The 72,089-nt window shown below is 41.9% G+C and overlaps 2 protein-coding genes across 2 annotated transcripts; one reads left to right on the forward strand and one right to left on the reverse strand.

Moving 5' to 3' along the window:
* The first annotated feature begins 16,831 nt into the window (after positions 1 to 16,831).
* Positions 16,832 to 18,553, forward strand: LOC141617330 (uncharacterized). Its single transcript, XM_074434514.1, has 3 exons — positions 16,832 to 16,958; positions 17,161 to 18,042; positions 18,150 to 18,553. The coding sequence occupies exons 1-3, from the start codon at positions 16,832 to 16,834 to the stop codon at positions 18,551 to 18,553; spliced, it is 1,413 nt and encodes a 470-aa protein (XP_074290615.1).
* Positions 18,554 to 34,722: 16,169 nt separating this feature from the next.
* On the reverse strand, positions 34,723 to 47,959 carry LOC141617331 (uncharacterized). The gene is made up of 5 exons (XM_074434515.1): positions 46,669 to 47,959; positions 36,626 to 36,718; positions 36,028 to 36,178; positions 35,767 to 35,944; positions 34,723 to 35,658 (listed from the first exon to the last, which is right to left on the reverse strand). Exons 1-5 carry the CDS (start codon positions 47,957 to 47,959, stop codon positions 34,723 to 34,725), a joined length of 2,649 nt encoding a protein of 882 aa, XP_074290616.1.
* Between the last annotated feature and the right edge of the window lie 24,130 nt (positions 47,960 to 72,089).

Here is a 72,089-nt window from a genome sequence, read left to right on the forward strand (position 1 = left end):
AAGTCTACAGGTAGATCAACTTGCCCAACTATCATAGGTACATCCCTATACAACCTCCCACATGATACAGACTCACCCGAAGGTATAAAAACTTTCTCACTTACAGACTCATATACCCTCAAACCCAACCGTTTAACATGACTCGAAGATACAAACGACTGAGACGCCCCCGAATCAAACAAAACAAAGGTATGAATACCATTAACAAGAAAAGTACCAGTGATAACATGTGCATCGTCCTCAGCTGCTTTCTTGTCCATCATGAACAATTTTCCACTGGTCTTCTGTCCACCTCCCTAGACAGTACTGGCTGATGTGGTCGGTTTAGCACCCGACCCCTGATTGTTGTTGTTGTTCATAGCTGGTTTCTGATAGGAATTACCGCCATTGCGGTTACCTCCCCTGATAGCTCTGACTTCCCCGGTTAGACCATGACCCGGATGGTCTATTGCTCGCATAACTCGTAGGCCCCGAGAATAGCTCCCCTGAGCCGATCTCTGAAAAGCTCCAGGTAAACTCGTACACTCATGTCTCTTGTGGCCTACACCGCCACAGCCATAGCAGGTCATCCCCCAACTACCACTACCACTCATACGGCCACGCCCAAAGGAAGCCCCAGCACTAAACCCTCACCAGAAGAAAACGCTCTAGCCTGATTGTGGTTGCCTTTCTTGTGACTAGATTGGCCACCACCTTCACTCCCAGCCTTTCTTTTCTCGACTACTCTCTCTTGAGCCATATCCACCTACCTCTCAGCTCTCCCAACCCTCTCATAAGCTTCCTTAACATCGGTAAGGACTCCCACGGGTAACTTATCCATGATCTTAGGGGTCAACCCCCTCTCAAATCTCAGCACTAGGTTCTCCTCACTCAAACCCATGTCCTCAGCATACCTAAACTTCTCATTAAACTGCTTGTAGTACTCAGCAACTGACATATCAGATGTCATCCTAAACCTATCAAACTCCTCCCTCAGCTTACTCCTCACATGCTCAGGTACAAACTCTTTCCTCATAGCCCCCCGAAACTCTTCCCAAGGTATAGCAGGTAAGCCCTGCTTCATATACATCTCCCTAGCACTAACTTTCATCTTGTACCACCACTCACCAGCTGCTTCCCTCAAGTAGAACACAGCTTGTTCCACTCTCATATCATCAGGATAGTGTACCAGGTCTAGTATGTTCTCCATCTCACGATGCCAGTTGTCAAGAAGATTAGGCTCCCCGGTCCCCTTGTACTCTTTTGGGTTAAACCTCGCTATATAAAGGCTGATCTTGGAGTGATCAACCTCCTTATCCTTTCCCACTCTCTTTAAGGCCTCCGTAAGAGGATCTTGATGCTCCAACATCTTAACGACATCATCAATGTTCATGCTCTCAGCTCTCGCATACAAAGCGTTTCTCTTGGGCGACATCTTGAAACTATATAAGAAAGGGTAGATATAAACATACGCACTATAACCCCAAAACACGAAAACAGACTGCCCAGAACACACTCGATCGAGTGCCTAAACCTACTCGATCGAGTAGAGGCTACTCGATCGAGTGCCCACTATACTCGATCGAGTGCCCCGACATCAGACCCAAAACAGACCTTCTGATCTCTAGCCTACTCGATTGAGTAGCACAACCACTCGATCGAGTGACCCCCTACTCGATCGAGTGCCCTATGTACTCGATCGAGTGCCCAAAAACACGATTCTGGTAATAAAAACGTCAAATACCCATTCGATCGAGTCAGACCCACTCGACCGAGTACCTCACCTACTCGATCGAGTCATGCTGACTCGTATATACTACCCGCATGTTATCTCTCATATCCCAACATACTATATAACTTTATAAACTCAACATTATAATATAACTACGCATGCGATTCTACACAACTCCTCATTCAATCATCAAAACAACTATTTCATGTTAGCAAATGCCACGTAATAAACACCCATCATGCTTCTTATACAAACAACATATATATATATATATATATATATATATATACTTCACTACTTTTCAATCACCATATCAATCTTCTACTCCCAACATCCATCAATTCACAACATATATCGTCATATTCTCATACAAGCTAACAAACACCACATACGACCTTGACATAGACCCCCCATGTGACCGGTTCAAAATTGTAGGGCGAGTTCGAGACTTTAGGACATCTCCCAAGTCTTTGCATTAGCTCCTACAACCTTTACCCCGGGTTCATTTTAATTGACTCCCTATATTCATTAGATTCATTGGTTACGGGTTTGGATCGACTCTCTGATACCATTTTGTAACACCCCATACTCAAGTGCCTTACCAGGACCACTCAGGTATAAAGATGCTACCATCTCGGTTGCCCGAGGCAATGATAATCATAAGACAATAACGAAACAGTATTTAAATAGTATAAAGTTAAGTGAAAGGTTACAATCCAAAACCAAATACCAAAATACGGTTACATGTTCTCAAAACCAACTGTCTACTCTACTAAATGAAATGTTAAATAAACTACTCGGCTACAACGGAAGACTCTATCATCGAAAGTGGCACATCCCGGCTATCCCATGTAACTCGACTCATACCGCTCAACAATGCTCACCATCCCGAATGGATCACCATAGTTTTTAAAACAATAAACGGGGTCAGTACTAATCACACAATTTATATGAACCAACAATACAACAAACAATACAGCTCAATCGTCACAGATATACTCCAAACTCCATTCCCAACTCCACAATACTGACTACACACTAAAGTGTGTAGCCTTGCTGAGTGCCCATCGCAACAGTCACTCCACGCCGCCTTGATGGGGGACCGCAGCCGTTCCCACCTAATCCCCGCTCATCTCCGTCGAGCGATAAACCCAAATTCCTTAATGTGCACATCCCTTCTGTGGCGGGTTCCACAGAAGGCGAATAATGGGCGTGAAGCCACTCCCGCAAGTGACTCCACTCGGCCAGGGACGCGCCCGAAGAACAGAGCAGATACAATCAATCACAACTACTATCAACAACCAAATCCAACAATCGTCAAAATACGAGTATGATAATATTCAACAACCACAAAACACCAACAACACATTATGGGACTAATGCGAGTAGGGAAACCCTACACGGAAAGCAACACAGTCAGACGATCTCAACAGCTGATATCAAAAGGCTTCTTCTACGAATCCTCCTCCTAACATACAATCATACAATTACTACCAATCAAGAAACACAACAAAACCCCCAAATCCCCAAATTAGGGTTTAACTAACTTTAACGAAATACCATAAAATAGTACGTAGATCTTACCCCCGACGCAAGGATTACAAAGGTATAAAGAAAGACGAATTCCGACCTTCCAAGCTCTGGGATTTGCCAACAATGCGATTGATGCGAAGAACGTAGATTGTTTTCTCTTTTGAAAGTAATTAGGTTTGTAAAGTGTATTAAGAAAGTGACGGAAGAGATTATATACTAAATCTAATTATTAACAAAACCCGACAAAGCATCCCCCCGTAGACCGGCTACTCGATCGAGTAGCTGACATACTCGATCGAGTGCCTCCTACTCGATCGAGTATCAAGGTTACTTGATCGAGTACCCAACAGGTCAGAAACTGTTTTAAAACGCAACACACCCTTACTCGACAAAGTAAGGGCCACTCGATAGAGTACTCAGAGACTCATAAAACCGTAGTATTACAATGACTACCTTGTTACTGGATTCAGCCCGGCCGTTAGCTTTTGGATATCCAGGGGTGGATGTTACCAGGCTGATATTCCATTCTTGGCAAAATGCTTGGGTCGTTTTCCCCACATATTGGGTTCCATTGTCAGATACTATTTCTGATGGGACTCCATATCTGCAAATAATGTTCATTCTGATGAAGGATATTACTTCTTTTTCAGTTACTTGCCTGAAAGAGTCAGCCTCGATCCATTTGGAGAATTAATCAGTCATAGCCAACATGAATACTTTTTGTCCTGGAGCTACAGGCAGCTTCCCTACAATATCCATGCCCCACTAAATGAATGGCCAGGGCGCAGAAATTGAGTGAAGGAGCTCAGATGGCTGATGGATTATTGGTGCATGAACTTGACAGGCTTCACAGTTTGAAGAGTATTCCAGGCAGTCAGCCCTCAGTGTAGGCCAGTAGTAGCCTGTCCTGAGTAGTTTACTTGCCAGGATTTTTCCTCCTTTATGGTTACCATAATGTCCATTGTGTATTTCTTGAAGTACTTGTTTGGCTTCGTCAGGCTCCAAGCATCTCAGGTATGGTCCAGCCTGCGATCTCTTGAATAAAGTGTTATTGATAATGGCATAGGTTGAAGCTCTGATTTTAAAAGCCCTTGCTTTATGTCTTCCCTGAGGTAGTATTCCTCGGAGAAACCAATTATAATAGGGTTTAGTCCAAGAATTATTATCCTGATTGACAGGGTTGACTTGTTCAGCCTTACTGATAGGTGGCTCTAATAAATGAACAATTGGCATTTTATTGAAAACTGTGGGGGTAAAGTTTGAACCTAGGCTGGCCAAAGCATCAACCTGTGTGTTCAGGTCTCTTGATATTTGATCTATATCAAATAAAGTAAATTTAGCGGTAAGGTTTTTTGCATATTCTAAATACGAAATCATTTTTGCATCCTTAGCCGTATAAATTCCCTTTATTTGATTAGCAATTAGATGTGAATCAGGTTTTACCTTCAGATTTTGAACACCGAGGTCTAGACATACCTTTAAGCCTGCTATCAGAGCTTCATATTCCGCTTCATTGTTAGTAGCTTTGAATTCACAGCTTATAGCCTGTGCTATCATATCTCTCTGTGGCGATTTAAGAACTAGTCCTAACCCTGTCCCCCTGGCATTGGATGCCCCATCTATGAACAAAGTCCATTCTTGGTCTGGGGTTTTATTTTCTAATTGGTTGACCTCTTTTTTCAGGTCAGGTTCTAGGTTAGGGCTGAAATCAGCCACAAAGTCTGCTAGGGCCTACGATTTGATCGCTGCCCTGGGTTCAAAAGAGATATCATATGTGCTAATTTGAACTGACCACTTGGCCATCCTAGCTGATAATTCAGACTTACGCACGACAGACTTTATGGGTAAGTTGGTCCTGACTATAATGGGGTGGCTTTCAAAATAGGGTTGCAGTTTAGTATATGACATAATTAAAGCTAAGACATATTTTTCAAGTAATCCATATCTCATCTCAGCATCCAGCAGACTCTTACTTATATAATAGACCGGATGTTGTTGACCTTCCTGTTCTTTTACAAGGACTACACTGATTGTTGTGTCAGTTACAGATAAGTATACTGACAGGGGTTCTCCCTTCTCTGGTTTGGCCATTAAGGGTGGAGATGACAAATAAGATTTGAAGTCTTGAAAGGCTGCCTCATGTTCATCCGTCCAATGAAAATGTTTATTTTTTCTGAGTAGGTTGTAAAATGTTTTACACCTTTCAGAGAATCTTGATATGAACCGGTTCAGGGCAGCTACCCGGCCTGTCAATTTCTCTGAATATCTTTGACGAAGTTGGGTGACTGAAGTTCCAGGATAGCTTTTATCTATTCTGGGCTGGCCTCTATGCCTCTCTTCGTAACCATGTATCCAAGGAACTTACCTGCAGAAACTCCAAAGTGGCATTTTGCAGGGTTGAGCTTCATGTTGTATTTTTCCAATATTTCGAATGCTACTTCCAAATGTTTCACATGATCTTCTGCATTTTTGGATTTTACCACCATGTCGTCTATGTAGACTTCCATGATATCACCTATTTGATCCTTGAACATCTTGTTGACCAGGCGCTGGTACGTTGCCCCTGCATTCTTCAGGCCGAAAGGCATGGCTGTGTAACAATAAATGCCTCGGTCTGTTATGAATGTAGTACTCTCCTGGTCAGCAGGGTGCATTTTTATTTGATTGAATCCACTGGAAGCATCCATGAATGTCAGCATCTCATACCCTGCTGTAGCGTCTACCATGGCATCAATATGTGGCAAAGGAAATGGGTCCTTGGGGCAGACTTTGTTCAGGTAAGTGTAATCTACACAGACTCTCCATTTTCCGTTCTTTTTCTGCACAACAACCACATTAGCCAGCCACTAAGGGTACATTACTTCCCTTATCATTCCTATATCCAGGAGTTTTTCCACTTCTTCGTTGATTATGGCATTTCTTTCAGCTGTAAATTTTCGTCTCTTCTGTTGTACAGGCTTAAAACATGGGTCAATATTAAGTTTGTGTGTAATTATATCAGCACTAATTCCATTCATATCAAAATAAGACCATGCAAACCAAGATGATTTATTTTTGAGGAATTTTACCAGTTCGGGCCTGACACTATCTGGAGCGTCAGATCCTACTAGAACATACCTGTCAAAGTACTCAGGGTCTAGGATTACCTGATCTGTTTCCATTCTGGGAGGTGCTATATAAGTGCTCCTGACAGGGTATTATAATTGCTATGCAAGGGACTTTCCTGCCTTGGATGGTTTTAAAGCCGTTGTATAGCATTCTTGGGCTGTCTTGTGATCTCCTTTGATTTTGACTATGCCCCAATCCGTTGGTATCTTGATACACTGGTGATAGGTCGATGGCACAACTTTAACATTATGAATCCAGGGTCTGCCCAGGATTGCATTGTAGGATGACAAGCAATCTAAGACTCCAAATTTATCATAGGATGAGACTCCTTCAACATAGGTTAGTAGGTGGATTTCTCCTAATGTGCTTCTGGTTTCTCCACTGAACCCTACTAAAACGCTGGATTTTTAGGTGATTTGGTCCTCATTGATTTTCATGGCTTTTAGCACGCCAATCATGATCAGGTTTACTAAGCTGCTTCCATCTACTAGGATCCTTCTTACTGTGGCGGTTCCAATCTACATAGACATTACCAGGCCACCATGATGAATATCAGGGACACCTACCAGGTCACAATCACTGAAAGTGATTGTTGGGACATGATCCGGTTTGCTGGGTGATGTGATCCTTGGTGTTCTGGCTATCTTTTTTGCTGCTGAAGTAGTCAGACCACAGATTTCTGACCCACCAGATATGAATTTTACTTCATAAATTGGGGGTGGTGGAGGAAGGCTGCGATCCTGCTTATGTTCCTGGTTCTCTTTGCCTTGGTCTACATTCCTTCCTTTCCTCTTGATCAGGTCTTTCAGGTTTCCAGATTTCAGCAGATAAGCCACTTCTTTCCTCAGGGTGAAGCAGTCATCCGTTGTGTGTCCAACATCCATGTGGAATTCACACCATTTGGAATTGTCTCTCCTAGGGTTAGGATTTTCCACCTTTCTGGGCCATCTGACCACTGGTCCCATGGTGTCAAGCCTTTGGATTAACCCTGCAATATCAACACTGAAGTTATGCTCAGAAATAGGTGGAAAATTTTTAGCCTTACCTTGATACTCATGTGCCAGGTTAACTTCTGAATGGTCTGGCCTGGAATATGGAGTAGGTTTGTAATTATTCCCTTTGTCGCTTTTCCTATTGCTCTTTTCATAGTCTTTTGGTCCACTGGATGATCCAAGTTTGTAGCTCTTGTCTTCTTCCAGCCTGATAAAAGCGAGGGTTTTGGCCTGGACATCTTCGAAGGTATGGCAGGGATACATAGTGAGCTCGTTGTATAAGTCACTATGAGGTAGCAACCCTTATCTGAATGCTTCCACTGCTGTTCCTACGTCACACTTGGGAATAGATACTTTTTCTTTGTTGAATCTTGCAAGGAATGTCCTGAGAGTTTCATCAGGCTTCTGTGTAATCCTGTAAAGATCACTGGATCGCTTCTCTAACTCCCTGCTACTCGCAAACTGGTTGAAGTTGTTGATCAGGTTGGCAAAAGAATGGATGCTCCCAGTTGGCAGGTTGATGTACCACTGTAAAGCAAAACCGGTCAGGGTTGTTCCAAATCCCTTACACATGCAAACTTGTCTGAACTCGCTGGGAATGGATGCTGCTAACATTTTTTGTTTGTAAAGGGCCACATGATTTTGTGGATTTGTAGTTCCATCATAGATTTTCATAGACGGGACCACAAATTTTTTGGGCAAGTCCACCTTTGCTATTTCGTCTATGAAAGGCGAATCAGCATAGCTGTCAGGGGCAGCTTCTTCTAAACTGGTAGGTACTCCGGGTATCTTGTCGAATTTTTCATTGAGTTTCTTGATTTCCTGGACTACTGCCATCATGATGGCTGATGCAGATTCATCAGGTTTTCCATCGTCATTTTTTGGCTCACCATCGTCATCAACATTGACGAATTTAGAACCACATGGGCTCCCAAAACTGGAAAAATCAATGTTTTTGATAATTGATGCAAATGGTGTTCCTGGCTGGAATCTAGAGCCTGCTCCTTGGGTTTTTTTCCAATTTTTGTTTCAGAGCTGACTCAGATTCTCTTAATTGTAGGATTTCTGCCTCAGTTTGGGCTACTTTTTCTTTCAAGCTTTCCAACTCAGCTATTTGTTGGAGGGCTGCATTCAATTGTTCTTCAATGGTAGGCTGGGCCATTTTTGTAGGATATTTGGATTTTTGTAAGATAAGGAAAAAAGATTTAAAGAGCTAGATGCCCCACGGTGGGTGCCAATTGTTTTGTGTGGATTTTGCGCAAGGCGAAATCAGGTCAGGGTAACTCTAGGCAGGGTTAACTAGCTCTGATTAATCTGTAAGTCAGGTTGACAGGATATAATGCAAGAATTAAAGTACGATAAAAGAATAACAATAAGACAAAGAATTTTGTACGTGGAAAACCCTTAAATGGGAAAAAACCACGGGCACCAAGCCAGGAGAGGATTTCACTACTATGTTGAGTATTTAGCACAATGGGACGTAATTATCTCAAAAGTTGTGTAAGAATGTTGTATGCTAGAGTTTTTCTTGTATATGTCTCCTTTTTCAAATGATTTCCAAATGCTTCTTATATAATGATGTGCTGAACAGCTGGTTAATATCTCCATAAATGCCAAATATTCTGTCTTAATTACCCGCAATAATATCCTTATTACGTCATTAATTACTGCCTTAATTGCAGAATCTTCCCATTTAATGATGTGCGCGTAATCTTCTTATAATATGATCTCGTGGTCTGATATCGTCCTGATATTTTGACCGTTGTCCTCTCCATGGCTTGGCGCCTATCTTCATGTGTCCTGGTAGCTTGACATCCTGACACCCTGACAGTCAGGCCAAGGCAAGATATTGATCAGGGATATCTGCGGATTTCCAGGCCCGACACGTTTGTTGTTTTGTTATTTGTATTTTCTAAGATCGTTCGTCATTTTTTTAAAAAGGTTTTTATATCCATGTCTATTCAAAACTCATTTTCTTTGCTTGCATTTTTTTTATCTGCAGTTCTAGCCTGCTGTATGGAGCTGCAGACACTCCCGCTGAGCTCAATAACTTCTCTAAACTGCTGACCAAGCGACTTTGGTTTTCTAAAAAGTGAGGAATGTTATTTATAAGACTTGTTATCGGTTGTTACTGATCCTTTGGTGGTAAGTTAGGTGTTTGGGGTTTCCCTTCGTTAAATTTTGGGACCTCTAATGATTACTTTGTTAGACATTAGTTGTGTTTTATGTTGTGTGCGAAGCGTCCCCGTATTTTGTTTGGATCTCTAATTTGCTGATTATATTGTTTTGTTCCAGGGGGTGGGTTGGTGTGACACTTACTGCTTTGGCATATTGGGTTCCCTACGAAGAGCTATGCTCCTTGGTAATTTAACAACAAGTATCTAAGACATCATTGTTACTTATGCCTAGCTCACTTAATTTATACATGTCCTTTATGGTCGCTTTTGCTTGACAACTTAGCCGCACTGTACAAGTTGATGCCTACACTCGCTGGGAATGCAGAGCCGTGCTTTATTTCTTCTAATGTAGGTCTTGCAGTTTCATAAAGTATTTTTGGATGACATAGGACTGCGTCGTTGTCTAGCTGAAGTAGGTAACACATCTCACAGTCAGTGTCAAGCTATTTGTTTCAGTAATTCACACGGGCAAAGTGGTAAGAAAAATACCCGTTTTCAAAAGGCCTAGATAACCCCTTACTGCTATGGTTTACCCATCCATTACACTGGTGGGCGGACCAGGCTCACGGGCTGCATGCTTTACGGTTACAGATTGTATATATAATTCACCTTAACGAAGGGTTAAGAAACTAACCGATTTAAAAACCTTAAAGAACCCCTAACTGCTATGGTTCACACACCCATTAGACCGATGGGGAGGCTAGGCTCGCGGGCTACCTGGTCTATGATCACGCATTATATATATATATATATATATATATACATATATATATATACACATATATATATATATATATACACATATATATATATATATATATATACACATATATATATATATACATATATATATATATATATATATACATATATATATATATATATACATATATATATATATATATACATATATATATATATATATATATGTGTGTATCTTGATCATATTATTTGTGCTCTCTACTACAGAAAATGTTAGAGCCTCTTCAATGCAAGGAGGTGTAGTTCCGCTCGCCCAAGATGCTCCCTGTTCTTCCTCAGCTTTACCAAAGGTATCCAGGGCTCACGTTTTCTTAGATATATTTGCCAAACTACCTACTATATAGCATGTTTTGTAATAGAAAGAAATGCGTATTGTCTGAACATTGCATTAATAATAACTGGTACTGTTTCTGAAAACATATAAACACACCAATTTATCTGCTAAAAGATACATTGTACGCGTCTCTTGCTAACCAGTCCCGTTAATAGCAAAACACGGTTAAGGCCTAAAACAAAAAACAATATGATTGACTCCCTTTGCTATCGTCTCTTTTGTTTATTTTTTTTTGTTATGCATATGTGATACCTGCACTTTGTCATAACAAAAAATAGTAAGTCTGAGATTTGCTAATCTACTAACGCGTGCTAATGCTATGTAAACTTTTAGTTAACTTTCCTTATCTACTTATCTACATATATGTACACGGGCGTAATTTTTTTTACGCTGTCTTTAAAACAAAAAAAAAAAATATATTAGCCTACACTAACGCTCATTTTAATTTTTTCTTGCGTATATGTGATGCCTGATAATATTTAAATTGAAATAGACAGTGTATGATATGTTCATTTTAGTATACATGCTCAGGTTAAGTGAAGTTGTACTGAACTTGTCTTGTTTTCATAACCTAATGAATGACTTTGATGTCTTGTAACTCCGGAGGTGTATGTCATCTTTGAATCGACACCTCTGCGTTGGAAGGCAATTTCCTGTGATTTGGAAAGTGACCATTCATTAACTATACGTTCCCTATATGAACAAAAAATAAAAAGGTCCGGAAAAAGTAGCCAATATTGATAGAATTTTATATTATTCGTAAGGCATAAGGAATGGTGGATGAAGGCTGCCTGAATTTTGTATAATATGGCTTTAATACGTTAGCGTAAATGCTTTATTTTAATATTGGTTGCATTTGGTCGTTTTAAGTGCACAAATTCAAGAGCGTACATAGGTTAGGTATGGCCACGACCTGTTCTATTTCTCAAAATGTGTGTGACCGAAGCCACGCGGTGGCGCTGCTGTCGGAATTTGGAAATGGTGCTTACTAACCTAGGAACCTAACTTTAAAGTTTATTGCGTGTGAAGGGGTCGCTTCGCAATCCGTGATCACCCCGTCTTACTGCTACATGTCTTAAATACAGGACATGTTTCCAGAGCCTACTCAGGTAGTAATAGCCTTTCAACCTTTACTAGGGCAAATAACGCAATGTGTTCGTATGTCCAGTCCGTCGTATCGGTATGAGAATGAGGCCAAGAATAATGTTTACGTGTCAATGCACCCTGAACATGCTTCTGTAAGTTATATCTTTGTCGGCGGACCAGCCTCAAGTTCTGAAGAATCATGTGAGAATGTAGCTAGGCAGGTTGTACGCGATATTATGACCAAATATCGTGTTACTGTGTTAGACTTAACCCATGCTAAACCGGTGAAAATGAAGAGGCTTGCTGGGTTGTACAGTTTAAAGCGCTCAGAACTAACGGAGCTTCTCAAAGGTCATGCTAATATTCCGCTCAATGAAGATGCCCCACGCCACCAATCAGGCCTGCCAAAAAAAGTTGCGCTGGATTATGTGACCCTCTTAAGACACCTTACTGAAAAGTTTCAAATCCACTGCACTACACTTATGGTCCTTCGCCACGGAAGGGAATGGTTTACAGCCTGGACCACCGTTACCCTCCCTAGAGTAACATATTTAAAGAAGGATTTTGTGAGTACCTGCTTCAAATTTCCAGAAACTGTAAAAAATGAAGTGGCTAAGGAAGTTATCGAATATGTTACTCCACTCCTAAACATTGAAATCATAGATGCAAACTATGATACTCCTGCCAGTAATCGTACCACCTTCAAATGAAGTTTAAAATGAGAGAGTTTTCTTGCATTAAGAGAACGTGTCCTAGGCATAAAGGAGGCTTTTGACCCACAATATTTACTGCTTGAGGAAGAGCCGACCACTCCGCGAAGGGCAATGTCCCAGATCCCTAAGACCGATGCTCCGCCTCCAACCCCAAAAAAAATGAAGTTGTGCACAACCTGTGAGCACAAAACACATGTGAAGCCTGCCAAATCACGCCCTCCTATAGATACCTCGTTTCTGCACCTCCCGCCAACTACCCAGTGATGATTGAGCCACATGTTTAGCATATGTCACGATTTTATGATGTTTTGTAAATCGGTTAATAAAAGGTAACTCATACACTCTTGTCTACCCCTTAGTTGTCATTAGGTGTCATTAGGGTCGTTTTGGCAAGAGTACATTTGGAGTCCGGGTCAAAAACCGTCTTCATTTTCTAAAAACCGTCAAATTCTGAGTCAAAAAGCAATGTGCTTGTCTACCTAAGGTTAGGATGTCATAAAATGTTATGAGTATATCTCAATTTGAGTCCCATGTCACTTCTCTGGGCTAAACTTAAAGTTTACATTACAAAATGAGCATTTCATTTAGTTAAAATGACAACCCGACATTTAGGCCCATTTTACGAGGTGATAACGACTTTTTTGGGTCACGCCTATTTCACTGAAAGTTCTAGATCTTTCTCTTAAATTTCCAACGCCACCGAAATCACCTTAATCCGAGTCTTGTAGAGAAAGTTATGCCTAAAATACGCAGGCTGTCAAACACGTTTTCTCGCGCAGAAGAATACTATCCGAGAAAGGACGCAGTGAGTAGAGCTGGCAAGTCTGACCCGACCCGAGTGACCCAACCCGAACCCGAGCAAACCCGACCCGAACCCGAAAATATTGTGACCCGAAACCGACCCGACCCGTAACCCGGCGACGACCCGTAACCCGACACGACCCGATTATCAGTGACCCGAACCCGACCCAGACCCGACCCGATATTGACCCGACTTGATACTGACCCGATTAAATTGATGACCCGACAATTATTAAGCTTAATTTTGGTCAAAATGAAAGTGATTTTGTGTTTAGCTTGATATGTTTGACTTAGTAATGGATTAATTAAACCAAATAATAGGTTAAAAACTAAATTTAATGGTAAAAAATTATAGTAATGCGATTAAGTTACCGGACCCGATAATAACCCACCCAAACCCGACCCGACCCGATACATCGTTTGACCCGAAATGACCCGACCCGATAACGACTCGAATCCGACCCGACTCGACTCGACCCGAAAAGGTATGCTGACCCGATATGACCCGAACCCGATATAACCCGACCCGACGTGAGCCGACCAAAACCCGACCCGACTGACCCGATTGCTACCTCCGCCCGTGAGTGCTGCGCCTCTTCCAAGGATCAGCACCTGCTGCGCCTTTTCTCAGGGCTTTCGTTTTGTCCAAGTTTCTGTGTTTCAACCTAAGTCGATTGTTTCCGGATCTTTCCTTCCGTATCCTATTCTTACCATAATTCCTCCGCGTGTTTAGTATAAATAGAGACCTTTGCCTCACATATTTTTCACGCGAGTGTCCGCCCTTCTCTTATCCCTTTACATTCTAAGACCGCGCTCTTGCTTTTCGACGCCTACGTGCTTGATCAATCGATCACGTAAGCTCAGATCATTCTGAGTACCAGTCACGTTTACATGACCGACCAATTTGACCACTACACAATTAATCAATGAATCTTTTAAATTCCTTTTTCGAAGGCACTTTCATATTTGCATAGATCGAGTCGAGTTACCACTAAAAACCGATTTAGTTATATCTCGCGACGCTAACATATAAGTCTGAGGGTGTAAGTCCCATTTATTTATTGTACTTTTATTTTGTATCATCAAATGTAAGATTTATATTAAAAGCATGCCTAAAACCGTTTTAAAAACCATTCTTTTGAAACCGTTTTCACAAAACAGCAAAGATCTGACGTCGAGAAGAAACGCAACAGCACTTGCGCCTCTTCGAAGAGTCTTAGTATATGCTGCACCTCTTCCTGAGGCTGCCGCTGCTTCTGCTCTTCTTCTTCCTCCTCGATCTCTTGCGATTTTCCTTATTCTTGTTTCTTTCTTTTCTTTTGTTCGTTTTAATATATAATCATGTTTTATTATTCCTTTCAAATTATAACGGTTAAATCGACTTGAATCCCTTATAATTTGATATTTGCGGGTTTTTCGTCATCTTAGTTCAAACCCGGATTTTAGAGGCTCGATTCGTTCATATCAAGTCTTTGGAATTCATCTTTTATATATAATTTTCTTTATTTGATTTCAATTTATTCAAATCAATTTCTGTTTTCAAGTTTAAAGTTTGTTCCTTTATTAAATCCGACACAAGTTCGTCATAATCATGTAAACCGCTGTAAATTCTCACCTTTAATTCGTTTCATGAGGGTTTCAGATGCATGTAATTTTTTAAATCACTTCTACTTGAGTCTAATATCAATAACCGACCTTAAATTCACCAAAGAACATTAACAACCCGCGGTTCTGACTTCACAGACAGAGCCCAGCTGGAGAACAGACGCAGGAAGAGCTGCGCCTCTTCCAGAGGACGCAGCAGGTACTGCGCCTATTCTGGGTTGGCTTCTGTCCCTGAACTCTTTCTCACTCTGACGTAGCTCCTAATTACGTATTAAATCAACTATTATTCGTAATATCGCTCCTAATCTGACATATTTTTCATACTTTTATTTCTAATTTTTTCTTTCCTTCTTCGAAATCCCGTTTTGAGCTTGCTTTTGACGTAGATCAAATAATCATTGTAATTATTGTAATTTTAATTAATTATTGTAATTTATTTATCATATTTTATTATTATGTATGATTTATTTACTTGATTTTTCACATGTAATCAATCTAACTTCCAACTTCGACCCAATTGTTTGCTAAAGTATGTGTTAACCGACAAAGTTTAATCTCACATGCTAGGATTAATCTATTGTTTGTTGCATTGCATGCATTACATCGACGACATATCAACTATGAATGATTTCCCTAATCATTAGTAGAGGCCGTTATCGAGGCGGGCGGGATTAGGTGTTCGATTAAAGAGTTTCCTAATACGTACCCTCACCCCTTACTCCAGATCTATGAGAAAATCTGTGTTCATTGGCATCCACGAGAGTCATTCTAGACATAGAATGCTAAGGGTAACGAGTTCTTAGTGTTCATGTCACTACTTTGTGTCTTGGCATGACACGAGGTATTCGAACGGTTCCAATTTTCCATAAAAATTGGTGGCGACTCCACAAATGCAGGCTTATTCGAGCCCTTTCACGCGCGCTGTGGGTGGCCCATGTCCACACCTCCCCGTTTCTTCAAAGTGTCTGAAAGCCTCGAAGCAATGTTTGACCGCTTCAAAAAAGCATAAGCTCAAACTGTATTACAGATTATATCTAGCTATGTAGTAGTATTTTGTTGTGTGTCCTGAATTGACACTAAACCTTCCCTGCTCTATTATTTTTGGGATTTTCGACTACAATGTTTTGGGTCTGAAAAACAGCGCATTGCGGGCTTGTAATTTGTCGGCCACTATGGTGGTGTAACCGGGTGATTGCTGTTTGTATGAGCCTATGTATTTCCGGATTTAGATTTTAAATATAATAATGAAGTGATATTGCTTGTTTTTGTACTGATGCTTTTAAAACATATGAATAATTGCGCTGTTCTTGTGCACGGGTACTTAGCCATTGCGGGTGCGTGCTTGACAAACGTAGCTAATTACAAACCTTTGCTAGTGGAAAGAAATTCCTTTTTTTGCAATTTACAATTTGCCCTAGAAAACGTTTGCCTACGAGACTGGCTGTTCAATAACCGCTGCTTGTGTGGACCCCAGGCTAAGCAACATATTCATAAAAACACTTTCTCGGTTGTACCGTAATGTTTACCGGGAGGGAGGCCAACTAATCATGCACTTGAACACTACCCGTTCTGAAATAAGCCTTTAAATTTAGGGCTCTGTTCTTCCTACATATATTCATGTAACAGAATGAAGCTCTTCTGGTTTGTATATGTATCTAGGAACAAATCCTGGTGCATACAACCAAACTGGTCCACAAGTAACATAGTACTACCTTGCACACTCAAACATAAATTTATTACTATAAGTTAGGTACTTTAAGATGCAAGAGTACACTTTTGCATTGCCTGTTTGTTCTTTAAGACTCCTCTTTGCCTAATTGTTTGATCTACATAACTCCTTAGTTTCGCTTCCCAGAGGTGCATGATCTCCAGACCGTGACCTGCGAAGAGTACAGTCTGAATTCCTCTACCCCAACTATACCTCAACATAGGCGTGGCAGGTGTTCCAGAGCGACATTTGCTCAGCCTGACATCAGTGTGCCTCGCCCTAGGTACACGGTATTACAGTAATGAAACTCTTAATATCTTTGCTTATGTATGCTTCTGACCTTTACAATGTTACTAGCGATGCACCAGGATTGCCGCTGCAAATCCAAACACCAAACAAAAAAAGAAGGCTGAGTAGGCAACAGAACAGTACGCACTTTCATAAACCCTGGATTTTCTTTTATTACGGCTAATCCGCAGTCATTGCTGACACATCCCACTCTTTTTAACTTTTAAAAATAAAACTTGATTATATATATATATATATATATATATATATATATATATATATATATAAATATATATATATATATATATATATATATATATATTTTTTTTTTTTTTGTTACAGGGTTACCTGCAGCGCGCAGGGACCAACCAATACCTACAACGCAGCTTAGGTTGCCAAAAGTTGGGGCTTGTACTAAATGCCTAGAGAAGAGACTAGCATATGAACCTCCAGCCTTTTGCTCTGCTGATGGCACTATACAGTTACCAACCAATGAGTACCCTCCTTTATTGGTACGGTTATATCCTTCTCCTGATGAAGATGCTGTTCATTTTCGCACGTATGCACGAATGTACAATAACCTTTTTGCCTTCAGCTCTATTGGTGGAGATTATCATGCAAATACATATAAAGGTATTTACGTTTTCCAGTTTCATGGCCAGATCTATCATCATGTACCAAATTTGCATCCCAATGACGGAAAACTCAAATATTTACAACTCTATTTTTATGACGGCCAACATGAAGCTCTAAATCGTAGACAATGCTTTCCTGAAGTAAGAGAAGATATAATTCATATCTTGATTCAAATAACCCAGAACAACCCATATGCACGCTTTTTCCGTTCCTTAAGAGATTTACCTCTCACTGAGAAATCTCAAATATTAATTAGCAGGCACACTGTTTTGGACCAGCGGGTGTATAACGCACCCACCTCTGATGAGGTGGTTATTATTTGGTCTGAAAGTTCATCTTCAAGCGAGTCTAATAGCCCGCATATAATTGTAACTAGCAATGATAATACAACTCATAGGATCATGCACTATTATGGGTGCTATGATCCTTTGCAATACCCATTGTTGTTTCCTGCTGGTGAATGCGGGTGGGTACAAGGCCTTCGAAAAGCTAAGCCAAATCCGGATCCTTCAACGGCCGAGTCATCACGTAGTTTGCCTGCACAACATAAGCAAACTGTTCAGGGTTTGTTAGATGGGGAGCTAATCCGTAAGTGTGCTAACGATAATTTATTGCATGCTAATACGTGTTTTCTTGTACCTAACACACATGCCTTTACAAATGTTCGCACTCAATAGAAGCACATTTAACCTCAGGTGCAGGAGAAGGTGCATGGGTGAGTCCTGAATCTAAGTACAAGGTTATATCATGTCGGCGGTACTATTGTTACAAACTGCAGATCCGTCCAGGAAACATGCTGCTAAGGGCTGGCCGCTGTTTTCAGCGATATATAGTTGAATTTCAGAAAAGAGGGCTGCCACATGTCCACTTTCTAATAATCCTCAAAGACGGGCATAAGCTAAAGTGTGCAGCTGATTATGATAATTTTGTGTCCGCTGAAATCCCAACAACGGCTAATCCCTCTTTGCATGTAATTGTGCTAAAGCACATGATGCACAGTCCTTGTGGTAAGCTTAACCCAGAATGTTCTTGTATGAAACATGCGCAAACGCCTGGCCAGTGTAAGTATGAGTACGTACCCAAAGTCCTTCACATCTAACACTACCACAAACACCGCAGGGTAACCTGAGTACAGACGGCGAAACACAGGTGAGCAGGTTGAGATTTGTAAACACAAGGTAGACAACCGATGGGTCATCCCTTATAACCCCTATCTATTAGCATTGTTCGACTGTCATCTGAATGTGGAAGTTTGTGCTACAATTGAAAGGATTCTATAACCCTCTAATTAAACTCTTTTAATTATTAATCTAATTTACTCTTTAAAATAGATGTTGATCTTATGCATGCATAACAAATTATAAATAGAAGGTAAGAAAAATGATCTTTACAATATATAAAATCGGCTTTTAGGGCACAAGTAAGAACACCTTTCTTACTTGTTCTTGAGCTCAAGATAAATGGATGATTCCTTTTGTCCCAAATGTATGAGAACCTCCTTTCAATTGTTCCAAGACTATCCCAAAATCCTACTTATATTATTAACTAGATAATATAAGTAGTTTACCTTAAATTTAATTCTAATATTATTATTATTATTACTACTCTAGTAATGTAATTTGTATATTAGATTTTATAGAACAAATTCTAGCATAAAACTCTTTTATGTGTGAGAGGTTTTTATGAGAGATAAGCATCAAAGATTAAATTAAAAATGAGAACATCACATGTTCTTAATGGGAAGGGGGGCACCGGTTTTGAAGCATGGGGTAGTCAAATTTTTCTTCCCAATTTTGCTTTTTCTCTTCACAAGAAAAGCTAGGTGTGTAAGGGCTAGTAGTAGGTGTCTTTATTATGTTCCAATTAGCATAAAATAATCACCCACTAACCTCTTACATCAACCGGTTTTTGCCACTTAAAATGGACCTCCATTTTATCTTTGTAATTTGTCATTTGTAATATATGTGACATGTGACATGTTGTAGACACCTCATTTCTACACCTTCCGCCAAACCACCCGGTGATGATTGGGCCGCATGTTTGGTACACAAAACGATTTATGACAGTTCGTAAGTTTATTGTCAAGTGGTCGCTCAAACACTTGTGTCTACCTCATAATTGTCATCTAGGTGTCATTACGGTCGTTTTGGCAGTAATTAGAGTTCATTTGGAGTCCGGGTCAAAAAACCGTCTTAATTTTCTAAAAATCGTCACATCCCGAGTCAAAGCAATGTGCTTGTCTACCTAAGGTTAGGATGTCATAAAATGTTGAGATTATATCTCATTTTGAGTCTCATGTCACTTCATTAGGCTAAACTAAAAGTTTACATTACAAAATGTGCATTTCATTTAGTTAAAATGATAACCCGACATTTAGGCCCGTTTTACGAGGTGATAACGACTTTTTTGGCTTAGGCCTATTTCAGAGAAAGTTCTAGATCTCTTTCTTAGCTTTCCAACGCCACCGAAATCACCTTATTCCGAGTCTTGTAGATAAAGATATGTCTAAAATACGACAGGCTGTCAAACGTGCTTTCTTGCGCAGGAGGAACCCGCTGAGGAAAGGACGCAGCAAGTGCTGCGCCTCTTCCAAGGGACGCAGCTCTGCTGCGCCTTTTCCTCAAGGTTTTCTTTTTGTCCAAGTTTCCGTGTTTAACCTAAGTCGGTTATTTTCGGATCTTTCTCTCCTTTCCTAAACCCTAATTCCGTGATTAGTATAAATAGAGACCTTCGGTCTCACATATTTCTCACGCGAGTGTCCGCCCTTCTCTTCTCCCTTTGCATTCTAAGTCCACGTTCTTACTTTTTGGCGTCTACGTGCTTGAACATTCGACCACGTAAGCTCGGATCCTTCTGAGTACCAGCCTCGTTTGCATGACCGACCAATTTGACCAACTCCACATCAATCAACTTAATTAATCTTAATCGTTTTCCTCTTACGAGGGCACTTTCGTTACAATCGAGTCGAGCATCACTAATCATAAACTTAGTTCATCTCGTTTCGTCAAACATGTAAGTCTGAGGGTGTAAATCCTTCTTTATTTATTGTTATTTACTTTTTGTATCATTAATGTAAGGTTTATGTCGAAAATACTTCTTAAAACCGATTTATAAAACCACGCTTCGAAACCCTTTTTACGGATTACCAGAAGATGATCGTCGAGAAAGGACGCAGCAACTGCAGCGCCTCTTCGAAGGGACGCAGCACATGCTGCGCATCTTCGTGAGGCTGCCGCAGTTCCTGCTTCCTTTCTTCTTCCTTCGTCCTCTGTCAATTCGTCGTTCGTTATTTGTTTTCGTTTGTTCTTCAATTCTTTGACGTAATAGCACAATAATTTCACATGTATATTATTTATCATCATTAATACGTATAATTCATCGTTAAATCCCGACTTAAATCCCAAGTAATCCAATATTTGCGGGTTTTCGTCATTAAAATCAATCCGGGTTGTAGAGATTCGATTCTTTCATATTGAGTTTCTGGAATTCGACCTTTGATATATTTCCATCTGTCTATTCGTCATTAATTCGTCATTAATTTGTCATATTTAACCTATTTAGTTCACCTATGTCACTAATCAATCTTTCATTCATGTAATTAATTCGTTTACGTTCGTCTCATCCATGTTTTATTGCTTTTATGACTCATTTGCATGTAATTAATCTGTTAAATCACTTCCATCCGAGTCGAATATCATAATTAATCCTTAAATTCACCAATTAACATTAACGATTTGCAGTTCCGGCTTCACAGCCAGAACTCACCCTTGGAACAGACGCAGCAACTGCTGCGCCTCTTCCAGAGGGCGCAGCTCTGCTGCGCCTGTTCCAGGTTGATTTCTGTCTCTGAACTTCCGTTCTGCCTTGACCTAGTTTAATTAGCTTACGTATTTAATTAACTATTAATCGTATTATCGCCTAATTCCCGTTCGCTTATTTGTTTATTTTGTTCTTTCTCAAATTATCCGTTTTGGAAGTATTTTCGACAAAAATCAATTGAATCCATTGTAATTATTGTAATTTTCATTATTGTATTATTGTATTTCTTTTATCGCATTGCTTGTATGTCTTCACATGTAATTAAATCTAAATCCCTATTTCGACCCAAATGCATGTTAAATTACGTGTTCACCGACTTAGTATTAATTCTCATATGTTAGGATTAAAACTTGGATGTTGCATTGCATGCATTTAAATCGACAATATATCGAGTATAGACGATTTTCCCTAATCATTAGTAGAGGCCGCTATCGAGGCGGGCGGGATTAGGTGTTCGATCAAAAGAGCTTCCTAATACGTACCCTCACCCCTTACTCCAGATCTCTGTGAACATCCGTGTTCATTGGCATCCACGAGAGTCATTCTAGACATAGAATGCTAAGGGTAACGAGTTCTTGGTGTTCATGTCACTACTTTGTGTCTTGACATGGCACGAGGTATTCGAACGGTTTCCAATTTTCCACAATAAATTGGTGGCGACTCCACAAATGCAAACGCTTGTTTCCCAAGCGCCCCCGTGGCCCATGTCCACAGTTTGGCGACTCCGCTGGGGAAAATACACTTACGTGTAGCCAAAAGGGTGAAACTTGAACAAGGTTAGGGAATAGTTTGTACAAGACAATTGTCGGTTTTCATAACTCGGTCTTCCTAGATCGTTTCATTCGGCGTTCCTAGGCCCAACCCAACCCATTCGACCAATCGTCCCGTCTAAACGGTCCTAATTCTTATTTGGGCCTAAGGATGGATAGCGATTGACGTCATCCATACCATGGTACTTACTCTTATTTGTATCAAGGACTCTCACTACTTGAGGAAATGGACTAGGAATCGGCCTTACTCTTGTTTGGTACGAGCCTCTCCACAGACTTCAGGTTTGATTGTTCGGTATGGCAACCCACTCTTTAAACCAAAACTCTTTTAAATGCACTCAGCATCCCGTTATAATGCCTGTATATATGTTTGTATCATATGTGATCACCATTTTGTAAACAAAACCATTTTGTAAAATAAAATCCTTTTCAAAATATAAATATTTTCAAAATAGCGCAAAATAAGCCTAAACTCTGTCTATATGTCGAGTCAAACTTCGGGCCTAAAACCCATTTCAAAACCAAATACAAAACAACAATGAAAAAAGCGAAAAAAAAAACAAAAAAAAAGGTCCGAAAAAAAAAAGGAAAAAGAAAAAGAAAAAAAGAGAAAAACAAAATATTTTTCAAACATGTAAATGTAAATGTGTAAATTCAATTGGGCTAAATTAGAGTCAAAAGTTCAAACCGACTATGTCCTAGTCGGAACTCTGTCGAGTCATAAACCCGTCTTCCTTTACATTTTGGGTCTTTTAAAAATTCAAGTCAAGTCCTAAGGCGTCACGCCGTCATTTTGGACTCCCTACCCCAACTCAATTAGGAGCTAAACATTTCCACACCTAGTCTCACACACTCGAGGCTAACACATCGTGTCATTCCAAAATCCGTTTCTTGAATTCTCCTAATGACACGTTCGGGACACACATACCCGAACCTCGAGTCAAGTCTGTCTTAAACACACGTCTTAGAATCAACACGTATCATCAATCCCGTCAATCAAGTCAACCACATAAATGTCACTCTGTCAAAGTCAACACTCGAGTCTAAAATGAAAGTCAACACCGTGAATTCAAACACGAGAAGTCGCTCATGACATTTCACGAATTCACAAGTCAAGTCTAGATCTGTCGTCTTACCCTCGTGTTTACTTGTCCCTTCCTGTGTTCCTTTGTTTGTTGCCTTGGTATGCGTGATCCCATGTCGAATCGAGTTGTAATGCGCGTCATTTCTGTCGAGTAGGAATCCGGCAAGTTCCGTCAGTCAGCAAGGTCACTAAGGAGTTCAAGCCACAATCACCATGTCTTTCCAAGACGTTTATGCCATGGTCCTACAAGTTCAAGCTACAGTGGAAAATTTGAGCATTCGCGTCCTCACCCTTGAAAATGGGATGGTGGAAAAGAACACGCCACCTAGAGAAACCTCTAGTCTAGGTCGTCCAAAGCTTACCTCTTGCAATAACCATCGTCCTAGAAAGCCGAAAACAACTGAAAGGAAACCTGGGAGGCATCAAAGGGTGCTTACCGATTTAGGCATGTCTTATGCCGATGCTTTGAAGAGACTCTCTGCCCAAGGCAAGCTACATCCAATAGGACCGACTTTGGATCCACCTATAGAGAAACAGGTGAACCTCTGGAAGGGCAACAAATACTACTTATATCACCAAGGTAGAGGTCATGATATTGAAGAGTGTTTTCTCTTGAAACACACCATCCAAGATATGATCGAAGAAGACAAGCTTCCAATGCCACCATTTGTGGAGCAATTCGATGGGACCGACCCTCTTGGGTCTAACAGCACTAAATACGATGAAGGATCGTTCCTAGACTTTTCTCATCTTCTCGATCCTAGTGATGACAAAGTGTAATACTCCGTATTTATGAGTCTTTGGGTACTCTATCGAGTAGGCCTTACTCTGTCGAGTAAGGGTGAGTTGCGTTTTAAAATAGTTTCTGACCTGTTGGGTACTCGATCCAGTAACTAGGATACTCGATCGAGCAAGGGGGCACTCGATCGAGTACCTTAGCTACTCGATCGAGTAGCCGGTTTACAGGGAGTTATTTCTCGGGTTTTGTTAATTATACGATTAAGGTATATAATCTTTTTCGTCATCATTCTAAACACTTTTCAAAACCTAAATTACTGTCAAAGAGAGAAAGCAAGTACGTTCATCCCTTTAATCATATTGTTAGCAAATCCCGGAGTTTGGAAGGTCGGTTTTCATCGTTTGTTATACCGTTGAGATCCTTGCGTCGAGGGTAAGATCTATGTACCCTTTTTACTGTTTTTTCCTTTAAGTTGGTTAAACCCTAATATGGGGATTTGGGGGTTTTGTGTAGATTGTGATTTGGTAGTGTTTATGTGTTTGTATGATAGGAGGAGGTTTTGTAGAAGAGGCTTTTTGATACATTTGTTGTTGATACCGTCTCGATGTTGTGCTTTCGGGTAGGGTTTCCCTACTCGGTATTAGTTACATAATGTGTGGTGATTGTCTTGTAATTAGTGCTTGTTGATTGGTTTCGTGACGGTTGTTGATTGATTGTTGTTGATGGATGTGATTGTTTGTCTCTGGTTCTCGAGATGCGTTCTCGGCTGAGTGGAGTCACTTGCGGGAGTGGCTTCACGCCCTAGTTTCGCCCTCCGTGGAACCCGCCACGGGAGGGGATGTGCACATTAATGGGATAGGGTTATCGCTCGGTATGATGAGCGGGGCTTAGGTGGGAACGGTGCGGTCCCCCCTGGCGTGGTGGTCCGGTGGACGGTCGGTGACGGAGATTGATGGGAGTGGTGTGATTGTGTGTGTGTGACCGTTTGATTTTTGTGTTGTTTGTTGTGTTGTTGGATTATATAAATTGTGTGATTTGTCGACCCCGTTTAAATGTTTTAAAACTGTGGTGATCAATCGGGAGTGGTGGCGGGTATGATATGACGCGTATGGGATAGGCCGGGATGAGTCATCACGTGGCGTTAGAAGTCTTCATTTGTGTCGACGATGTTTTATAGCTTTGATAGTTTTAGCAGTAGACCATCTGAGAATCTTGTATTTCATTTTATCAGTTTGGAATTGCTATGTAATCACTTTAAACTTCATTTACTTTTAAAGTTGTTACGTTATTGTCTTATGAATATCATGCCTCGGGTAACCGAGATGGTGGCATCCTTATACCTGAGTGGTCCTGGTAAGGCACTTGGAGTATGGGGGTGTTACAAATGGTATCAGAATTGGGGTACTCGATCGAGTAGCCTTGGTACTCGATCGAGTAAGGGGGAACTCGATCGAGTACGTTAGTTACTCGATCGAGTAGCCCTGGTGATTTGTTTTACGTGTTTCTGATCTTCACCTACTCGATCGAGTAAGTCCCTTACTCGATCGAGTGGCCGGTACTCGATGTAGTGACCCCTGTTTTGGGTCATATGCTTATCTTTTGACATTCGTTGCATATTATGTTTAATTCAAAGTTGTTATTTTACTTCTTTATGCATTGTTTTACATGTAAGTTGGTCTTGATACGTAAGTTACCCAATCTTATGGGGTGGTGAGTGGCACCTTATGGTGAGTATGAGTTTGGTGGGAGGAGATGAGCTATATGTGGTTGTGCTGAGAAGTGGAAAAAGAAAAAGAATATTGATGAGCTGATTGAGGCATGGTGCAAGTTTTGGTGAGACATGGTGAGTGATTTATTCGCGAAATTGAGTGATGTAAAAGTAAGTGAAAGTGGGTAAGGGATGATGTGGGTCTAAGGAACGTGAGAATGAAAAGATTGAAAGGAAGGTTTGGATAGTGGCAACTTGAGATGTGTAAAGAATTATGGAGTGATATGGTTAGGAGTCGTGTGGGTCAAGAATATATGTAATGAAAGTTCGTTTTAAAGGGGTTGAGAAGAGTGGTATATAGTGAACTTTATGGAGACATGTTGCGAGGTGGATTTGTAGACAGTGAGTGAGTTTGGGAGATTTGGTTTATTAAGAGGTGAAACTACGTGTGATTTCTTTGGGCATTTAACGGCATGAAATGAAGTTGTTTAAACAGTGAACGTTGATTTTATGGATAGGTTAGTGACAAGTGTGAGCGATAGCATAATAAGAGAAGATCCATGATAAGAAAGAGTGAGATGATATCGACATGAAATAATGGGATTTGAGCTTTGGCGGAATGAGAAGGTAACCGGAGCACTAAAGAATTAGATAGAAGTAATAAGGAGTTGAGCTATTAAATGGTATTGTTGAATGTGAAGAGAAAAGAAGAGTAAAAAGTAAGCTAAGGAAAATTTTCATCGGAGTTATGTGATATAAAGGTAAGGAATCATCGAAATGTGTGATATTATCATGAGGATGTTAGTTAATGGTTATATGGGAGCTTCAGGACAACATGATTAATAATGAGTTTCGAGGAATTAAGGGAGTAAGAGTTGGTGGAGTATTTACACGATATGAGATTTTTGGTGGAAAGTTAGATGACGATACAATTAAGATAGTATTGGGAATAATGTTGAGGTAATTTTGTTGATGGGTTTGATGTTCTTTATTTGGGGATGTTAACCAAAGATAGGAGAAAAACCGTGTTGCTTTGATATGAGTGTAAGAGGTTTGATATACGAGCAGTGGTGGTATTGTGGTGTTGTCACTAGTGGTTAAGGGTGATGATAGATAAGAAAGACAGCAGTCCTAGAGAGGTTGATTTTACAAAGGCCGGATTGATATGTATGGTTGTAAGGGAGTATAAGATGTGGTTATATGAGGCGAGCGCTAGTGGTTGAATATTAATGGTATGGCATGAGGTGATGGTTATGCGAATGGGAAAATATGTTATGAGGGGCATATGAGTTAAGCTCGGGCGACAGGTAACCTTTATCAGGTGGTAACTTACGTGATCGGGATTGACTAGTTGGATGTGATTATGGGTCTATGATGTGTATAAATGTTTGTGTGAGGTTCGAACCTCACGAGAAGCGGTATGGTGTGATAGTTATAAAGATGTTATATGAATGTTTGTGATATATGTAGGGTACGACAATCTGATGGAATGAGGCTAAAAAGGTAATAATTTGATTGATTTGGCATGGCTAGTTATAATTTTATGTGTATTGATAACACATGCGTATTCCGTGGAATGGTAGAGATGATGTTCATGAGGTGCTTATCTGTTTATCCATATAATATGTTGCGTTGTGATTTAATAAAGTGGATTTGAGTAAGTTTTTCTTGTACGAGAAGTTATCTTTGAGTCGGTGTTTATGGGTTTGAGTAAGTTGTGATGTCTATCGGTGCGGTTGTGGTGCCTCGGGTGGTGATCCGGGCACAGTACTTCGTGTTGTGATGCGGGTATTTTCACATTGCGGTGCGGTTGTTGGTGACGGTGTTGTGATGCCGTCACCGGTTGTGGTGGAGTAGGCGGGATGATTATGATACGAGTTTTCGAAAGTGCATACCAGTAACACATAGATTGTTGTTTTGTTTGCTGTTGTTCTTTGTGAGTTTTGGTTGAACATGTAGACTGTTGTTTTGTTTATTGATGTTTCTTACCAGTTTCAACTTGGGTGTGAGGGTAGAGTATGATATGGGAGAAAGTTGTGTATGTTTTATTGTTGTGATGGTATAGTGATTTTCTGTTGATAGGGCACAGTTGTAAGAGGTTGTACAAAACATTTGACCTTGTTGTAGATGAGACATTGGTGCACATAGTCATGGCAAGTGATTCGTAGAACATGTGTGGTAATGATCTGAAAGCTGCAGGTGGTTTTAATCTTTCGTTGGGTCAGTGAGGGAAGGGTGTTTGGATTTAGTGTCTTGTTAAGTCATGTATGAGTTTTGCAGTGATGAAAGAAAAGAACTTGAGGATCTTGTGTGAGTGTACGTAACACGTGTGGATCGTGAGTTATGCTTTTGGTGATAGAAGTTTTATATAGTCTATATAGAGAGGTATGTCATGTTGCGGTAATGTGGAAGAGTTGGAGTATTGGTTATGCTAAGGGTTTTGCGGTATTAGTTAGATAGAGTGCAGAGTAAATTGAAGTATGAGAACTGTTTAAGTAAGAAAGCCTTGGAAATAGGAACGGTTATAGAAATGAGGTTATAGGCGGTTATCTTTGACATGTGGTGGTGATGAGGATGATGAGATGATTTAACTATGGATTTAGTGAGTTACGAGGACGTAACATTTGTCTTAATAGGAGTAGGATGCGATAAAAGTGAGTTTCATGGTTGTGCATGTTGTAAAATAATTGGAAGTAGAGTGTTAGCATACCATAAAGGAGGGATTTGTTTTGTGGTTGATGTTGTTAAAAAGCCATGGCCGTGCTTGTAGTAGTGTGATGTTTAGGAGTTCGAGAGTTTTGATAGTGGCATGATGATGTTTATGAGTGTAAGTAAACTTCGAGGACGAAGTTCCTTTTAAGGGTGGTAGAATGTAACATTCCGTTTGATGTTAGGGGTATTTTGATATTGGATTGGCTCTGGATGATGTATTACGGAGCTAGTTGGTAGTGTATGGAGTTAGTGTTGAGAGAGATATAATGGAGTCGATACGATATCGTGAGCCATGTTGTGGAGGTAGGAATAGTTAGTGGAGTTGGTGTTACGAGTTCATGTTTGGGTTGGAGTTTTGTTTTGAGTTCTTAGTCACGTTGTTGTGTCTTGATCGAGTTAGTATGTTTGTTTTTTAGTATGGGTTGAACTTCGGGGACGAAGTTCTTTTTAAGGAGGAAAGACTGTAATACTCCGTATTTATGAGTCTTTGGGTACTCTATCGAGTAGGCCTTACTCTGTCGAGTAAGGGTGAGTTGCGTTTTAAAATAGTTTCTGACCTGTTGGGTACTCGATCCAGTAACTAGGATACTCGATCGAGTAAAGGGGCACTCGATCGAGTACCTTAGCTACTCGATCGAGTAGCCGGTTCTGAGGAGTTATTTCTCGGGTTTTGTTAATTATGCGATTAAGGTATATAATCTTTTCCGTCATCATTCTAAACACTTTTCAAAACCTAAATTACTGTCAAAGAGAGAAAGCAAGTACGTTCATCCCTTTAATCGCATTGTTAGCAAATCCCGGAGTTTGGAAGGTCGGTTTTCATCGTTTGTTATACCGTTGAGATCCTTGCGTCGAGGGTAAGATATATGTACCCTTTTTACTGTTTTTTCCTTTAAGTTGGTTAAACCCTAATATGGGGATTTAGGGGTTTTGTGTAGATTGTGATTTGGTAGTGTTTATGTGTTTGTATGATAGGAGGAGGTTTTGTAGAAGAGGCTTTTTGATACAGCTGTTGATACCATCTGACTGTTGTGCTTTCCAGGTAGGGTTTCCCTACTCAGTATTAGTTACATAATGTGTGGTGATTGTGCTGTAATTAGTGCTTGTTGATTGGTTTCGTGACGGTTGTTGATTGATTGTTGTTGATGGATGTGATTGTTTGTCTCTGGTTCTCGAGATGCGTTCTCGGCTGAGTGGAGTCACTTGCGGGAGTGGCTTCACGCCCTAGTTTCGCCCTCCGTGGAACCCGCCACGGGAGGGGATATGCACATTAATGGGACAGGGTTATCGCTCGGTATGATGAGCGGGGCTTAGGTGGGAACGGCTGCGGTCCCCATCTGGGGGTGGTCCGGTGGACGGTCGATGATGGCGATTGATGGGAGTGGTGTGATTGTGTGTGTGTGACCGTTTGAGTTGTGTTGTTTGTTGTGTTGTTGGATTATATAAATTGTGTGATTAGTAACTTGACCCCATTTAAATGTTTTAAAAAGCGTGGTGATCCATTCGGGGTGGTGGCGAGAGTTATTGAGCAGGTATGATATGACGCGCATGGGATAGCTGGGATGAGTCATCACGTGGCAGTTAGAAGTCTTCCGCTATGCCAGACGATGTTTTATAGCTTTGATAGTTTTAGCAGTAAACCGTCTGAGAATCTTGTACTTCTTTTTATCAGTTTGGAATTGCTATGTAATCACTTTAAACTTCATTTACTTTTAAAGTTGTTTCGTTATTGTCTTATGAATATCATGCCTCGGGTAACCGAGATGGTGGCATCCTTATACCTGAGTGGTCCTGGTAAGGAACTTGGAGTATGGGGGTGTTACACAAAGAAATCAAAGCGCTGAAGGAGGACGATGTCCAAAGTGGAATGCTCCTGCTTTCCAAGATAGAGGGAGCCATTAATACTCTAAACTCTCGGCTTTCCAACATTGAAAACCAGTTTGCTGAAATGGATAAGAAGCTTGATGCCCAACCTCTCAAGATGAAAAGTTTCAAAACAAACCCTCAACCTAATAGTCCTAAAGTAACGAGTGGGCAATACATTCCTAGTTCCTGTCATCCAAGAATCAAAATCAACAAAGGCAACCCCATGGACCCTTCGTGAAAGAAACCTAACAACCCTCCAAGGCCATTTACAAAGGCTTCCGAAAATAATGGCACACCTCCTAGGAAATTTACCAACATTGGTATTACATACACAGATACCTTTCAAAGACTCATGGAACAACGAATGTTGAAGCCTATAGGACCTACGCCTAATCCAGAGAAGAAATCCAAATTCTGGGATGAGAATGCCTATTGCAAATACCATAGAGGCAAAGGGCATGATACAGAGAAATGTTACAAATTAAAAAACGTCATTCAGGATATGATCGAAAGCGGGAGGTTGTCCCTCTCAACCTTTAACCCACAAGGTAGCTTAGGCGATCCTCATGGATATGCGACTTATCAGGAAACTCTTCTTGACTGTTATCCTTCCAGTGTTCCCAATAATGAGGACGGGGTGCTCAAATGGGTGAATGCTCAAAGTCAGATGCCGAAGCCAGTTGCTGGAAGAGTAAACGTTCAAGCGTGGGCCGATGATTACGAGTCTAGATCTGAAATCAAAACAAAGTCCGAGTCCCAGTCCGAGTCTTAGGCTTTCTATCCCATAATTTTGTCATAGTGTCTTTCTTCGTGTCCATTTCAGTTTCTAGTGACAACCTGGGGGCTGTCCCCACGAGTCACATGTCTTCTCGAGTCTATGTTAAGTACATTTATTATTCATTTCAATAAAAGTACACTTTTCAATCCACATATCCTATCATATCTCTTCCTTTACCTTTTTCTGTGACAACAAGATTTGATTTGAGACATTTTAAAACAAACGAGCGACACATGAAAATCAATGTGAGTGCACTTAAATGATGCTCCGTTCTATGTCGTAGAGGACCTGAAACTCCGTGTTCTTTTCTTACCTATTCCATGTCTGGCAATAGAAACCCCACAATATAACCCTAGTTTAGTACGAGCATATCTCAAGAGATTCTAGGACGAATCCAGACCGTCTCCCTTGTTGACAATCCATGACGAAAGGCAAGCCCATTCCCCCACAATAAACAACCCGTGTTACTAAAAGACCAACCCGTTTCACACTAAAGGTGCTAGTCTGACCCAAGTCCATCCAAGACGATACGAGCCATGATGAAAGACAAAAGGCTCAATCAAGAGAAACTGAGGTCAATATCCAAGGCCACAATTATGCCCGTAATCCAAGATCAAAGAGTCAAAAGAAGAAGGCTCAGTCAAGCAAGTCAATATCCAAAGTCAAAGTTATCTTCAAAAACCCGAGTTAAGAATCTGAGCAAAAAGCCGAGATATATTCTAGACCAAGAATCTGAATCTGAATCAAGAACAAGTCTGAAATCAAATACTAAACGGAATACTCCTGAAGTCTATATAGAATCAAGTTATAGTATAGAATCAAGACATCAATGAAGAAGGTTAGCTAGCACCCTCACTTAGCCTTTCACACATCACACACCCTAAGTCCTTCTCGACACCATTACAGGGAGATAGTTAGGAATTTTGAGAATCCTATCAAGCTTGTCAAACATACCCATCCTTTAGGGGCAAGACATGGAAACTTGATCCCACGTCATTTTAACCTACCTTTATGTGCTCAGGCTATATCAAGCCAAGAGACTCCATTTCCAAGCCACATTACAAGCCACAACCTCATAAAGACTTAACTCCACAAAATCAAGCTCCAGAGATTTGTTCATCAAAGCCTCTTATGTCCAAGCTCCACATTCCAAATATCCAATCTAGTTTCACCTTGACCCATACACGGAGTCTTCAATACTTTGCTACCCAGAACGGGACATACCCATATTCATCCTTAGGGTCCACTTTTAGGTGTGCTCACACGACAAGGAAATATTTACAAAATTAGTTATACCTCTTTGGTCTATGATCAGGGGGAGTTATCTCAAATCGATTCTTCGAGTCACCAAAGGAATATTACCCTTGTGACCCCTGCACTTTAAGGCCCTAACAACATAGCTTAGGCACACACTTGAACTACGAGCATGGTTTGATTTCACCTTTTCAGGTGGATACGTAGGCAGTCTTTTCTTACGCAAGAAGGATACAACCACAACACCCAAACAAAATTAACCAAACCTCAAGAACTACGGTCTGGTTTGATTTCACTTCACGTGAATACGTAAGCAGTCCTCAAAGACACAACCATCCCCACTTCCAACTTTCAATCTCAATTATCAACCATCTCAACCATCACAATTTTCAACCTTCCAACCTCAATTAACATTCCTTCCACAACCAACACCTCTATACTGGGGGCTCCTTATTGTCGCCCAGCCTCTTTTTTTACCAAAGTCCAGAGTCATCTTCTCATCCTGGGGGCTTCTCTTTCAAGATGCCACCCTTCCTTTATTCCTCTAAGTCTAGCTAGTACTCGGTCCGGACAATGACAAAGATCTTAGATCAATTCTCCAAGTCATCGTGCCTCAAGAGGGGTCTCTTTTACAGCAAACGGTGGTGAAAGAAGTCCTAGTAGACAGATGATCCATGGCTCATGCCTTGCCTTTATATGCCTTCATCATTCTTGCAATTCTTATAACTTTGGAACTGATACGCATTGTCACCCACACTTGGCTAGGGGTTGTGCATGCTTAAGCGAAGTCTGTCAAAGTCATCCCTGTGTCGCGTCAAATCTAAGTTGGTGTCGCGTCAGTCTAACCCAAGTCTACATTTCGCGTTGCGTCCTAGTAGGTCTACGTCGCGTCAGTCACGTGTCTAAAGCCCATTTGAATATGCAAACGACAAATTTATTTGAGCAAGTTTTAAACAACTTTTATAAAGAAACGACTTTTGCAAAACCTATGTGTTTCCTCATTCGAGATCCATGTGATAATCGCTTACGTGCATATATTAGATTTCATTCTTGTGTGGCTACTAACCATGCAGGTAAGTATCAGAAGTAGTACTTTGCCAAGACCTCGCTTGCCACAACGAGCGAATATTCTTTGACAGGTGTTTCGACACACCTCTATTATGTTCCCCCAGCGAGAGTACACGGATAGACATCCCCTCTCGAGACATGGAGATCAGTTCCCGATTATGTTCCCTCAGCGAGAGCTCATTTTCTCTCGAGACATGGAGATCAACATCGACCCCAAATCCTTCCGGAATTTGTTTAAAGCTGAACACAAGCAGATTTCTCCCAGCAGTTCCAGACTGTGTCCTGCTGTCTTCTCCCAAAATCATCGTTTTATTCCCCAGTGAGAGTTTGCTTGAGGACATAGACAGGCAGATACCCCCAGGCAATCCTTCATCCCTTTAGGTGACCCTTTTCAGGCGAACCTTCATATCTTTTAGGTAACCCTTTTCAGGATAAACCCTTCAGATCTTTCAGAAACTTACCTTAATCTTTCAGACAACCCTTTAGATACCCTTTCAGGATAATCCTTCCTTCAGCCTTCCTCCCTTCAGATAATCCTTTATTTCTTCAGATACTTCAGGATAATCCTTTCAGTAACCTTCAGATAACCCCTTTTTAGTTAAGTCCCCTTTCAGTCTTTTAGAGAGAGTTGTCCTTCAGCCTTTCCTTTAGTGAGAGATAGCCTTTAGAGTAAGCCTTCGGAAGTGTTACGAAGTTTCTTCAGAATCTCTGTGACCCCTAATGCCTTCAGACACCAAGTTATCTTCAGACCAAAGAGTTTTGCCGAAGCGTCTTCAGTCCCGTTTCACCCAGGGGTATCTCAGGTATGGTTTCTTCTTATGGCTGGCGAGCCTCCTCACGTAGTCTAATGGACTTTAAACGACCCTCCCCGATAGTCGACAGACTCTAAAATGTTCCCGACGACAGGTCCTTGGCTCAGACCCCTTGAGCCGCCTCGCGTCGCCATAGTCGTCAGGTTGTAATCTTCGATTGACCTGATGGCTATACTTTGACTTTCGCCTTGTCCAAGCCTCAATCAAAGTGGGGGCTCTGTAGACACCTCATTTCTCCACCTTCCGCCAAACCACCCGGTGATGATTGGGCCGCATGTTTGGTACACGAAATGATTTATGATAGTTCGTAAGTTTATCGTCAAGTGGTCGCTCAAACACTTGTGTCTACCTCATAATTGTCATCTAGGTGTCATTACGGTCGTTTTGGCAGTAATTAGAGTTCATTTGGAGTCCGGGTCAAAAAACCGTCTTCATTTTCTAAAAATCGTCAAATCCCGAGTCAAAGCATGTGCTTGTCTACCTAAGGTTAGGATGTCATAAAATGTTGAGATTATATCTCATTTTGAGTCTCATGTCACTTCATTAGGCTAAACTAAAAGTTTACATTACAAAATGTGCATTTTTTTTTTTTTTTTTTGGTAAAATGTAAGAATATATTAATAAATGGATATCATAGTACAAGAGTTATATAGGATAATTACAATAGATTCATGCTATGTAACCATTCAACATCATCATGTTTCAAAATCTTTAAGTCCCTACTCCTGATTCTTGCTCTAATCTCCTGTAGGATCATTTTGCTAAGCTTTTCAGGCCTGAGAACTTGCATTTCCACCTTGCACTTATTCCTTTGCTGCCATATCTGATAAATCAAACACACAAGCATTGCAGAAAATACTCTTTTCTGAACCTGGGTACCATTATGATGCATACTCCATTCCAACAGATCGTGTGTAGCTAGTACTCCTCCCATCACCTGATTTATAGCATGGATAACTCGTCTGCTATAAAAACAGTCAAAAAACAAATGTTCCTGAGTTTCAATTCCTTGCCCACACAGCATACAATCAGCATCATCTGTAACACCATATTGCAGAAGCCTGCTTTTTGTTTTCAGAGCATCACAAACCCATAGCCACCCCATAAAGCTATGCTTAGGAATGTTCCAGGGATTCCAAATCACAGGATGCCAACAAACCTTAGGCTGAACCCCTCTTAACCATCTGTAACAGCTAGCAGGAGAGTAACCATCAGGTTGGTCGTGCCATTTGCCAGTCAAGTATCCAGCTGCTAGTTCAGTTTTGACCCTACATATACGCCTCCACACCCAACTAAAATTAGTACTAGGTTCATAATCAGACCAAGTCCTTCCTTTAAGATGATTGCATTCCACCCACTTGACCCAGACAGAATCCCTACCTTCATAAATCCAGTCCACTAGTCTCCCAACTAGAGCTTTATTCCACATCTCCATATCCTGTAAACCCAAGCCCCCTTCCTCTTTAGTCCTGCACACCTTGTCCCAAGCTACCAATGGAGCTCTCCTATACTCAGTACCCCCATCCCACAAGAAGTTCCTGTAGGTAGCTTCAACTCTTTGTATTATCCCTTTGGGAAGCACAAACAAAGAGGCCTAGTAGGAGCATAGGCTCTTTAGAACAGCTTGCACCAAAGTCAGTCTTCCTGCAAAGGAGAACTTCCTAGCTCCATAGCCATGGATTTTGGAGCATATTTTTTCCACTAGGCATTCAAAATCTTTCTTCTGTAGTCTGGTAGTTTGAATAGGCAGGCTTAAGTACCTAAGAGGCAGCTCCCCCTCTTTGAAGCCAGACACACTTAGAATCTCTTGCTTTAGTTGATCAGAAACTCCACAAAAATAAGCATTAGATTTTGCAGCACTAATTTTAAGGCCTGTAGCTCTTGAAAAAGTAGAGAAGGATCTTAGTAGCAACATCATTGACTTAGCATCCCCCTACTAAACATCAAGACATCATCAACAAACATCAGATTTGTAAGTCCCATTTCCTTGCACATAGGGTGGAAAGGAAAGTCATATCTAGCAGCTGCATATTTAAGGGTTCTAGTCAAGTACTCCATACAGAGGGTGAAGATAAGGGGAGAAAGAGGGTCTCCCTGTCTCAGACCCCTCTTCCCTGGAAAAAACCCAAACATCTCACCATTCAGAGATATTGAGAAGGAAGCAGTAGTAATGCATTGCATTACCAGGACTCTAAATTTCAAAGGGAATTTCAACATGATCATTAGCTTATCCACAAACTCCCATTCATTAGTGTCATAGGCGTTTTGCAGATCAATTTTAAACATACACCTAGGAGAGGAGGAAGACCTTTCATACAGTCTAATCAAGTCTTGACATATCAAGATATTCTCTTGAATGCTTCTGTGTTGGATAAAGGCTCCTTGATTCTTGTCTACAATGCAAGGGAGGACCTCAGCCAACCTAGCACATAGAAGCTTTGATATGACCTTGTATATAACATTGCAGCAAGCAATGGGACGGAATTGCAGTACAGACTGAGGTCTATCACATTTGGGCACCATAGTGAGATTAGTTGCATTAATTTATTTCAAGATCTTACCATGTTGGAAGAAGTCAAGCACTGCAGTGATAACATCCTTGCCTATCTCTCCCCAAGCATCTTTGAAAAACCTGCTAGTATACCCATCTGGACCTGGAGATTTGACATCAGGTGTAATACTACGTATTTATGAGTCTTGGGATACTCTATCGAGTAGGCCTTACTCTGTCGAGTAAGGGCGTGTTGCGAATTAAAATAGTTTCTGACCTGTTGGGTACTCGATCGAGTAACATGGGTACTCGATCGAGTTAGGGGGCACTCGATCGAGTACCTTAGCTACTCGATCGAGTAGCCGGTTTACGGGGGCTGTTTTCTCGGGTTTTGTTAATAATGCGATTAGAGTATATAATACTTCCGTCATTGTTCCTAAATCACTTTTCAAAACCTAATCACTGTGAGAAGAGAAAGCAAACTACGTCATTAGCTTTAATCGCATTTTTGGCAAATCCCGGAGCTTGGAAGGTCGGATTTCACTTTCCTTTATACCGTTGTGATCCTTGCGTCGAGGGTAAGACCTGTATACCTTTTTTATGATGTTTCTTTAAAGTTGGTTAAACCCTAGTTTGGGGGATTTGGGGGTTTTGTGTTTGTATGATTGGTAGTGATTATGTGTTTGTATATTAGGAGGAGGATTCGTAGAGGAAGCTTTTTGATAACAGCTATGAGATCGTCTGATTGTTGTGTTTTCCAGGTAGGGTTTCCCTACTCAGTATTACTTGCATAATGTGTGGTGATTGTGTTGTAGTTAGTGTTGTTGATTGATTCAGACGGCTGTGATATTGTATTGTGATTGTGATTGTTTGTCTCTGGTTCTCGAGATGCGTTCTCGGCTGAGTGGAGTCACTTGCGGGAGTGGCTTCACGCCCTAGTTTCGCCCTTCGTGCAACCCGGCACGGAAGGGGATGTGCACATTAATGGGACAGGGTTATCGCTCGGTATGATGAGCGGGGATTTGGTGGGTACGGTTGCGGTCCCCCACTGGTAGGGCTGGTCCAGTGGACAGTCGGTGACGGAGATGGAGTGGAGTAGATGATTGTGTATGATTGTTTGAGCTGTATTGGTTACTGTATTGTTGGTTATGTAAATTATGTAAATAGTACTGACCCCGTTTATAGTTTTAAAACCTGCGGTGATCCATTCGGGGATGGTGAGCAGATATTGAGCAGGTATGATGATACGTGCCTAATGTATAGTCTTTTTAGCCTATTTCAGCACGTATTTTTATGCATATTTATACTGTTTTTATGGTATTTTGCCCCGAATTGGCTACTTTGGTGCATTTTGTCCTTTTTGTAGGAATGATCGCGAAAGTAGTAGAATCGTACCCTTTTTCGTCCTTTTTGCATGCATTTAGAGGAGACGGGATTGTTCCAGAGTGAGATACTGCATTTGGAAGCGTCGTGGCACGCATTACGAGGCACTTAGGCGCGGACTTGAGCTGAAATGAAGTCAAGTACTCGATCGAGCTCTTTTACAAGTCGATCGAGTGGTTTTCATGCCCTCTGGTGGTCGATCGAGTGGTTTTCCACTCGATCCTTAGCTTGCACAAAGACCCTCTACTCGATCGAGTGACTTTCTGTTCGATCGAGTAGAAATTGCTGAAGAGTTGCTCGATCGAGTGGTTTTAATCCACTCGATCGAGTGGTTTTTATGGGTTTGGGCTTTAATTAGCCCGCGTGATGTTTTATTTCGCAAAAACTTATTTCCTTTGCTATTTAAGCACGCTTTACTAGGTTAATTAGGATCATCTTTTACTCCATCTTTCACAGTAGAAAACTTTTACTACGTTACTTTTATTCCTCTTCACTGCTACTTTATTTTGGGATTATTATTGCTCGGATTCAGTTGTTCTTTACACCGGATTCGCATTGATTGTAATTCCTTCTCTTCCTTTATTAATAATAATCATTTGGTTGCTTTAATTTCTTGTTTGTGCCACTATTCCTTTTGCCCTAATTTTCCTTATTGCAATTTATTGTTATTTCATTATGTTTTCTGCTGGGAATTTAATTGTTGTTAGTTTAATTAAGAATATGAGTAGCTAAACCCCCTTCATGTTGGGAATAAGGGATCTGCGGTACAAAAACGACGATGTAGTGAATGAATTAGACGAATTAATTACGAGACTCTGTCACTATAGCAATTTAACTGTAATTTCCGACCTAGTTGAGTGCACGCTTCTATGTCACCCTTTAATCTGGCTAAAATTAATCCTGGATCGAAAGATTGGAATAAATAGGCCTGCTATAAACAGTGGACTACCCTAATGAGGACGAAAGTTAAGTTAGTGGTATTTTAGGATAGAAAGTGGACCGAAAGGACCTTTTAACATCCGTCTCACATCTAGTTCGTCTGAATCATTTACAGCTGAGTCATTGGACTACCGTAGTGAACCGAATTCCCGACATGTCTCTCTCCTCTTGATAGTTTAAACCGTTTTTCCTGTCTTTATTGCTCTTACTTTTAATTCTCTTTCCTTTCAAACTTCGTAGTTTAGAACCAATTTCAAACAAACCCCCAATTGTTACCATAGGATTAGAATTAGACAGCTATAATTACATTACCTCCCTGTGGATTCGATACTCGACTGCCTCTACTACATTTTAGTTGAGACCGTTAGGTTTTATCTTTGATAGGGTTACGATAGCCGTGTCATATGAGTTGAGTACTGGGATAGCTGGGATGTGCCACGGTCTGATGATAGAAGTCTTCCGCTGTAGCTAGTAGTTTTCATAAACATTTCAATTAAATCAGTAGACAATCAGTTTGAGAATATGTATTCGTACTTTTGGTTTTGGTTTTGAGATTGTAACCTTTCACTAAAGTATTTCTATTTAAACATTGTTTCATTATTGTTTATTTGATTATCATTGCCTCGGGTAACCGAGATGGTAACATCCTTATACCTGGGTGGTCCTGGTAAGGCATTTGGAGTATGAGGGTGTTACAAAATGGTATTAGAGCGACGATCCTGAAACCTGTAACCAATGAATCCAATGAATATAGGGAGTCAATTAAAATGAACCCGGGGTAAAGGTTGTAGGAGCTAATGCAAAGGCTTGAGAGACGTCCTAAAGTCGCGAAATCGCCCTACAATTTTGAACCGGTCACATGGGGGGATGTATGTCAAGTCGTATGTGTTGGTTGTCAGCTTGTGTGTGGATGTGATGAAGTATGTCGTAATTGTTGAATGCTTGGAGTAGAACGTTGAGAATATGAATGAAAGATTGATGAGACATATAGAACTGTGTTGGAATAAGAAGCATGTTGGATGTTTACTATGTGGCATTTGATCATATGATATAACTGTTTTGTTGATTTTATGAAAAGCTTGGTAGAATTGCATGCCTAGCTATATCACATGTTGAGTTTATAATGTTGCTTAGTATGTTGGGATATGTGAGATAATATGCGGGTAGTTTATGCGAGTCAGCATGACTCGATCGAGTAGGGGGGTACTCGATCGAGTAGGTGTGATACTCGGTCGAGTGGGTTTAACTCGATCGAGTGGGTATTTGACGATTTTGAATCCAGAATCGTGTTTTTGGGCACTCGATCGAGTACCTCGGGCACTCGATCGAGTAGGGGGTCACTCGATCGAGTAGCCGGGCTACTCGGTCGAGTATGTTAGAGGTCAGAAGGTCTGTTTGGGTTCTAGAGTCGAGGCACTCGCTCGAGTATGTTGGGCACTCGATCGAGTAGCCTCTTACTCGATCGAGTAGGTTTGGGCACTCGATCGAGTGTGTTCTGGGCAGCCTGTTTTCGTGTTTTGAGGTTTTAGTGTGTATGTTTATGTCTACCCTTTCTTATATAGTTTCAAGATGCCGTCCAAGAGAAACGCGTACTATGCGAGAGCTGAGACCATGAACATAGATGATGTTGTTAAGATGTTGGAGCACCAAGATGCTCTCACTGAGGCTTTAAAGAAAGTGAATAAGGATAAGGAGGTTGATCACTCTAAGATCAGTCTCTATATAGCGAGGTTTAACCCAAAAGAGTACACGGGAACCGGGGAACCAAACCTTCTTGACAACTGGCATCGTGAGATGGAGAATATTCTGGACCTGGTTCATTTTCCTGATGAGATGAGAGTAGAGCAAGCTGCGTTCTACCTGAGGGACGCAGCTGGCAAGTGGTGGGATACGGTGAAGGTGGGTGCTAGGGAGATGTATGTGAACCAGGGCTTACCTGCTATACCTTGGGAAGAGTTTCGGAGGGCTATGAGGAAGGAGTTTGTACCGGAACGTGTGAGGAGTAAGCTGAGAGAGGAGTTTGATGGATTTAAGATGACATCTAATATGTTAGTTGCTGAGTATTACAAGCAGTTTAATGAGAAGTCTAGGTATGCTGAGGATATGGGTTTGAGTGAGGAGAACATGGCGCTGAGGTTTGAGAGAGGGTTGACACCCAAGATTATGGATAAGTTACCCGTGGGAGTCCTTACCGATGTTAAGGAAGCTTATGAGAGGGCTGGGAGAGCTGAGAGGCTGGTTGAGATGGCTCAGGAGAGAGTGAGTGAGAAAATAAAGGCTGAGAGTGAGGGTGGAGGCCAATCTAGTCACAAGAAAGGCAACCACAATCAAGCTAAGGGGTTTTCTTCCGGGTCGGGATTGATCTTTGGGGCTTCCTATGGGGGCGTGGCTGTGTGAGTGGTAGTGGTAGTTGGGGGATGACCTGCTATGGCTGTGGCGGTGTAGGCCACAAGAGACATGAGTGCACGAGTGCACCGGGAGCTTTTCAGGGGTTGGCTCGGGGGAGCTATTCTCAGGGACCTGCACAGGGTTATGCGAGCAACAGACCAGGTGGGTCATGGTCTAACCGGGGAAGTCAGAGCTATCAGGGTGGAGGTAACCGCAATTGCGGTAATTCTTATCAGAAACCAGCTACGAACAACAACAACAATCAGGGGTCGAGTGCTAAGCCGACCACATCATCCCCGATCTTGTCCGGGGAGGTGGACGAGAAGACCGGTGGAAAGCTGTTCATGATGGACAAGAAAGCAGCTGAGGAGGATGCACATGTTATCACGGGTACCTTTCTTGTTAACGGTATTCATACCTTTGTTTTGTTTCATTCGGGGGCGTCTCAGTCGTTTGTATCTTCGAGTCATGTTAAACGGTTGGGTTTGAGGGTATATGAGTCTGTAAGTGAGAAAGTTTTTATACCTTCGGGTGAGTCTGTATCATGTGGGAGGTTGTTTAGAGATGTATCTATGATAGTTGAGCAAGTTGATCTACCGGTAGACTTGCTAGAGTTTCCTTTTGATGGTTTTGAGATGATAGTCGGGATGGATTGGTTAGGAAAGTATAAAGCTAAGATAGACTGTCATCAAAAGAAAGTGTCTTTGAGAGGGCCTAAGGGTGTTAGTGTGTCTTATCGTGGGTTTCTAGTCAAACCCAAAGTTTAGTTGATTGCAAATTTGTCACCTTGAAGTCTTATCCGAGGAAGGGTACCCTTTGATCTTGTGCCATGTGAGAGATGACCGGATAGAGAGTCCGACGTTGATCGGAGCACCGGTGGTGGGAGAGTTCGCAGATGTTTTTCCAGAGGAGATTCCGGGGTTGCCACCGAAGAGAGAGATAGATTTCACCGTTGAGTTGAAACCGGGGACGGGTCCAATCTCTAAGGCACCGTATCGGATGGGTCCTAAAGAGATGGAGGAGCTCATGAAACAGTTAGATGATCTGATAGAGAAGGGATACATTAGACCTAGTGTATCGCCGTGGGGAGCACCAGTTCTTTTCGTGAAGAAGAAAGATGGGAGTTTGAGGTTGTGCATAGATTACGCAGAACCGAACCAAATGTGATGTGAAGAATAAGTATCCTTTGCCAAGGATAGACGATCTGTTTGATCAGTTGAGTGGTGCATCAGTCTTTTCCAAGATTGATTTGAGGTCGGGATACCATCAGGTGAAGATTAGAGAGATGGACATACCAAATACAGCTTTCACGTCAAGGTATGGGCATTATGAGTACGTGGTGATGCCGTTTGGGTTATCTAATGCACCGGCTGTGTTTATGGATTTGATGAACAGAATCTTGAGACGAGTTTTGGACAAGTTCGTGGTTGTGTTTATCGATGACATCTTAGTCTACTCTAAGACTAAGGAGGAGCATGAGGAGCATCTGAGGATTGTGTTGCGGACTACGAGGGAGCATGAGTTATATGCTAAGTTTGTCCAAGTGTGAGTTCTGGTTAGAAAGTTGCTTTTCTGGGGCATGTGATCTCTAAGGAGAGAGTAGGCGTGGATCCGGCGAAGATTGAGGCGGTGACAAAGTGGGAAGCACCAAAGAATGTTCTTTGAGATCGGGAGTTTCTTGGGTTTAATTTGGATACTACGAAGGTTCGTGAAAGATTTCTCCAAGATAGCTAGACCTATGACAGCTTTGATGAGGAAAGAGAACAGGTTTCGTTGGGATGAGAGTTGTGAGAAAGCGTTCCAAACGTTAAAGGAGCGTTTGACCACAGCTCCTATCTTAGCATTGCATGAAGGGATCGAGAACTTTGAGGTTTATACAGATGCCTCAAAGAATGGGTTGGGATGTGTGTTGATGCAGAACGGTAAGGTGATTGCCTATGCTTCTAGGCAATTGAAGCCGTATGAGGAGAATTATCCTACACATGATCTAGAGTTGGGTGCAGTGGTGTTTGCTCTCAAGATTTGGAGACATTACCTTTATGGGGCGACCTTTAAGGTATTTTCAGATCACAAGAGCCTCAAGTACATCTTCACTCAAAAGGAGTTGAACATGAGACAGAGGAGGTGGATGGAGCTGATTGGCGATTATGACATGGATATTATCTACCATGAGGGGAAAGCCAATGTTGTTGCAGATGCTTTGAGTAGGAAGAGTGTACATTCCTTGTGTACAGCTCTATCTTTGATGAGGTTGAGAGATGAGGTGGGGAAGTTTGGTATACATATGATGCAGAGAGGAGATGCTGTGGGAAATTTGACAGTACAGCCTGATCTTTATGAGGATATTCGTGGTAAACAGGCTTTAGATCCTAAGATGGTTGAGTGGAGAGCAAGAGTAGAGAAAGGGACAATGTCTCGATTCTCCATTCATACAGATGGTAGTTTGAGGTTCGATGGTAGGTGGTGTGTCCCTAATGATGAGGAGCTGAAAAAGACAATCATGACAGAGGCACATTGTACACCATATTCAGTACATCCAGGTGATGACAAGCTATATAAGGATTTGAAGAACACATTTTGGTGGCATGGGATGAAGAAAGAAACAGCAGAGTTTGTGGCCCGTTGTTTGACATGCCAGAGAGTTAAAGGGGAACAGCGACGACCACAAGGTAAGATTCAGTCTTTAGAGGTACCTGAGTGGAAGTGGGAATCCATTTCTATGGATTTTATCGTGGGTTTGCCAAAGAGTCAACAGGGTAACAACATGATATGGGTAATAGTGGATCGACTAACCAAGTCAGCTCACTTTGTGCCAATGAAAGATACATGGACTAAAGCACAATTAGCTATGGCCTACAGGAAGAATGTGCTTAAGTTACATGGAGTCCCTAAGGACATAGTGTCTGACAGAGATGCGAGATTTATCTCAAGGTTTTGGAAAGAGTTGCAGGAATCTTTGGGTACAACTTTGAAGATGAGTACATCTTTTCATCCTGCGACAGACGGTCAGACTGAGAGAACAATCAAAACTCTTGAGGATATGTTACGGGCTTGTGTGATGGACTTTGGTGGTAGCTGGGAATAGAGATTGGATTTGATAGAGTTTTCTTACAATAACAGCTATCACACTAGTATTGGCATGGCACCGTTTAAGGCTTTATATGGAAGGAGATGCAGGAGTCCGATTTGTTGGGACGACAGTGCTGAGGCAGTGGTTCTAGGACCGGAGATGGTACATGAGATGGTTGAACAGATAAAGATGATCTGGGAACGGATGAGAGCAGCTCAGGATAGGCAAAAGAGTTATGCAGATCTACATCGCCGGGATATAGAGTTTCAGGTTGGGGACAAGGTTCTTCTGAAAGTGTCTCCTATGCGTGGGGTTATGAGATTTGGGAAGAAGGGCAAGCTGAGTCAGAAGTTCATCGGACCTTATGAGATCTTAGAGCGAGTTGGGGAGGTTGCTTATCGTCTGGCTTTACCGGCTGCGTTAGAGAGGGTGCATAATGTGTTTCATGTATCGCAGCTGCGGAAGTATGTGAGTGACCCATCACATGTGTTAGAGGCAGAGAGCTTAGAGCTAGATGAGTCTTTATCATATCTTGAGGTACCTAAGCAGATTCTTGATCGGAAGGTTAGGAAGACTAGGAGTGGTGAGACAGTTTTGCTTAAGATCCTTTGGTCTAACCACGAGACTGAGGAAGCTACATGGGAGGCAGAGGATGCCATGAGAGAGCGCTACCCTTTCCTTTTTGATCAGGTATGTATGGTTACGGGGACGTAACCTTGTTTCTTTTAGGGGGGTAGGAGATGATCGCAAAGAGTTTTTATGAGTTTTATACCCTTTTTATGTTGTGTCGGCATGGTTATTGTCGTTGAGTCGGGTTGTGTTTGGGTTGGCAACATGTTTTACGTTGAGTTTTGTTTTGGTTGTTGAGTCGGGAATGCGTAGTGTGTGTCTTTGTTTTGTTGTGGTTTGAACTTCGGGGACGAAGTTCTTTTTAAGGAGGGAAGACTGTAATACTACGTATTTATGAGTCTTGGGGTACTCTATCGAGTAGGCCTTACTCTGTCGAGTAAGGGCGTGTTGCGAATTAAAATAGTTTCTGACCTGTTGGGTACTCAATCGAGTAACATGGGTACTCGATCGAGTAAGGGGGCACTCGATCGAGTACCTTAGCTACTCGATCGAGTAGCCGGTTTACGGGGGCTGTTTTCTCGGGTTTTGTTAATAATGCGATAAGAGTATATAATACTTCCGTCATTGTTCCTAAATCACTTTTCAAAACCTAATCACTGTGAGAAGAGAAAGCAAACTACGTCATTAGCTTTAATCGCATTGTTGGCAAATCCCGGAGCTTGGAAGGTCGGATTTCACTTTCCTTTATACCGTAGTGATCCTTGCGTCGAGGGTAAGACCTATATACCATTTTTATGATGTTTCTTTAAAGTTGGTTAAACCCTAGTTTGGGGGATTTGGGGATTTTGTTGTTTGTATGATTGGTAGTAATTATGTGTATGTATGACAGGAGGAGGATTCGTAGAAGAGGCTTTTTGATACAGCTGTTGAGACCGTCTGATAGTTGTGCTTTCCAGGTAGGGTTTCCCTACTCAGTATTACTTACACAATGTGTGGTGATTGTGCTGTAGTTAGTGTTGTTGATTGATTCAGACGGTTGTGATATTGTATTGTGATTGTGATTGTTTGTCTCTGGTTCTCGAGATGCGTTCTCGGCTGAGTGGAGTCACTTGCGGGAGTGGCTTCACGCCCTAGTTTCGCCCTTCGTGGAACCCGCCATGGAAGGGGATGTGCACATTAATGGGACAGGGTTATCGCTCGGTATGATGAGCGGGGATTTGGTGGGTACGGCTGCGGTCCCCCACTGGCAGGGCTGGTCCAGTGGACAGTCGGTGACGGAGATGGAGTGGAGTGGATGATTGTGTATGATTGTTTGATTTTGTATTAGTTCTTGTATTGTTGGTTATGTAAATTATGTAAATAATCTTGACCCGTTTATTGTTTTAAAACCTGGGGTGATCCATTCGGGGATGGTGAGCAGATATTGAGCAGGTATGAGTTGAGTACTGGGATAGCTGGGATGTGCCACGGCCTGATGATAGAAGTCTTCCGCTGTAGCTAGTAGTTTTCATAAACATTTCAGTTAAATCAGTAGACAGTCAGTTTGAGAACATGTATTCGTACTTTTGGTTTTGGTTTTGAGATTGTAACCTTTCACTAAAGTATTTCTATTTAAACGTTGTTTCATTATTGTTTATTTGATTATCATTGCCTTGGGTAACCGAGATGGTAACATCCTTATACCTGGGTGGTCCTGGTAAGGCACTTGGAGTATGGGGGTGTTACATCAGGGATACTAAAAAGAATATCCTTGACCTCTTTACCAGTGACAGGTCTAAGTAAAGTAGCAGCATGAGCTTCAGAACACCTAGGCCCCTGATCAATGATCTTGCTGTGGATTTTCTGCACCCCTTGACTAGAGCCCAGTAGGTGCTTATAGTAGTTCAGGAAAGCATTTTGTACCTTCTCAGGAGATTCACACAGTTTGCCATCCATATCCTCAATCAATATTACCCTATTCTTATTCCTCATGTGCCTGATAGAATTATGGAAATAAGCAGAGTTAGTATCCCCTTCCTTGATCCAGACACTCTTAGCTCTTTGATGCAAAAAGCTATCCCTAGCCAGGCTCTTAATCTTAAGCTCTTGGAAAGCCTCAAACTCCTGCTGCTGTAGCTGCATATTGTCAGGATCCCTGCCCAATTGAGCCTGTAGACCCTCAACCTCCTGCTGCAGCTTTGCTGTTGCCTTTTCAATATCACTAAAGGCATCCCTATTCAGCTGATACAGACCAGCTTTGAGTCCCTTTAGATTTGTGGTCAATTTATAGAGAGGAGTACCCTCTATGCCCCTGTCCCAATTCTTCTTCACAGTATTGAGAAACTCTGTAGAGATGCCCCACATGTTGAGGTATTTGAAACTGCTTTTGCCCATCACATTGGTAGAACTCCTTATCAGACATGGTGAATGGTCAAATAAACCCTCTGGCAAGAAATGAGCATATTTGTCAGGATATAGATCACACCATTCTTTATTAACTAAAAATCTATCTATCCTGCTATAAATTCTCTCCTCAGGTCTCTGCTTGTTATTCCAGGTGTACAGGGAGCCAGTAGCAGCAATATCCACCACCTCACAGTCTTCAATACATCTCCTGAAAGGTTCCATTTCAGCCATAGTGGATGCACCCCCATATCTCTCACTGGCAGCTAAGATACAACTGAAATCACCTACTATTGCCCATGGCCCTTGAGTCTGCCCAGCAATCTTCCTCAGATGATTCCAAAGAGGAGCTCTATCTTGAATACCATTGAAGGCATAGACCATAGTCAAGTAGCATATGCCTTTGTCAAGCAAAGATTCAACCTTCATATGAATGAACTGTGCATTGTACTCAATAAAATTCACTCTAAACATCTTTGGTTGCCATAAAATCCAAATTCTTCCTCCACTATGATATCCATTATTAGTAGAAATACACCATCCATTATTGAAACTATTAACAACCTTTGAAAATTTTTTATTCTTGATTTTTGTTTCCAATAGACCAAATAAGCCTATTCCTTTATTCTGTAAGAAATAATTAATACTTTTCTGTTTCCCTACTCTATTCATACCCCTAATGTTCCAAAAACCAATACTATCCATGTGAATGTATAGGGGAGAATTCATTACCATTTACACCTGACTTCATTGGGGGTGGAGAGGAAGCAACTTCCTTATAGGATTGAGCTCCAAAGTCCACTTTACTATTTCCACCAGGCTCCTCTCTTCTCCTATTAAGAATAGTCAATCTCTTGATTGGGGGAGTTATTATTTGACCATTCTTGACTGAAGACTTACCAGCTACTTGTTCCACCAGGACTGTATCAATAACAGCTTCCTTTGCCTGCTGCTCAGGAATTTTCTTAGCAACAGGCCTCCATACTTTCCTAGTGGTCACAGGTACTTCCTTTCTTTGCTCTAGTCTTTTGCATTGGTCCCCATCATGACCCATTCCTTGACAATTACTACAAGTAATAGGCCTCCATTCATATTCTACCTCCATTTTAATCACATCTCCTTTTTCATCTTTAAACAAAATTTCTGATGGAAGAGGCTGATCCACCATCATCTCCGCCATCACTCTTGCAAAGCCTAATCTCGTCCTCTCATTTGTAGCCTGATCACTTTTCACATATTTGCCCACCAAGCTAGAGATCTTTGGCAGACTCTTACCACAGAATTTAATGGGTAATTTATGCAAGTGTATCCAGGCAGGGACATACTTGACATTAGCTTTTGTTAATTCAAGATCATTCGTCCATTCCTTGACTATCATTGGCTTGTTATCAAATAGATAGTGCTCTGACAATAAGACTTTCTCTTTCATCTCCACTGACTTAAACCTAACCAAGAATACACCATTTGGAAGGAAGGAAATTTTGTCAATGTTAAATTTTGTCCAAATACGCCTAATAAATCCCTCCACCACCTCCCACGGCGGATTTGCACCCAATATGAAGCACATCACCGCCTGGTTCCAGTATTCTATCTCTTCCTCCACATCCTCAGGTTGGATTTGTAACATCTCATCGCACTCTGTTTTGGCATCATCATCCTCCCCAGACTCGGTTTCCTGTGTTTCTGACACTACTGTTTCCTCCTCTTCATGCACATCGTCTTCATCCTCATGGATAGAATCATCCTAACTATCCGTTTCAACAACTAGTTCAGGGATACCAACAACTTCATTAATATTTTTCATTTTTCCATTCACGTCAACATCAGGGCCGACATGAATCTCAGTAGGGTTTCCTTCTTTGGTTACGTTCATTTCTTCATCATTGATGGACGTCTCAATTTGCTTAGCAGGGATGCTCCGTCCTCGTAAAGACATCTCCCGCTGTCGTTGAAGGTTAGATTTCCTCGCCATAGGCGAGAAATCTAGGTCAAACTTCGATTTCCTCGCTTTCTCTCTCATGTGCATTTCATTTAGTTAAAATGATAACCCGATATTTAGGCCCGTTTTATGAGGTAATAACGACTTTTTTGGGTCAGGCCTATTTTACAGAAAGTTCTAGATCTCTTTCTTAGCTTTCCAACGCCACCGAAATCACCTTATTCCGAGTCCTTTAGAGAAAGTTATGTCTAAAATACGACAGGCTGTCAAACGCGCTTTCTTGCGCAGGAGGAACCCGCTGAGGAAAGCACGTAGCAAGTGTTGCGCCTCTTCCAAGGGACGCAGCTCTGCTGCGCCTTTTCCTCAAAGTTTTCTTTTTGTCCAAGTTTCCGTGTTTAACCTAAGTCGGTTATTTTCGGATCTTTCTCTCCTTTCCTAAACCCTAATTCCGTGATTAGTATAAATAGAGACCTTCGGTCTCACATATTTCTCACGCGAGTGTCCGCCCTTCTCTTCTCCCTTTGTATTCTAAGTCCACGTTCTTACTTTTTGGCGTCTACGTGCTTGAACATTCGACCACGTAAGCTCGGATCCTTCTGAGTACCAGCCTCGTTTGCATGACCGACCAATTTGACCAACTCCACATCAATCAACTTAATTAATCTTTATCGTTTTCCTCTTACGAGGGCACTTTCGTTACATTCGAGTCGAGCATCACTAATCATAAACTTAGTTCTTCTCGTTTCGTCAAACATGTAAGTCTGAGGGTGTAAATCCTTCTTTATTTATTGTTATTTACTTTTTGCATCATTAATGTAAGGTTTATGTCGAAAATACTTCTTAAAACCGATTTATAAAACCACGCTTCGAAACCCCTTTTACGGATTACCAGAAGATGACCGTCGAGAAAGGACGCAGCAACTGCAGCGCCTCTTCGAAGGGACGCAGCACATGCTGCGCCTGATGTGACCATAATTTGCGCACATTTAGTCCCCTAATTGAGCCTATTTTGCATACTATTATAACATTCTATGGCCATTTTACCCGTCAAAACCTTCCTATTTGCTTTTCTATCGCATTTCATATGTTTTGTAGAAAAGGAGATAATAAGGCGGAAATTCCCGTCTTTTCGTGCACATTTGGAAGCTTATTGACGATAATGGATGGACTAGTATGAAGAGGAAGCAAGGGCTAAAGACCAATCCCGCAAGAATAAAATGGAAATGAGCAAAAAGGGAAGAAAAGAAGAAGAACCACGGCTGAAGAACAATCCGTGCGGATTCGAAGAAATACGCCCGTCTCCACAACACAATCCGAGCGTCCCTCCTTGGAATCCGCTCGGATTCCCCCTCAACAATCCGAGCGTCCCTCTCCTGAATCCGCTCGGATTGCACCGCCCAAATCCGACCGTCCCAACTCTAATCCGCCCGGATTCCTTTACAGCATAATTTCGTCCTTCAAGCTTCAATGAAAGACTCCCTTCCTCCGAGAAATACCGGAGTCTCCCTGCTCAAATCTCAAAAGTGTAATTACTAGTTTAGCCCTTAGTTAACCCTAATGCATCCACCTAATTTCCACTATAAATACCCCATCTTTGTAATTAATCAAGCATGAAGTTTTATTAGATTAGAAATTCCTCTTAGATTAGATTAGGAGTAGATTAGAATAGATTACTCTTTAATCTTTCCACAAATTACACATTAATCTCTTCTTAATTATTGTTCAAGTTTATTATTCAAGTTTATTATTGGGTAATTGAAGATTATTGGGTTATTATTGGGAGATTGACAACCTTCCATCAATCATCAAGTTTCTTCTATTATTCTTTGCTTTATTATTTGGATCATCTCAAGTTTGGTATAAATCCTTTACTCTTTACTCTTTATTGTTTATTTCCTCATTCTATTATCATGTTTATACTTGTTGTGATGATTGACACCATTAATGACATGTTTCCCATGATAATGAGTGAGTAGTTTCTTTAGCTAGGATTAGTGGGTAATTAGGGGAGACCAACATGGGATTGATTAATGCTTAATCTAATATGTTCACATGATTAAATTGCTTGCTTGTTGTGATGTCAACTTTATGCACATGTTATGTTTGATGAAATGCTAAGCCTATGAATCCTTGCATTTTTACCATCTCTTATCTACTCAACTTGACTCGTAAGATATAAACCAACTCGAGTCTTGTTAGACCATGCATAGAAGTTGATTAGGAGGAAAGTAAGTCGACTTGTAGGTGTTGTACAATCTAATCGATTCGGCTCCGGGACCCAACTCTTCCTAAGAACCGTAAGATATAACCCAACTCGGTTCCTCCACAACATTAATTGCTTGCAACTTTGTAAACATGTTTGTATGATCAACACCATGAATCCCCTTTCACCCCATGATATCCTAGCACTTTTAATCAATTGTTTACATCTTTCCTTTTATTGCTTGTTTATTATATTATTTGCACTAGTCTAGACACAACTACAAACCTAAACAAATCGTGACACTAGCATAAATTGAGATAGATAGACTTAGAACCCAAAGCACACCGTCCCATGGATCGACCTCGACTTACCGCTAACTAGTTGTTTGTTGAGTATTATAAATGTGTTTGATTGGATGAGTGACGACATCGTCCGCATCAGATGTCTGTCGACGGGACGTGAACGCCCTGCAGCTGGGTGGCATGAGTATCTTTTAATCACTTTCCTTTATTTACTTACTCATTACTTCTTTTAGGAACGATCATAAGAATGACGTCTTACTTGCTTTGTCTTAGTGGGTACCCAGGCCTTGGGTGGACTACGCTGACGTCCCTCATTTCGTGGTTGAGGTCCTTTGACCTAGGAGCTCGAGTCGGTTGCTGTTGAGGACGTCGATGGGTCCCGTGTGGTACTTGGGCGAGCGTTTGACTTGCCAGTGCTCTCGAGATGTCTTCACGGTCCCCATCGATCCTCCTCGGACGATGTTTAGGGAGCCCACGATCTTGAGAGGGAGCGGACACAGCGCGGACGTCGGTGGCGACGCTCTCCTTCTTCTTGACGAGGACTACTCTGGGTTCACTCACCGGAGTTTGGCGTACTGGCCGGTCGTGGTAAGTACTTCACTTTTCCTTCCGAGTTGATTTGAAAACATGATGAATGATCATCGATTACAGAAACCATTTGGATTTTGCAGGAGGTTGAGGCGGCTGGCGTCGAGCGCCTAGCGTACCCCGAGACCCTCGAGTACACTAACGCGGCGGGGATGATGACGATCTCCGAGCTTCGCGACTTTGGCGAGGCGGTGACAGATGCTGGCCTGGACGAGTGGCAGCATTTGATTCGGAGGGTAAGTTCCCCAACCCAAATAGCTTTTGTATAAGAATACATTTGTCTGTTTTTGTCCATTTGTTGAGAATTTTGTTTATTGAAATACAGGTGGTGCCATCTCGGTTTGTGGCTTTGTGGAGGGTTGCCAACCGGCTACGAGCTACCGCCGTCGAGGCACTTGCTGGTGGTCGAGGACGTCAGGTATGAACCTTTCGTTTACTTCATTTTTGAATTTTCTAACTTTTTCATTTGAAATGATTGACATGAGCCATTCTTTTGTCATTTGCAGAGGGAGCGCGACCTGGAGCGGGAGCTAGCGCAGTCCCAGGAGGAGACGGCTTGCCTGTTGAGGGAGTTGGAGGTCCGCGACGCCGAGATTGCTGCTCTCGAGGCGAGAGTTGCTGAGCTAGGTGGCGACCAACAGTAGTTGTTTTTGTTTTTTGTTGCTTCTGTTTGGCTGTACCGCATACATTTTGTACATTTTAGGACTTTCGTTTTGGACTTTTGGGCTTTGTTTCGGGCACGAGCCCCCAGTTTGATGTACATACGACCTTTTTTTTAATTGTATATACGACGGCCTGAGTGCCTTTGCTGCTGGGTTGTCTTGCTTGTACCCGCAGGTTAGCTTTGAACAGGTTTGGTAGATGACGGTTTACGCCGTCATGCTGCCGAAATTTACATAGAAATGCACATAAAACACATATTTGTACACATGGCCTAAATTAGCGCAAAAGAAAAGACCTGAAAGTGCAAAAAATTTGCCAAAAAAATGACCGGACGGTAGGGAGGGCTACCCCCTAAAAAAAAGAAAAAAAAAAGAAATGTATAAGTTTGAAATGAAGTTTGAAACGGGAGTGAAATGATTCCCTCAAAAAGAAAAATAAATAGAAATGGGTAAGTTTGGAATAAAATATGAAATAGGTGAAATGATTCCCACCCCCAAAAAAAAAAAAAGAAATGGGTAAGTTTGAAGTAAAGTGTGAAATGGGTGAAATGATTCCCCCAAAAATAAAAATAAAAAGAAATGGGTAAATGTGCTTGTTTGACGAAAATGCCGATTTCGCCTCGAAAAGCGTGCCCGTAAGATTAGGAAACTCGAAACATGGTAATTCGACGGAATTACCAAAAATAATAACCTATACGAATAGGAAATTATGCTAAAACGAATTAGGAAAGATCCAACGAAGAAAATCACAGAAATTCTCTAAGGAAGAGGCGCAACATGAGCTGCGACCCTTCAAAGAGGCGCAGCAAGTGCTGCGCCATTTCCCCAGCTTGTATGTTCTGACAGATTTTAGGAAACAACTTTTAGTATAAATATAGACGTCGATGGAGTTTTTATTCACACAATTCGTCCGTCTTTCTTTCGTCTACTACATAAAAACTCTCCAATTAAAATTTTATACAACATGGATGCTTTGGAAAACCGTCTCAAAGAATGGACAAATGAATTTACAAATGTCGAGAAGCATGATATGGGTGCTTTTAATTTGGGGTCAATTTTGAGCTTGAAATTGGAGAAGGTTGTGAAACCGTTCTTGGATGCCTGTCTCGAATATTGGGACCCTAATTTCCATGTGTTTGCCTTCCCTAGAGGTGATATTTGTCCTTTTCCTGAAGAAATTGCTGTAATTGGTGGATGGGACCCAGAAAGTATGCCTGTCATACCTTCTAGCTCTCAAGGGTACAAAAACAAGTTTAGAGACTTGCTTGGACTGACTAAAGCTGAGGTTGACCACCTTGTGACCTCAAAAGGAGTCCGAATGCTTGATTTCATTGATCGATTTATAAACAGATCTGACCCTTCTATCTCTTATGTGGCGAGGCGTAGGGCATTCGAGTTTTGCTTATTGCATGGTTATGTCCTCCAAGGGCATGTTGATGAGGAGATGAGAGGTGATCCTCGTTATCTGAGCTTGATTGAGCAAATAGAGCTGCGCAAGAGCCCAACTTGTCTGTGTTTAGGAGAGATCCTATTGGGATTGGATAACAGGAAATGCAACCGCGAGCTCCCTTACTTAGGAAGTCCTATCATTCTGTAGGTAAAAAGTGCAACCTTTTTTTTTTCTTTTTTTTTCTTTTTCTTCTTTTTTTCTTTTCGTTCGTTTTTTTTTTGTTTTTGTTTTTTTGTTTTTGTGGTTGGATATTTAATTCCTGCTTTGGTAGGTTTGGCTCATGGAGCGTCTGCGGTTGATCGAGCCCCCAGTTAATTTTCCTGCGTACCATGCTCGCTCGATTGCAATGAAGACCAGGCTTTATATGGTGGACTTCACCCGGGTTTGCAACTATTAGGAGAACAAGCTGAAGAATGAGGATGGTCCCCTGATCAGATGGATTGTATCATGGTGGCATCTCAAGTCAGTTACTGGAGTATCGGCTTTGGATCCTACTCGATCGGTGCGCATTCCTGGCTTGGAATTCATGATATGCATCTTCCCGGAGAGACTGATGAGGCAGGTTGGCTTAAAACAGAGGATTCCTAAGCTCGATATTGTTCCTCATACTGCAGTGGGGCTTACCGCCGAGAGTTGTAGAGAGTAGGCTCTAAAATGGGCTCAAAGAAACATGTGGTTCCTGAACTCCTCAGTTAGCTCACTGTGGGTGTCGGATTCCTACTTGCAGTGGAGGAAAGCTACTACTCCTGAGGAGCGTGAGAAGCTAAGGAAGCGCGAGCCTGTTGATTACAAGATTCATGATGTAGCGAAGGAGAAAGAGAAATATTTGACCGAGGGAGAGGAAGAAGCCGAATTCCGAGTTGTTCATTCGTCGAAGAAACCGAAGACTTCTCCTATCGTTGAAATGGTGGTTGATCGAAATAGTAAGGGTAGACCGCGAGAGAGACCGTTGGTGATTAGGTCTGAGATAGCGCAGGAGCGCCGGGCTCGTGGTCGAGATAAGAAGTATGACAAGAATGACAAAGGCAAGAGGAAGATGGAAGAATAGCTTAAGTCGTAGTATTATTTATTATTATTATTATTATTTGTAATAAAATGGTGGGGTTTTTAGAATCCTAGCCTATTTATTTTATATTATGTGGCGTACTATTATTATTTATGGAAGGAAATGAATAAAAGACTAATTAGTTATGAAACTACTGTGATTTTCTTTTATTATTCTTGTCGAATTCCAAATGCACATGAAAATGTCCTTCTATTTACATTTAAAACAATGGGTTGTATCCTGTGAAGGATTGCTTACGTATTCATTTTGAAAATGAAATCAAACCCTTGCGCGTAGTTCAAGTAAATGTAAAAGAATAATTGTTCTAAGCAAGAGCTTGTAATGAACTAGAAAATGAGCATGAGCTTTACTTACTCCTAAAGCACAATTCAATTTATTTGATGATATGAGGATGACGAATTGTCAAAAATGCAAGAGCAAAGTGACATAAGCTTTATTTCTGCCACATGATCGACACGTAGTGTCACGCGAGGCGCGTTTTTGTCCTATTCTAGGCATAATATCTTTTCAGTTGGTCGAGGTTAGTTGGATTGGCAAATTCATTCCCATCTAGGTCTGTGATTCTAACCGCACCCCCGGGAGTATTGACTTGACCAAGAATGGTCCGGCCCAGTTGGGTTTGAACTTTCCTCGTGGGTCGACAGGTAAAAGAGCTCTAACCGATTTGAGGACTAAGTCTCCTTTTTTGATATTTCTAGGCTTAACCCTTTTGTTGAAGGCCCGTTTGATACGCACCTGATATGTTTGCACATTGTGTAATGCGCGCAACCTTCGTTCATCCAAGAGGATGAGTTCTTCATATCTATCTCTTTTCCAATCAGCTTCTGGGATTTGACTTTCGAATAGAATACGTAAGGATGGAACTTCTAATTCAACTAGTTGCACGGCTTCCATGCCGTAAGTTAAATAGAAAGGAGTGGCCCCAGTGGGCGTCCTAACGGATGTGCGATATCCCCACAAGGCGAATGGTATCTTACTTGGCCAATCTCGATAATTTTCAATCATTTTCTTGAGGATTGTGACGACGTTCTTATTGGCTGCCTCTACTGCACCATTAGTTTGTGGTCTATATGGAGAGGAATGGTGGTGTTTGATCTTGTACTTGGCTAGCAATTGTTCGGTCTCAGCCTGGAAATGTGATCCATTGTCACTGATGATATTATGTGGGCAACCATATCGACAGATGATATTGGTTTGTATGAACCTTGCCACGTTTTTGGCCGTGAGACTAGTGTAGGATGCTGCTTCTACCTATTTGGTAAAATAAACAATTGCCACCAAAATGAAACAGTGACCTCTTGTTCCGGCTGGGGTGATCTTCTTGATGATATCGATTCCCCAAGCAGAAAATGGCCAAGGAGATGTCATGATGTAAAGTAATGAAGGAGGGACATGTTGCACATTCCCGAAGATTTGGCAGTTGAGGCAATGTCTGACATATTTGATGCAATCGGATTCCATTGTGGTCCAGTAATATCCCAAACGCGTTATTTTCTTTGCCATCATTGGTCCACTCATGTGAGGGCCACACTCTCCATCGTGGACTTCTTCCATTACTTTCTGTGCCTGTGAATGATCAAGGCAACGCAAGACTACACCTAGAGGTGTTCTTTTATACAATTCTCCTTGCATGCGGACGTATTGGGAGGCTAGTAAGCGTATAGCACGTTGTCCCCTTTTATCCATATCTGGTGGATAAGTGCCATTGAGCTTGAAGTTCAGAATTGCTTGGTACCAAGGCTCTTCTGGGTTTTCTTCTTCATCTATGATGTGGTGCACATAGGCTGATTCTGACCGTCGTTTGATGCATAAAGGCATTTCTACCATATCACCTGGCATATTAATCAAAGATGCAAGTTTTGCAAGAGCATCTGCAAACTGATTCTCTTCTCGAGGTAGGTGTAGGCAAGTTACTTGATCGAAGAATTGGGCAACTTGGTCTATCCTGGCCTGATAGGGTGCCAGACTTTCACTTCGAATTTTCCAAGACCCCGTAACTTGGTTGATGATCAAGGATGAATTTCCATGTACCCAAAGATTCTTGATGCCTAAGCCTACTGCCGCTTGTAGCCCAATGAGGCAAGCTTCGTATTCTGCTGCATTATTTGTCACCTCGAAGTCGAGTTTGACAGAGAGTGGTGTATGCTCACCTTCAGGAGAATGAGCAACACTCCTATTCAAAATCCTCTTAGGTTCGACGCTCCATCGAAATAAAGGTCCCAGGAGTTTACATCGGTTTGGAGTATGTCCTCATCCAAAAACGACCATGTGTCTATCGTTTGGGCATCATTGATGGGATTTTCTGAGAAAAATTCGGCGACGGCACGCCCTTTTATAACTTTCAGAGGTACATATTTGAGATCGAATTCTGAGAGCATCGATGTCCATCTTGCTAAGCGTCCATTGAGAACGGGTTTTTCGAAGAGGTATTTGACAGGATCCATTTTTGAGTACACCTTGACTGAATAGCTAAGCATGTAATGGCGTAGCTTCTTCGTTGCCCACACAAGAGCGAGGCATGTCTTTTCGAGTGGTGTGTACTTGCATTCATACTCCAAGAACTTCTTACTAAGGTAGTAGATAGCTCTTTCTTCATTCCCAACGGTTTGTGCTAGCATAGCCCCCATGGCTGTTTCAGTCACTATGAGATATAAACCAAGAGGTTGATCTCGTTGAGGAGGCATGAGCACTGGTGGTTTGGCTAGTATCTCCTTGATTCTGTCGAACGCCTTTTGGCAGTCGTCATCCCACATGGTGTGATCTGTTTTCTTTAGCTTTTTGAAGATAGGTTCGCAGATCATGGTGAGTTTCTATATGAATCGACTTATGTATTGCACCTTGCCTAAAAATCCTCTAACCTCCTTCTCTGTCTGAGGTTGTGGCATTTCAATCAGAGCTTTGATTTTGGAAGGGTCGCTTTCTATTCCTCGTTGACTGGCGACATATCCCAGAAGTTTGCCGAATGTTACCCCAAATGCACATTTCTGAGGGTTGAACCTCATGTTGTATTTTCGTAGTCTTGAGAAGAACTTTCGAAGGTTATTAATATGCCCCTATCTATCCTTGGATTTGACAATCATATCGTCTACATACACCTCGACTTCTTTATGCATCATGTCATGTAGTAGCGTAGTCGCGGTGCGTTGATATGTAGCTCCAGCATTGATTAACCCGAATGGAATAACTGTGTAGCAATAGGTGCCCCATTGAGTGACAAAGGCGGTCTTATGCATGTCTTCTACGGCCATTTTAATCTGATTATATCCTGCATATCTATCCATGAAGGATAATAACGCGTGATCTGCTGTGTTATCTACCAATATGTCGATATATGGTAGGGGAAAGTCATCTTTGGGACTCGCTTTGTTCACGTCTCCGAAATCAACACAAACACGGATTCTCCCATCCTTTTTGGACACGGGTACTATGTTGGCTACCCAATCTGAGTACTCGGAAACTTTGATGAACCCAACTTTGAATTGTTTATCGATTTCTTCTTTGATTTTAAGAGCCCATTCTGTCCTCATTCGACGAAGCTTCTGCTTTACAGGTTTGAAACCTGGTTTGATCGGAATTCTGTGTTCGGCAATATCCCTGTCGATCCCGGTCATGTCTTTGTAGGACCAAGGAAAAGCGTCTTTAAACTCGTGTAGGAGGTCTATAAAACGGGCCCTTTCAGTGGGGCTCAAGGTTGTCCCTATCCTAAGTTCTTGAGGTTCTAGTTCGGTTCCTACGTTGATGGGTTCAGTTTTTTCTATAACTGGTTCCCCTTCCCCCTCTTGTAGTATTTATTTAGCTATGTAGGGAGGTAGTTCGATTGAGTCTGGGTCTGGGTCATCCTTTATCATCGTAAACAGAATTGCATTCAAAATAACACAAAGAGTAAGCAGAATCTGATTTATTCATATTAAAATTTGAAAAGAGTTGAAACAACGAAGCCATCTGTTCAGTAGTCAGTGGCGGCAAAGGGACAGCTGTCGGGATATTTCCCAAACTACTGTTACTACTCGATGCTAAGCTAGGAGAAACAAGGGAAGTGGGAGTGACGACATGAGGAGACTCTCTAAGGACTTCTCTAGACTCCGACTCTGATTCCGACTCTGACTCTGACTCGAATTCGTTGTCTTCTGGTTCTCCTTTGAAGATCTCTCCTTATCCAGTGGTGAGCTTGAAGAGTCTTCCTTGGTTGTTAGTCCATTTGATCGACTTTCTCCATCCCTTTTGCTGGTTCGAGTTGGTTTCTGTGATCAATGCGGTAGGGTTGAAATGGTCGTCCTGAAGTATCATGGTAATGATCTCGTCCTGCGCGGCTCTAACAAATCGATCTTCTCCAAACAGTAAGCTAACAACTTATTCGTCCAAGCAAGGTGCTTGACGAGTATTGACGGTAGGAACCGTTTCTGAAGGAATGAAGAAGCAATCGTGAAAGATCTCGATTCCAGCTAGTTGCTTTCCTTTGTAGTGCCAAGGTTTGGGGAACCCATGAAAGTATTTTTGACTCCCTTCTCTAACGAAGTATCCATTTAGAGTAGGGAGATAGGGTCGCATTTGGATTCCCACGTTCTTGCGGTTTTGGAACTGTGTGAGCATCTATAGAGCTTCTTCTTTGGTGGGTTTGTATCCCAATCCTAGTGGTATCCTTTGAGAGTTTCCTTCTTTGTAAGGTGCAAAGGCATTTCTTCGGACAGGATTCAATGGCATTCCCGGGAAGTATCCCTGAGATTTGAGTATGTGGTTGACCACTAAATTAGAGTAGGGATTGAAGTACAAGGGTGCCAACTCGCTCTCCACAAGGTTTACGCTATGGAAGCCCCCAAACTCATATACTCGATCCGTGACTACTTGGTTGCTTGACATCTTTTCTATCACTGCCTTGATAGGTGATTAAGTGATCGTCACCACTTTGCCATCTAGTGGGATTTTAATTTTCTGGTGGAGGGTTGATGTTACTGCTTTGGAAGCGTGAATCCAAGGTCTTCCCAGAAGTATGTTGAAGGATGCTTCAATGTCCACTATTTGAATGTTAACCTTTCGCTCAATCGGTCTTGTGGCTATGGTAAGTTTGACTAGTCCTACCACTTTTCGTCGTGTACCATCATATGCGCGAACACCTTGATTGGTAGGGGTCCAATCTGACTCTTTCATGCCTAATTTGTATGTTGTTTTCAATGGTATGACGTTGACTGCCGAGCCATCATCCACCAAAGTCATTGGCACGTTCTTCTTTAAGAAAATGACAGTAATGTATAGAGCCAGGTTGTGACTAGTGCCGAAAGGTGGCAAATCTTCATCCGAGAAAGTAACTGGGTTACTTAGCTTAGTTGAATCTTGGAAGACCAAGTTGATTACGTCATCAGGTGTAGAATTATATGCCACATTTAATTTAGCCAAGGCTTACAGTAAAGCTTGGCAATGAGGGAATGAGCTTGCCACTAGTTGCCAGGCTGAAAGATCAGCCTTTGTCTTCTGTAGTTGCTTTAGTAAATGGTCAGTAGAGGTATCCTCGCCATCATTTGGTGTGATAACGTTGGTGTTGGTAACTAGACCATTAGCTATGGGACCATTTTGAGAAGTGTTTTGATATGGACGCCTTGAACGAGTAAGGTGGTCTATATCTTGGTCCTCACTATTGTTGACTATTTCCTTTCTGATTTTGACTAGGTAGTGTTCGGTGAGGTATTCATCTTCATCGTCATCGGCCCATACTCCATTGATAGTAGTAAGCTCTCTCAACCTTATGATTTCGGCTTCCAAGTGGATGATTTGGTCGATTAGCTCATCGACCACGGCTAGTACTTCTTGCATTGTAGCATTTTGAGAGAGATTTAGTGGTGCACGTTCCTTAGGTGTTGTACTTGGATTACGTAGGGATGCCACTACACTTTCTAGTTCCGAGACTTGTCTATTCACACTCTTTGCCCATGCAATAAAGTCGGTGATAGTAGGGGAAATGGTGGAGTAACTCTCTTTACTTTCTATTGCATGGATCTCATCTTCGACTGGAGAAATGAGGTGTGAACAATCTAAGGTAGATTCTTCACTTGTGATCATCAGAACTCCAAGAGGATTCTGAGTATTGTTAGGCTTACCTCCAAGCGGTATGGGTAGGCGACCGTCTTCAATCATGTCCTGAAGGACATTTTTTAGCCTGTAACATTTCTCTGTATCGTGTCCCTTACCTCTATGATATTCACAGTATGAATTTTCGTCCCAGAATTTGGATTTCTTTTTTTTTTGGATCAGGTATAGGCCCTATAGGTTGGAGCTTACCCTGTTTCATCAATCTCTTCAAAGCATTGGAGTATGTATCGCCAATGTTCGTGAATTTCCTTTGTGAGTTATTCTTCTTTGATGATTTGAGAAGGTTAACTTCATCAGTCTTGCTAGTAGAGCCGTAGGAACGACTTGTTGAGCCTTGATATCCACGACCTACCGTTTTGGACAAGAGTCCTTTACGGATGTCATCCTCAATTCTTGTCCCTTGTACAGTTAAATCCTTGAAGGTCTTAATGTTTTGGTACCTCAAGTGATTTGCATAATTGGGCTTCAAGTTGTCCACGAATTTTTCCACGGGGGTAGCTTCATCTGGACGTTCGACAAGTTGGGTACTAGTCTTTCTCCACCTACTTAGGAAGTCGGTGAAACCTTCTTTCTCATTTTGGGTAAGAACCTCTAAAGTGCGCATATTGACTTGGATCTCGGCATTATCCGCGTATTGTTTAGCGAACTCGATCACGGCGTCATCCCCGGTGGCAATCTTCTTGTGCTCTAGGGAATAGAACCATTGCTTAGGGATGGTGTCAAGAGATGAATGAAAGATCCTTAAGAACATCCCGGGTTTGATGCCTTTGATAGACATGTAGTCTTTGAAAGCGCGAATATGGTTCAAAGGGTTTTCATGGCCTTTGAATTTCGGGATATCTGTTATGTTGAAGTTCGTTGGCAATTTGGCACTCACGGCCTCATACTTGCGATTGTTTTCTCTATAAATATCATCTCCTTTGAGGTACATCAATTGCTCTTCCAAGTATTGGAGTCGATTTTCAGCTTCAGTAAGACCTACGGGAGGATTTGCTTCATGTGGTCCCACATAAGGTGGAGGGTTGTCATTCACAAATTCATTAGACACTTCATTTTCTGCAGGAGGTAGCCTAGTTTCTACAGCAACAATCCGGCCCTCGATTGTGTTGAGGCGATCATACACTTCATCTTGGCTAGTTTGGAGACGAGCAAGCGCGGCTAGGATTTGATCATTACCATTCCGGGGTTGACTGTCGCTTGTGGTGCTAGTTTCAGGCATCTTGGAAACTGGACAAGATATTGACGACGAATCAAAACATGGTCGACCATTCTTGCACACTTACTCAAAGAAAAGACTCGACTCGTGAAGTGGGAGTGTGCCACTTGTGTCAAGTGAGGTTTGAAAAATGGCAAAGTTTTGAAATGTTGGTCCTAGTCAACTATAGTGTAGTTGTAGGTGTGGACTCGAAGTGAGGCTTGAAATGGGCTTTGAGGCCCGAATTTTGACTCGATTTTTGGACAGAGTTCGACTGGTTTTGCACTAATTTAGGCCATTTTCGAAAACATTTACATTTTAAAAGAGGTTTTGAACTTTACAAAATTCGTCATGATTTTGTTTAGAAAATGGTGATCACATATGATACAAGCATTCATACAGGCATTATAACGGTATGCTGAGTGCATTTAAAGGGTTTTGGCTTAAAAAGTGGGTTGCCATACCAAGCAATCAAACCCGAGGTCTTTGGAGAGGCTCATACCAAACAGGAGTAAGGCCGATTCCTAGTCCATTTCCTCGAGTAGTGAGAGCCCTTGATACAAACAGGAGTAAGCATCATGGTATGGTTGACGTCAATCGCTATCCATCCTTAGGCCCAGATAAGAATTTGGACCGTCCGATTGGTCGAATGGGCTGGGTTGGGCCTAGGAAGGCCGACTAAAATGACCTAGGAAGATCGAGTTATGAAAACCGACAACTGTCTCATATAAACTATTCCCTAACCTTGTTCAAGTTTCACCCTTGGCAACACGTAAGTGTATTACTCCCCAGCGGAGTCACCAAACTATGGACGCGGGTATTATTTAACAAATTATTTTACATATGAGAGGGTCGTAAAAGCAATAAAGAACGGACTCGAATTAATTACAATGAATTAAAGACTAATTACAAGATTAATTATGAATTAATTACAAACTAAGTTTATTGAAAAAAATTGATTAGATTTATTAATGTCAAACTATTGATGATGATGACGATAAATAGATGAAAATACACCAAAGGTTGAATCCCAAAGACTTGACATGGATGAATCAAATCTCTAAAACCCGGATCTGATTTAATGACAAAAACCCGCAAATATTAATTACTTGGGATTTGAGTCGAGAATTAAAAGGATGATAAATAACATGAATTATGTATTAAAATTATCATGCGGATGAAATAAGAAATAAACAAGAAAAGAGCGAAATAAAACAGACGAATTGACAGAAGACGAAGGAAGAAGAAGGAAAGCAGGAATTGCGGCAGCCTCAGGAAGAGGCGCAGCAAATACTGCAGCCTTTCGAAGAGGCGCAGCAGTTGTTGCGTTCTTTCTCGATATCTATCTCCCGTGAATCCGTAAAAAGGTTTGAATAAAAGGTTTTATAAATCGGTTTTAAACATGCTTTCGACGTAAATCTTACAATGATTAGTACAAAAATAAAATGCAATAAAAAAGATTGGATTTACACCCTCAGACTTACATGTTTGACAAAACGAGATTAACTAAGTTAACGTTTAGTGATTGCTCGACTCGAATGTACGACGAAAGTGCCCTCGTAAGAGGAATTAAACTAAATTGATTAAGTTGATTGAGTGGAGTTGGTCAAATTGGTCGGTCATGCAAAACGAGGCTGGTACTCAGAAGGATCCGAGCTTATGTGGTCGAAAGTTCAAGCACGTAGACGACAATAAGCAAAGAGCACGGTCTTAGAATGCAAAGGGAGAAGAGAAATGAGGACACTCGCGTGAGAAATATGAGGAACGAAGGCTCCTATTTATACTAATCACACGGAGGAATCAGGGTTTTGGTAAAACTTTGGAAGTAAACTCGAAAAGATCTTAAAATACGCAGAAAGGAGCTGGGGAAGAGGTGCAGCAACCACTGCGGCTCTTGGAAGAGGCGCAGCAGGTGCTACGTCCTTTCCCCAAGGGTTTCCTCCTGCGGAAGAAAGATTTTCCGCGTTTCTATTATGGAATTGCGGTTGTTCTCAATTTCCTTATTATTTAAAATATAATTTCGGTAATTACTTTGCCAAAAGATTAAAAAGATTGAAATATGGAATAGAAATATCCGGAACATTCTAGAATATTCTGACTCGGCATTTTTAACGGTTATTAGAAAATGAAGACGGTTTTTGACCCGGACTCCAAATGTACTCTAATTACTGTCAAAAAGACCGTAACGGCGCGTAGATGACGACCAAGGGGTAGACACAAGTATTTGAACAATCACTTGAAGTTAAAATTATGAATTGTCATAAATCGTTCCGCGTACCAAACATGCGGCTCAATCATCACCGGGTGGTTTGCGGGAGGTGCAGAAATGAGGTATCTACAGTTTGGTCTGAAATTTGATATGTAGGTTGAGGGGAGTGCAAGGTAGTGTAGATACCCAGTATCTGCTGAGACTCCAACAAACACCCGATGATTATCGGACTACAACATGGTTTGGAATCGCGACGTTTGATCGACAGTTTGTGTACAACTTTAAGTCGGAAAACTTAAAACGATCTCGAAAATAAAACATTTCAAAACTTTTCAAAAGTAACTGGAGTGTTTAATGCACGACGACGGGGTCGCAATGACACTAACTAGAGTCAAAACCGACACCGGACCAAAAACCGACTCAAAAATTCAAATCCCGACTCCAACGACGAGTCAAAACGAGTCAACCACAAAAAACAAAACATTCAAAGCCTTCTATACTAAGATTTCCCAGATTCATGAATGGTCAAGTACCAAATATGTGACTACAAATCCTAGGATAGAACAAATCATGATTGCACTTGTGTGAAAGTGACAGGACAACTCGAAGACCCGCGACGTGGCTCGCGCCTCTTTGAGCAGCCCAGGTGGCCACGTCGCTCAAAACTCACACAACCACTCATTTTCCTATAAATACCCCTCAAATGCCCCTATTTGAGATCGTACGCGAGTGTCCGCCCCCTCTTTTCTCCCTCAAAATTCTCGACTCGACTTCTTAAGTCACAATCCGACGCGTATTTACGACCTACCGATCGTAAATACAAGCCTTACACATTGTTTGGTACCGTCATCGTGCATTAAATCACTTGACCGACCACTACACCGTCACTAATCTTAATAAAACACTCTTTTTACTTACCAAAACGGTTTTAAACCGAGTCTTTTCCGACCAAACGAGTTGTTACAGTTACGTCGGTTTCTCGCCATAACCAAACATGTAAGTATGAGGGTGTAAAAATCCTTCTTTTATCATGTCTTCATTTGTTTTATGACTATAACATGCTAAAACATGCATAACACGATCCAAAACATGGGATAAACGAGCCAAAACAGAGTTTTGGCCTGAGGCAGAAGCCCCTTATTGTGCACAAAGGCTCGTGCCTCAATGGGGGTGCCCCGGTCAGAACTCAACCGTGTTTGTTCTCGTCTTTCCCCTTTAATTGATTTTCATATTTGTAATCGGTTTTTACCATTTCAAATATTTTCAAACCTTTTCATCTTATTTCATTTGTTTTAACCATAAAACATTTTTCACCCTTGGTTCCACATACCATGACGGTTAAATCCGTGTTTCGGTGATGATATTTGGTTAATTACATTTAAAAGGTATTTTAAAGCCTTTTATTTCATTTTTGGGAGGTATTTTAAAGCCTTTCGTCATTTCTTTACATTTTCAAAACAAGCATATTAGTCACCAACACAAAGTCATCCTTGGTTCTACATACCATGTCGGATTTTAACCCGGGTACGATGACGAGTATCGACTAATGATATTCAAATGAACTTAAAATAATTAGTTCATAATTATTTTCAAAACTATTCATGTCAAGCTTGTCAAATCGAAGCCGACACCGAATATCATCAAAATAATGATGATTATTCGAGTCTCGTTCCTCAAATCAACAAATGCGGTCTAAACGACCCTTTTAAACCAAATCGGGTCAAATACCCATTTTTCAATACGTTTTATAAACGTTTTTCAAAAGGTTAGAACACGACATACAACCGTTTGTTGACCCGCGCCTAAACAGGCCCCTTCTTTCTTATTTCCAAAACCATGGGAGACCCCCTTGCACTGCCAACAGGCTCGCACCTCATGTGGCCGCCCGGTGTGCAGGGTCATTCCCCTTTCCAAAGATTAGTCTAGGACGATCCCGACTCCGGTTAGTCCGGATATAGGACGGATCAGATGACTATTTGCTCATTCAAAATCATATTTGCAAAATGCTTCATTAAGACAAATGGATCACGTTATGCACCATAAACCTAATACGGTAAATGGATGTTTAATTTCCGTCTTGCATGCAAATCAATCATTAATCCAACTCGACATCTTATACTTGATATTTGGATTAAATCAACTGACTTAGAAAGCTCTCACATGTTAGGTTTAAATTATTGGATGCGCATTCATGCATTTAAACCGTTTTATCAACTTTTGCATTCAACCAACCAAGATCGATCGTAGAGAGGCGCTATCGTGGCGGGATTGGATATCTAATTAAAGGGCTTCCCAATATGTACCTTCACCTCTTACTCAGAAACTTTGGATAGTGGACGACCTTATCCAGGGCGTACGAGAGTCATTCTAGATATAGGATGCTAGAGAGGGACGATTTCCTTATCTTTAGTACCTATGTCAAATGCTGCTTTGTGCTTCGATTTGACCGAGGTATAAAGTGGATTTCGAACGGGTTCCAAGCATCCCACAAATGCTTGGTGGCGACTCCGAACATCTCTAATCGTTTCGAGACCCTTACCGAGATGAAATCGATCAATCCAAAACGACTCGGTCGAAAGCATTTTGTACGCCACCGAGCGTGTCTTTCAAAAGACCGCTGCACGTCCGCAGATCGAACCGGACCTGCAGGTGGGCCCATGTCCACAGATTGGCGACTCCGTTGGGGACAACTAGGACACTTACGTCTTTGTGATCCCTAGATGGTGAGACTCGAACGAGGTTCCTTCATCGGCCAATTGATATTACAGTCACGGTCGGGTTCCTTGTCCGGGCCCACAACCTAACCTTCATCGGCCAATTGGCTCGTCTCGTCGGCGTGAGTTTTTTCATCCCCGCGTTTCGAATCCCGATTGAGTCAAGCATACCATTGACGTCACACATTTCTGTTTCGTCAAAGAGCTTTCATCAGTTTCGAGCACGAGGCTAGGGCACCCTCCTTACACATTTTGTTTGGATTGGTATCCCTCTCGCAAATCGGGGTTTGATTGCTTGGTGTGTAACCCACCCTTCTAAGCCAAAACCTGTGTCAGCATGATGCATAATATAATGAACTGTGAGTGCTTATGTGCTAATTGTTCATAAGTCCTTCCGTGTCATTTTAAAACTTCCAAAATCACCTTTTTGTGCCGTTATAATGGCCATTTCAAAACTCGGTCTTTTACCGACCGTTGCACGCCTTTCTAGGCCGTCGTAATGACGATTTTCAAACTCGGTTTTTATAACCATTTCAACACGCCTTTTTAGGCCGTCGTAATGACGATTTTCAAACCCGATTTTCATAACCTTTTCAACACGCCTTTCTAGGCCATCGTAATGACGATTTTCAAACCCGATTTTCATAACCATTTCAACACGCCTTTCTAGGCCGTCGTAATGACGATTTTCATACTCGGTTTTCTGCAACCATTTCAAATCACCTTTTTACGTCGTTATAATCGCCGCGTCTAGACACGGACTTTAACCCGTCTCGCGCCGGCAGTGGCTCTTTTAAAACCCGAGAAAAGCACACACCCTTTTCTCGAGACACTTTCGAGATCCCGAGGTCCATGCACCGTCTCCGAAACCTCTTCAAACATTTCAAACTCGATTTTCAAAACATTCAATTTTGAATTTCAAAAACTGTCTTGGGAGGCAATACCTTGTTTTCCGAGCCGATTCAAACTTAAACCGTCTTTTTCAAATAAACTTAAGACAACCCTTTCAACTGACCGACTTGCGGAGATCTCTATCTTCGGAAGCCGTCCACAAAGCGACAAATGAATCTTTTTGAAAATTTGTATTTTAGAAAACTTCAGTCCACCATTCCAATTCCGCCTCGTGTCTATCGAGTTGAAGCAAACGTACTTATGGGTCTTTACTTATGAGTCGTCTACCACGAGACTCGTCAAATGTCGTCACGCCGCTACATTGGACACGTGTCAAAAGTTCGGTCAACACCGTCACGTCATAAATCGGGTCAGCACCGAGGTACCACACACGGTCATCCTCGTCTTGTTGAGTCTGATCTTTGTCTTGTCCTTTATGTTATCTGCGTTCAGTCTTCGAACCGTGTCGGATTGAGTTGTAATGTGAGCCGTTTTTCGCCTCAGAGCCATGGCCCCGTCTTCAACTTCGTCTGTCAACAACAACAACAGTGATAACAACAGAGATTTCACGACTGATCAGCTAGCCAGCCTGCTCACCGCTCTTAAGGTCACCCTAGATCGCGTCGAGACCCGTATCGCCGCCCTGGAAAAGAAAGAAGCTGGAGAACATAATACTCCACCTCTGACTGAAACCGAGAAGAGGCTAAAGCTCTTGGAAGAACAGCTTCTAGCCCGGGGTAACAATATCCATCTTGAGAACAGCCGAAGGTTTGAACCTGTTGGGGATCAACTACCCGACAACTTTACCCTAACTGATGTACCTAAGTTAAAAGGAGTGGAGGACCCGCTCAATCATATCCATGCCTTCAAAGACTACATGGCCATTAAAGGGGTCAAACAGGAGCTCTTCACCCGGATCTTCCCATCATCCTTGGAACCGATCCCTCGCTAATGGTACTACTCTCTTGACCCGAAGAACCTTACTACCTGGGATGAGGTCGCGGTTGAATTTGCTAAGCAATATGCTGACAATGTTGAAATCCAAGCCAATACCCGTACCCTTGAGGTCCTAACCCAGAACAACAAGGTGGGATTCATCGAGTTCTTAACCCATTGGAGGAGGGTAAGCACTCAGCTGGTCAGCAAGCCGAGTGAATCAACTTTGGTGGAAAAGTTCGTCAATAATCTTCGCCCAGTGTATGCCAACTTGCTGAGGTATCAAAATATTAAGACCTTCCAGGATCTGCAAGTTCTGGGGAAAAGCATTAAAGATGACCTCCGAAAGGGTGTCTTGGCCAAGACCACTGACAGAGGCTACCAGGGATCCACCTCAACTGGATCTCGCCCTTATGGTCAAACGAACAAGATCGATGAGGTCAACCTTGTTGAGCCATCTGCTAAGAGAGCTGAGCGCCCCCAGAGAGTTTTCACAAATATAGGGTCAACTTATGCAAGTGCCCTGAAGACGCTCATGGACCAGGGAAAGTTACAACCAATCGGACTTACCCCGGATCCTACCGATGCTAAGAAATCCCGCTTCTGGAACCCCAATGCCTACTGTCAGTACCATCAAGGGAAATGGCATGATACAGAAACCTGCTTCAAACTCAAACACATCATCCAAGACATGATTGAGAAAGGGGAATTGCCTTTACCCCCACCAACTAAGCCGAACAACAAAACAAATCCTCTCGGAATCCACGTTATCTCCAATGATGAACCAACTCTGGACTGCTCTCACCTCATCCTGCCAATTGATGACGAGGTGAGCACCTTGGAGAAAGATCCCTCAGACGGGGTATTTGTGTGTAGTGCTGCAACTATGCTCACCATGTTCCAACAGGTTGAGGAAGCCATAGCCAGCCTCTCCGAGAGGATTACCCGAATTGACGATGCCTACCGCCGGCTTATCTTCAATCCTCCACCACCACGCCCGAGGGAGAGTCCCTCGAGCACCCAAAACTACCCTCACCAGGACGGATTGCTCCCGCGACCATTCTGGCATGCACTCACAATAATCACCCTCACAATAATTATCCTCACAATAATCACCCTCACAATAATCAACCCCACAAAAATTACCCTCACAAAAATATCCCTCAAAAAAATTGCCTACCAAAGAATACCCCTCCAAGACGCCTTCGAGATCCTGAAATCAATGGCATCTGGAGAGATGATGTTGAAGATGTCTATATTGTCCCAGGGAATGAGAAACAGGCGAAAGAGATCGGTCACCTTATCCGGTCCGGACGCCCCTATCAGAACTCGAACAATTCAGCGGTCGCTCTAAACGACCAAGTCATCCCGGAAGTAGACACTCAACCAAGAGCTCCTGAGAATTCAATCCTCAAGCAGCTTCAGAAGGCAAAAGCCGAGATCTCGATCTGGCAACTGATCGCGACATCCTTTGAGCATTGACAGGCTTTGCTACAGGCCTTGGGAAAATTAATTGTGCCCTCAACCTCTTCCCCTGAAGAAATAGTGGCACATATGACGAGGGACGCCCCTGACTTGAACAACCCAGCCGTCTTCTCTGACGAAGACATCCCTCCCTTCGGAGCCAATCATAACCTCGCCCTATACATTACCGTACAATGTCTCAAGAAGAATGTACCCATGGTCCTTGTAGATGATGGATCCGCGGTAAATGTCATTCCCCTCAAGACTGCTCATAAGCTGGGTATTAAAGAAGCTGATTTGATCCCAACAAATCAAGGAGTACGCGCCTACGACAACACTCGTCAAAAGGTCGCAGGGCTTATCACTCTAACTGTCGCAACCGGACTACTGGAAAGGCAAACAAGTTTCCAGGTGGTCGACATCGACGCCTCCTTCAATATGCTCCTGGGACGTCCTTGGATTCACGCCGTCAAGGCAGTTACCTCAACTCTCCACCAGAAGATCAGGGTCTCCTTAAACGGGAAAACAATCACAATTCCTGCTTCCCCGATCAAAGCTGTCATGAGAAAGGGAATAGCCTCCCAGACCATTGAGGAGGATGATAATGAAATATGGGGGTTCCAAGCTGTGAATGCCATAGCTGATGAATCAACATCCTTTGATTGTGGCCCGTTTGCCAACCTCACAGTCAACCGCATCATGATGTGCCAGGGTTACTTCCCGGGCTTGCCCCTCAATCCACTGGAGAGCACCTTACCTCCCTTAAAACAGGCTAAGGTCCCCAACTTTTCCTTCGGACTGGGATATGAACCTACCGATGAAGATATCCAGGAGATGAACCTCCTAGTTCGAAAACGCAAGAAGCACGGAGTTATCCTCCGTCCCTACCATCTGACCCTCAATGGATACTTTGTTCTCGAGGGAGAATCAGAGCTCTACCATAGCTTTCCGAAGCCGATCAATGACTCTGTAGACAAGGCCAGATACCCGGGTGTGGAAGTCTTCCAGGATTGCTACTTCATCCCCGACAACACCGAAGCTGCATCAACTAAGTCTAAGCCGTCGTCATGCCTCGATGGAAAGCTGTCACCCTCCTCTTTGG

This window comes from Silene latifolia, chromosome X, assembly GCF_048544455.1.
Source record: "Silene latifolia isolate original U9 population chromosome X, ASM4854445v1, whole genome shotgun sequence".
NCBI classification, from domain to species: domain Eukaryota; kingdom Viridiplantae; phylum Streptophyta; class Magnoliopsida; order Caryophyllales; family Caryophyllaceae; genus Silene; species Silene latifolia.

Bases quoted from the DNA above. Each gene is read 5' to 3' on its own strand.
- LOC141617330 (XM_074434514.1), top strand. From the start codon at position 16,832: ATGAAACTCTTAATATCTTTGCTTATGTATGCTTCTGACCTTTACAAT. The intron at 16,959-17,160 runs GTACGCACTTTC...TTTTTGTTACAG, and splicing joins GCTGAGTAGGCAACAGAACA to GGTTACCTGCAGCGCGCAGG. The intron at 18,043-18,149 runs GTAAGTGTGCTA...ATTTAACCTCAG, and splicing joins GTTAGATGGGGAGCTAATCC to GTGCAGGAGAAGGTGCATGG.
- LOC141617331 (XM_074434515.1), bottom strand. From the start codon at position 47,959: ATGAATAGAGTAGGGAAACAGAAAAGTATTAATTATTTCTTACAGAAT. The intron at 35,945-36,027 runs GTTTGTTGATGA...TACTTTTTCAAG, and splicing joins ATGGGACTTACAAATCTGAT to AGCTACAGGCCTTAAAATTA. The intron at 35,659-35,766 runs GTGGAAAAAATA...TGCTCCTACTAG, and splicing joins AGAAAGATTTTGAATGCCTA to GCCTCTTTGTTTGTGCTTCC.